General features: G+C 31.1%; 1 protein-coding gene across 3 annotated transcripts; it reads left to right on the top strand.

Moving 5' to 3' along the window:
* Positions 1–27,549: 27,549 nt before the first annotated feature.
* On the top strand, positions 27,550–45,771 carry LOC124355403 (procathepsin L-like). Of its 3 annotated transcripts, none has more exons than XM_046806530.1 (7): positions 27,550–27,654; positions 28,262–28,363; positions 29,127–29,279; positions 30,840–31,025; positions 31,158–31,349; positions 31,763–31,928; positions 45,546–45,771. In XM_046806530.1, the coding sequence occupies exons 2-7, from the start codon at positions 28,268–28,270 to the stop codon at positions 45,752–45,754; spliced, it is 1,002 nt and encodes a 333-aa protein (XP_046662486.1). In that variant the 5' UTR covers positions 27,550–27,654; positions 28,262–28,267; the 3' UTR covers positions 45,755–45,771. The 3 variants fall into 3 exon arrangements, with proteins under 3 accessions (XP_046662486.1, XP_046662485.1, XP_046662488.1); XM_046806529.1 differs by lacking the exon at positions 45,546–45,771 and adding an exon at positions 32,023–32,286; XM_046806532.1 differs by lacking the exons at positions 27,550–27,654; positions 28,262–28,363; positions 29,127–29,279; ... (1 more) ...; positions 31,158–31,349; positions 31,763–31,928 and adding exons at positions 43,134–43,206; positions 44,365–44,550; positions 44,682–44,873; positions 45,286–45,451.
* The last annotated feature ends 26,318 nt before the right edge of the window (positions 45,772–72,089 follow it).

Raw genomic sequence — 72,089 nt, 5'->3', positions numbered from 1 at the left:
ATTTTATCTAAGTTTTATAAGAGCAGAAGACGATGATGCGATATTAAAAACAAAAACTGGAAATGATATGCCAGTTGATGGCAAAATTACAATTACAGATTTTTTTATTAGAGTTCCAATGATTGATTATAAAACCACGAGTAAAATTAGGTTGATTGATGAAATTACAAAAAGTCAAAACATTATGTTTAATTTTCTAGATTGGCAATGTATTGAGCAAAAAGGTATTTCCGGAACAACTTATTCGTTCGATATCACAAATATTTATAGAAACATCTTCAATCCCAAGTTCATTATTATAGGTTTTCAAACAGATAGACAGAATAATCAAGAAAAAAATCCTTCAAAGTTTGATAGTTTGGATGTAAAAAATATCAGAGTAAAATTGAACGGTTCTTATTATCCAGATGAATTACAAAATTTAAACATTTCCGGAGGTCTTTTCAGAATCATGTATCAGATGTATCAAGATTTTAAGAAAGTTTACTGTAATAATAAGGAAATGTATTACAATCCTAAAGAATTTTTAGCGAATAGACCTATTTATGTCATTGATACAACAAAGAGTTTGACAAATATTTCTGGTTCAAAGAACGATATAATTATCAATATGGATTTTCAGAGTGCGGTTACCAATGCGGTTTGTTATGTTGTCGTTGTCTCTGATAAATTGCTTGAATATGATGTAATCAGGAGTAATATAAGGGAGATACAATGAGAAAAACTCGGCCATACTTCCTACAATCAAATCTGTTTTAAAGTAATGGCCAAGTGATCCCAATTGAACCTAAAGAATTTTGAAACAAGATAATTACAGATTGTAATAACTTTTAGTTGGTATATATTCGTAGTTAAAATATGCCTTAAGTTTGGTATCGCTTAAATTTTTATTAAAAATATCTAATTCTATGTTACTTAAACTACTTACATCTATTTTATTTTTACGGGCTAATTTTATCCTGTTATATGTATATAAAGAATCTAAAGATATAATATTTTTTATCTTGAATCTAGTCATAATATGTTTTTGAATGTTAGAAAGGTTTGAAATATTTTTGTTACCCCAAATGGTTATTGCATAATTTAGAAAAGACATGACAAATGCTGAAAATACTGACTTTTTGAAGTTTTCTTCTTTACATACATATAACGGTTTCAAAGCTTTTTTAATTTGTTTTTCTATATGGTTAATATGTTGATTAAAATTTAAGTCTAAGTCTATGATACAGCCTAAGTACTTATAACATTCTACCTTTTTTATTGGTAATTGGTCATTAGTTCTGGAGAAATCTATATATTCTGTTTTTTGAAAGTTTAAAGTTAATTTATTTTGTTGTAGCCAATTATTAATTTTCGTCAGGTCCTCGTTTGTTTTTTTATATAAATCGTTACCTTTAACTATTAAGGCTGTGTCATCGGCAAAGAGTACTAATTCGCCATGTAAATTAAGGGTTGTTATACTATTGATATATATTATAAACAAAAGAGGACCAAGACAACTTCCTTGAGGAACTCCACAGGTGATTTTTTCTAAATTTGAAATTTTGTTGCCAATTTTTGTATTACAGAACCTGTTATCAAGATAACTAGCAAATAAATCTAAACATTTACCTCTAATTCCTAAATGTTCTAATTTGTATAGTAATATCTTAAAATCTACAGTGTCAAAGGCTTTCTTAAGGTCTAGAAATGAGATTAGTGTATTTTGATCAATACTGTTAACAACTAAATTGATTGCTTCCTCTGTATTTTTGTTAACTCTAAAGCCAAATTGTTTTCTTGATAACAGGTTGTATTTTTCCAAAAAGCTATATAATCTCTCATACAAACATTTCTCAAATATCTTGCCAATTATTGGTAGTAGACTGATTGGTCGAAAATTGGATGGATCTGATAAAATTCCTTCACTTTTGTAGATTGGGCTGATTGTTGCTATTTTTAATCTATCGGGAAAAATGCCAGTTTGAATACTTAAGTTAAAAATGTATGCTAGTGGTTCACTTATTATGTATACAAGATTTTTGATTAGTTTGATTGGAATTTTATCTGATCCACTTGCTTTATCATTCTTTAAAAGTTTAATTTTGGTCTCAATTTCTAGTTTGGTAATTTCAGAGAGATATATAGAGTTCGGATTTGATTTCATTTTTTCGTTTTCTAGATCTGGAATCTTTGAAGCCAATTCTGAACCAATGTTTCCAAAGAATTTGTTCATTGTATTTAAATCACCTGTGTATCTACAAGGTTTTTTGGATTTATTTAAAAATTTGTTTATAATATTCCATTTGGTTTTTGAATCAGATGACATTTCAATCAGTTCTTTATAATAGTTTTCTTTTAAAATATTGCTTTAATGTTTAATTTTCGATTTATAAAATTTTGCTTGTTCAAATCTCTTTTGTCTATACAGTTTATTTCTAACTTTAACGGCGGTTTGAATGCCAATTGTAAGCCAATTTTTGTCATCTGAATGAATTTTGAATTTTGGTTTGTTATTTTTTAGAAAGGTTTTTGAAATTAGTTCATGAAGGTGTTGATAAGCGCTATTTACATTATTAAATCTATAGATTAAGCTTAATTTCTTTAAGAACTCATCTGTGATCTTCATTCTTCGTGAGGGTTGCGATGACGTGGTTGGAGGGTGCAGAAAGGGGTCGAGTGATGAAACAAGGTGTTGCGGAGTGTTGAGGCAGTGTAGCCAGATGTTCAGAGTGTGAGGCTGCGGTTGATAACAAGTCCTTGACCGTCGGCTGCTTCAGGATGTTGCACAACACTGCAGATCACGTCATGGTGATAACACGTCCGCTGCTTCGAGATGTTGCACAACGCAGATCAGTGACTGTAGACCACATCATAGTGTCGCTTGAAGTAATGAAATAGGCATGATTAGAAAATGTCTTGATGAACTGAATGATTCACACTGTCTTGAAGGAAGAGATGTTATGATGGATGAGTCTTAAAGATGGTGTAACGTGGTTAAAATTGCAGAATATAAAGCACTGAACTTGTCACTACGGATTAATTTCACTAAGTCTTGTTCCAAATAGAGCTGAAGATGAAGAGAATGCGATATTAAACCAGTAAACAGTGAACTTTTAACATTCCTGGATCAAAAGTATAGAGTAAAATTTAAATATGACTGACTAGTGTGAGGTCTGGACGGGAAAGGCTGTTCTCCTGTGTGCCACGCAGTGCTACCAACATTTCTCGCTCAACGGTAATGCCAACATATTCTAAATTCAACATTCGAGTATTATAAATTCCACAATTTATGTTGTCATACTGTCATGAAAAATTGCTTGAATACAGTTTACCATAGTTTATTTAAGTAAATTGTATTGTGAATTGTTTTTACATATTTATGGTGTATTGAACAGTATTTGTATTGATTTTTGGGCTGTCCCAAAAGTGGTCCAGAACCGCCATATTATTATCTTGTTTTTACATATTTATGGTGTATTGAACAGTATTTGTATTGATTTTTGGGCTGTCCCAAAAGTGGTCCAGAACCGCCATATTATTATCTTGTTTTTACATATTTATGGTGTATTGAACAGTATTTGTATTGATTTTTGGGCTGTCCCAAAAGTGGTCCAGAACCGCCATATTATTATCTTGTTTTTACATATTTATGGTGTATTGAACAGTATTTGTATTGATTTTTGGGCTGTCCCAAAAGTGGTCTAGAACCGCCATACTGTTTGATTTTACAGATTCGTTTATTGTCCTTTAAACAGTATTTTCCCTTGATTTTCTGTCTGTCCCAAAAGTGGTCCAGAACCGGCACATTCATATCTACTTATATATATATATATATATATATTATATATATATATATATATATATATATATATATATATATATATATATATATATATTTATATATATATATATATATTTATTTATTGTGTAAATAAAAGTCGTTTGACACGTATTTGGTCTTCCGATCATATGTTAGTTTGCTTATTTAAACGCATATGTGACAGATACGGCCAAATACAAAATAATTGAATCGGAAAAAGTAAGGACTCTGTGGTGTAATGGTAGTGCATTCACCCGGCAAGTGAGAGATCCGGGTTCGACTCCCGGCGGAGTAAGTACTTTTTGTGATTCAATGTTTATTGAATCTCTCTCTCTCTCTCTCTCTCTCTCTATATATATATATATATATATATATATATATATATATATATATATATATATATATATATTGTATTTAGCACATTACAACAATTTATTTAAGTTTATTTCAATAACAAGTCACTATTATTACAAGGTGATTAGTTTTGTTATTGTTATTCCATGAAACCGTAATATTGTACTTCTTGAATATAAACGTACACATTTTTTATGAGCTTTTGCCTCATTGCTACCAGACGACCGTGTTAAATCAGAATATAATGCCGTTTTTTAAATTCTTATCTATTTTTTTGTAACATTCAAACATATATTATATGTGCTTATTCGCTTAGAAATAAATAGAAAATATGTGCTTAGAAATAAATATATATACTCTACAATATGATTATATTCTAGTAATATTATAAATTTGAAAGCGACTTTTTTTTTGCTTTCACGCGTAAACAATCCATCCAATCTGTTAAAACTTTACATTAGCATTCTTAAGATCCCTGCTATGAATATAGGTCTAGCGCAAAATTCTATCAGGGTCTCTGAAGATACATTTTCAATTAAAGAGCCTGTTAAATGTAATGGACTTCTCTATTTATTGTAAACTTTGTACCATGAAAAAACGTTTAATTTAAATATTTCCAACTCTAAATTTTGGTCCATTTATAGTCTTCACACTATAGGTTAGCTTGAAATTAACTCTTATTATTAATTTAACGTTTTCTCCAGATAATAATTTGGAAATTGTAGTAAAAATATACTTTTAACCGCAAATTTTTTCAACATTACGTAGGCAGTGCATATATCAAAGACAAATTACTGTCTAGCCTATACTACAGATTTAAGACCAATATAAAAATTCCTAGTAGTTATATGACAGAAGTAGGCTTATTAGGACTCTTTATGTATATAGTTTCTTGATTGGGGGCATTAAAGCAACCGCAAATATGGCACCGTAAATGCCTTATACCTGGAAGTAAATTAAAGTGGCTGAAATTAGATGATTTGTGACAGAAGTTGACTACTCAGACCTGAGAATCAACCATAATGTTGAATATATATTAATTATCACGAATCAGAAGTGAAAAGGCACATAGCGAAAAATACACGATTTAGTTCAAAATTTGAAGATATAGTTATCTTGCTGTAGCATCGGATTAGCAATTAAATTGTAACGATTTCAAGTAATTTATAGTGAAATATAACAATTTCCATAGCAAATAATGTAATAAGCGTTGATTTTCCAATTTTTTATATCTAAAGATTTTAAATATAAAATATAACAAATTATTGTAGATGAACACAAGGAATTCATTATTAAATGTACTACAGATTTTAAAGAACGAAATTGTTTAAATTTACAAATCACTGTTGTTTATTCAAGCATAATCATTTTATAAATTTATTCATATTGGATCCAAAACACATAAGATTTAAACTATGTTTCTTTTGTTTGTTAAAAATTTACGTTGTTACGTCATCAGTTTTTCCCCACTGGAAAAATAGAAATATTTTAAATGTTTTATACCTAATTCACAAATTGATGAGGAACATAGTTGACGTTATATGTCAAAGCTACATTGTACTGCATTATACTATGTATTGCCCATAGCTGGCCAATTTTTCATAAATTGGTTTAAGGCATAAAAATAAACAAATTGATTTAGGAAAAAACACGTTGCTCTATTGGTTGCTTGATATTGGTTGGTTTAATGAAATGTCACGTGTTTTTCCTCAATTATTTTTTATTATTTACAAATCTTTAGTTTCCTAGTAATTAGGAATACATAATTCCAATATGAAGGTATTTGAAACTTTTCCTGATATTGTGTAAGGAAAGAGTTATATTGTAAGTAGTTGGCTTAAGTTACCTTTATTTTTTCTTGGTTCGATACTCTGAATAAATTTCTGAAATATCCATCATCAGTTCTAGGACACGTTGTATATCTCATATTTTATTGAAATTAAAATATACAGACAAGTAAAGAAGCACTAATTATTAATTTTACTAATTATGCTGTCGATATCAAACACTAATTAATAATTTTTGGCAGTGTAAGCATCGGCTCAGTCTGTTTTGCGACGTTTGGTGTGGTGTGCTCCTGTCTTGTATTAGTAAGATTGTGCATAAGAATAGATCTGATTTATGTTCTTGTCGTTGCAAACTGTATATTTGTATTTGTCTGTAACTAAATTTATCACAACCCTACGCTGTATCGTGGTTTTAAGTTCATGTTGTCTTCCACATGAGGCATAATCTGAAATCCAACACGAATACTAAATCTATCTGATATCACTGAACTAAGCATGTTAATATACATACATGATATGAAAAATGGATTTTATGCCCAGAGTATTTTATTCGTGACTGCTCTCAGATGACATCTCTCAGAAAGCTTAAAATGCGTAAAAGGCGTTTATGGTGTCGACAAGATAGTTCGTTGTCAGGAATAATGTAATGCTCCTTCCGTCTAAAACTCTATTATTATCAGTAAACGGTTACTCATCATTAGAAGAATATACGAAACTTGATAAGTCATGGTGAATGCATCAATGTTATACACGCTGTTATTTTGCTCGAAGAATACTCCATATGACCCGCCAAAAGGAGTGTAATGAGATATCATCCTGATATGAGGAAAATCTCTCAGGAGATAATCATATTTGAAGCGTAACCTGCTAAAGAGTTTTTGTGACGTAGTGGACAAGACTGTAGTGTATAAAATAAAATGCAGACTGCCCCAAAAATGGAAAAACCGGTCGCTCATTTAAAAAAAGATACAAGAAACACAAAATTAAATAAAGAAAGGTCTACTTATTCCCAACACCTATTGGACGAAAAAAAACATGGATGAAATAGAAATGGCCTAGAAATAATACATTGCTGTAACATGGGCAGAGTAATATAACTTTGGAAGAGTACGAAATTTATTTAGTTTTAAAGTGGCACTGTTGAATGAAAAACTAAAATATAAATTCCCAATCAAAACAGCTGATCGAAGTGATAACACTACAAGGGCGACAGAACCAGAGTGGCCTTACCACATTCCAGTCCTCCACCTGTCGTTACTACGCTGCAGCTTGCCGGAAATATCGCGCGCGATCGAGTTTTTGTGTATTGTGCTTGTGGTATTTATTTATTTATATGTATTTTGTTTTCTTGTGTAATTTTAATCCTATAACAAAGCCATCCACCACCACGGCTACTGACGTATGGCGATGAAGGTTAACCTTAGGAACATGTCAATATATCCGAATTTCGATTGTATTGACGGTAGGATATTACCTATTATATTTTTAGACAATCATGATCAAGTTAAAGCTATAGGTCAATCTGATTTTGTACGACCCCCAACTTTCATGTGGCAACTTTAAGATTGTGTTAGGAAAATGTCCAATGTAATGCTTAAATTAGCAACAGTTATTTAGATAAACCAAAATATTCGCTCTATTTGCTAGTTATTGACGACAGGTTGTATAGTGTATATAGCCCCCTACTTACACCCAGAGATTCTCAGGAATCCTATCATGATCAGCAAGATTTCTGCAACATTTACTAAAGTAACTCTCATCGGCCCCTGTAGGCGTGTTACTGAATTTCTGACATATGTGTACGTGTACGAGTATACCCATGTTTTTACAGCAATTCCAACATTTTATTTGTGAATCATTGATCAATGACAGATTCCATAAGGTCTCCAAATTTCAGCCTGATCTGAAATAAGATCATCAATATAATTGTTTCTACCAGCTATTCTTTCATCCGAGGTAAGTCAAAATAATTAAATAAAACCTTACTCATCCTTCCAAGGTTTATCATGCATTAGAGTAACCAAATATTATATATTTATAGAGAGTTATGTTATTTATTTAAGTTTTGTAAGCATCTTCATCTTTTTCTGCATTTTACTCGTTCTTTATCAACATGTTACAATTTTGCCACAAAATCTCATTAGGGACATTCATGTTTATTATGCCATATCATTGTCACACATCGGGGGAAAAGCATTGGTTAAAAGTTTTTAATACATATACCACTTTTTGTTCGAATATAAAAGTAATAAGTTTTAGAAGGAATACTGGTTGGTGGATCAATTGAAGAAATCGAGTCAAGGAGGATAACGGAATAGTCGTTTTGTCTGATGTAAGATGTCAAAGGTTTCCACGAAGCGTGGGATTCGATCACAAGATCATTTTAAATGCTTATTCCTTTAACCATATGCAACATTACTATGTGGTTTGGTGATACGGTATCAAATTTAGTATTATTATTAGTTTGGCTTATTTATTGTTATTAGTATGAATGTTATTTTCATATACTAGTACAAAATACGATCTGATACATATGAGTTTATAAAAGAGTGTATTGTAGCGGAAATTTACAAATGTGACTATATATATATATATAATTATAGACATTTATTATTCATTGTGCTAAATAAAAAAAACTTACGTATTACAATGTCCAAATTACACCTTGGACAGAATTACTGTATTATATTATTTATTGTCGATTTCAGGTGTCATGAGCACGTTTCACAATTTCCTCAGCAGTTATCACTCATGAAATTGTAAGAATTCCACATTCTTTCCATTCAACATTAAATTATCAAAACCAAAACTCCTGTTTATCTATCCAAGCACTTCAATTTTATCTCTGATAGTAGTGAACAACCTAATAGAAGTGGAGCCACTTTACTATCAATTACTATTCTTAGATCAAAAATGTTTAATAGGTCGTTTACTGCTCAGGCTTGTCGCCTTTTCAACGCTCTCCCTGATGATATTAGATGTATTGAGGGTTGTGCATGCTTCAGGGCGAGGGTTAGAGACTTGCTACTGGGGGAACTGTGGGGGTGACGGGTGGTGGTGCTTGCGGTGTGTGTGAGTTCAGACAGTGTGTTGGAAGGGTTGAATGTGTTATTGTATTGTCGCTTTTTCTTTATCATTCATTAAGAATTATATTGTAGTAATTTTTTATTATTTTTTTTTATTTAAGCAGATTTTTACATTTTATTATAAAGTACAAGAATGTTAAAAGTGTACATGTGTCTGTATTCAAGTATTTTTAATTAACTGCATAAGATATGAGATAGACAGCTCTAAAAGCTCTAACACCGCCTCTTTAATAAAGGCATTATTGCTTTCAAATTAGCTAAATGATGGCTAAGGAGGGCAATATTGTAATTTGGTTTTAAGCGAGATCTATATTAATATCTAGTTGCATAAGTAACTAGCTAAGCTGACAAATCACAAATTAATATTATTGGCCAATTACTTTTTCCCTCTCCCCTCACTCACTCCCTCTCACCGCCTCCTGGGGGGTTGAAACGCGTACTCTCAGGACTATGCATGCTATTTAAAACCCTGGAGCTTCTAGTCGTCGAGACTCTTTTGAGTCTGGGAGTTGCAATACTCCCAAAACACCTCTCTGGTTTGCCTTCTAGAATCCAGAGGCTGAATGCTTCTAGAAATTTCGTGAAAGCAGATGCAGTTATTATATCTAATCAATATTTACATAGCCTAAGATTGGCATCTCTCACTCACCAGATTAATCCAGATATGTGCTACAGATTGCAGATAGAGCATTTGTGGTAGAATAACAGGATAATCCAATTACGAGTAGATGGCATAAGCAGTGGGTTTCTACAGATGAAGCTGTGTCCAAGGCATAAATAGTTGGATTTCACTATCTACATGCCGCAAATTAAAATTAATAAGACACTTGCAGCATATTTAACCATTAACCCCAATTTAACACCCTATGGGAATGTACCAATGTCTAAATGGCTTTTTAATTTTCATCGTCCAATACTTAAATTACGACGACAAGATTATTTATAAATATACCTGAATAATACTATACACAATGTTATCATTTAATTGATGTTTCAGATGGAAGGAATAATTTTACGTGAAGCAAAGACGAGAAATTAAGAAACCCATTTTGCAGTAGCGCAGTGGAAGCATTCAGCCGAGGTCAGATTTGTTAAATTTCAGCAGACGCCTTTATTCAATAACTTACAGTTCCAGTTATCCGATCTAATTTCGCCCGTACAAGCATATTTAAGACAATATTAAAACGCATGAATGATTGATTCAGATGAGATGATTCTCTAATCGAGAATTTGGTTGATTACGAGTTAGAATTATCGTTAATTTAACGAAGTATATAATTTATTCCACAGTCTGAGAAAAGTTAGGAATCAATATGACTCAGGTAAAAGTTCAGCTGCCTTGGAGTAAAGGATTCTCCGTAACAGTGTACAAACAAATCGTACAATCGACTAAATTCAAACTTAGATAATCTTCTATACAATATAATGAAGTGTGCATAGTTGTATTTGTATGGTTCCATTGAACTTATTAATAACACAAATATGTTTTATATGTGACTGTTCGTTTTTCAAAACTACACAGAACCATCTAATGCCAAGCAAACAATCACATACTCTTGTTGGTTTTTTAATGTTGAGCTTCTTCCTATGTTTTATTGCTGTGTTATATATTTATAATTAGAAAATCAATGCATTATTTTTTTATACAAGATACAGTTATTTGTGAAAAAAAGAATACCAATGTATCGTTTTCATTATTTTCTGATGTATTGAGACAGGCTGTGGACTATTCAATGTATAAAATCAAAATCACCTGTAAATATAAATTGTTAAAGCCTTGGATGACTATTGATCTTTGCAAACGTCAGCGGTTTAGTAAATTACTGTATAAAAAGTAAAAAAAAGATTGAACGACCCAAAAGTTCAACGTTTTTTTCAAAATTACAGAAAAAAGTTGAAAAAATATATTGTTGAACAAAAAATACATAATTACCAGAATACTTTTGAAGAAAATAAATTTGATATCTGGAAGCGATGAGAAAAAATTAATAACATGCTTGGTTCGCAAAAGAAGAAAATCACATTCCAGGTGTTTATTCTTCATCCAGGCCTGAAGAACCTATCTCAGAGTGTCAAGCTGTCGTCAAGTAGTTCAATCTTTTTTGTTAATGCAGTTGAGAACATAATGAATGACTCTGACAGTTTTTATGACTTTGATTATTATATGTACAACCAATGATTTTGTGCTAAGTATTCGGTTAATTCATTGTTTTGCTATCCTAGTTCTGAAGAAGTTCTAGCTGTTATCAACAGTCTGAAGTCTAGCAAGTCTCCTGGTATTGATGGTATTTCAGCGCATTTAATGAAAAAAATGGGTGATACCTTGTCTCCTGTGTTGGCATTTCTAATTAACCTTAGTTTTGAAACTGGTATCTTTCCTATCTCTTTAAAAACTGCACTAGTTTCCCCACTTCACAAGAAAGGTTCCAATAAAGATCTCAATAACTATCAAACGATTTATTTTATATCTGTTGTCTCTAAAATAATGGAAAAGATTATGAAAGTCAGGTTGGTTTAGTTTTTAGATTCTAATCAGTTTTTTTTTTTTTTTGCAAAGAAATTTGTGTTTATGGGCAAAAAATCTATTAAAGATGCTCTCTTAAAGTTCTGCTCAGACGTTTATAAAGGAAATAACAGTGGTAAATTTGTCAGTGGAATATTTATTGATATAACTAAGGCATTTGATGCCGTGGATCACAAAATTTTACTAGACTATCTTTGGTTAGCTGGAGTTAGAGGTATCCCTTATGAATGGTTTAAGAGCTATCTAACAAACCGATCTCAATGTGTAAAATTTATGGACTCCGTCAGTTCAACTCTCCCGATTAAATTTGGAGTGCCGCAAGGGTCTGTTTTGGGCCCAATACTATTTTTAGTCCAGTACTATTAATAGCTTGTGTAATGGAAATTTATCGGGTTCCTTAACTTGTTTTGCAGATGACACTGCCCTTTGCTATTCCACTATAAATAGTCAAATAGTGTATAGCGTAATGCAAGAAGACCTTGACACATTGAAATTGTGGTTTGCTAGAAATAGGATGGTCTTGAGCGTTAAGACGAAGTTTGTGAATTTTTCTCTAAGAAATAGAAAAGTCATACAACAAGATATCTTTTTTAAATGCAAGCAATGCTTAATTTTCGGGAGAAATTCATGTAAGGGTTGTGTTAAAATTAAGAGGGTAAAACAAATAAAGTATCTGGGGCTTATTCTGGATGAAAGTTGTAGTTGGAGGGAATACATTTTTAATGTGAAATACTATTGAAACAATTCGTTGAGGAAGTTTTATTTTCTTCAGTATTTATGTCCAATATCTGTCTTGAAAACTATTTACTGCTCTATAATTCACTCGAAATTGCAATATGGTATTTCATGTTGGGGAGGGGCCTATTATTCTATTATTATAAATCAAAACAAGATCATTAGGGTTATTGTCAGAGCTAATCGGCGTGATTCTTATTTTCCTCTTTATATTCAGCTTGGAATACTTCCGCTTAGATATTTGTACATTTATAGGGTACTCAGGATATTTTTCTCAAAAGGCGGCCACACACTGGGAAATGTAAATGTTCAATCGATTACGCTAAAAATTTTAAACCGAGTAACTATTCCTTTTCCTAAGTTAGAAGTTTACAAACGTTTTTATACATTCATAGCTCCGAAACTCTATAAAAAATTACCTATCGCTGTGTCCTCGTCGAAAACATTGGGTACATTCATACGAAGTTTTAAATGCTGTCTTTTTACAATCTTTCGTGTAGAGCGACTCATAAATTAGATATTTTGTTAAAGACTTGTTTTATTGTATGAATGGTTACATCTTTATGTATTGTGTCTAAGTATCTTTGTAGTGTGTTTGTATGTGTGTTATATGTTTCAGTAATGTATGTGTTTGTAAATTTATGTTTATATATGTGTACTGGTATGTATGTGTGTATGTGTATATGTATATGTATCTGTATGTGTGTATGTATGTATATGTATGTACGTATGTTTGTGTGTATGTATATGTATGTGAATTTATGTAGTAATTTAACTATTTTTTATTTGTTGTGGTAATTTAATGTATTGCATTTCATTATCAAATATAACTTAATTTTGTGCTTTGTTTTAAATATTGGTATGGTTTATTCATTACTCTAATTATGTATATTTTATTCTGAAAGAGGAGCTGCCAGGCCCATCTGCCTCAAATTAATTAGTGATGGCAACCTCAACTTAGCTAATAGCTCAGAGGTGCCTATCCATTGTACTTGTATCTACTTTTTTTATGCAATTTTTGTGTGAAAAAATTATTGTAATGCACTTCGGAAATAAAGATTCTTGATACAATTTACTTTTAAACGTTTCAATGTACTTTTTATATGTTTAAAATTATTATTCAAGAAATAAAAAGATTAAAATATCATACATTATTAAATTATTTGAAGTAATTCATTTCGAATACCTTTCAATTCCTTAGAAGTTCATACTGAATCGTATTTATGCTTTGTGACCTGTTAGAGGCGGAAACTAACAGTGCGGCATATTTCACACCAAGCGACATTATTAAATGAGAATCATGGACGTGTCCAAGATTGGGATGTAATTTTTGTATAACTTTTTTGGTGCTATGTAGGGTAATACTATTATTTATATAAAGTTAACTTTATAACACACATTTCACTAATTAGTTATTTATGTAATATCAAGCAAACGTACTGAATGTTTGTGATTTTACTTAATAAGATATTCAGATTTTATAATATTGTTACAACTGCAAGCATTTTTAACTGTACTGCCCAATTATTAACTAATATGTAGGCTAATGCTGAAAATATCATCAATAAAGATAATTATTCATAATTATTTAGTGATTTAATTATTTATTTTATTAATTGTTTATAATTATAAAGTAAAATAGTCTCCTAGATTATGTATACTAAAACAAGCATGATATATACAGGATATCTAATATTTCTAAACTTTATTATGGGTATAGAAATAATAAAAAAGAAAAGAAACGTAATTAAAAAAAAAATTCCTATAAAAATCTACTTATTACAGAATTTTTAGATGCATTGATATTTTGATAAACATGTTGCAGGTGTGCTTAAGACATCACAAAAAATGTGAATTTTATAGTTTTAATTGGTAAGTTTGAACTTCCAATTGAATTATGCACTCCTAATTACCTGGAAACTAAAGTTTTTTAAGTTATACAAAATCACTTAATACAAAACGTGACATTTAATAAAAACCGAAAAATATTAATTAAATAATAGGCCTACCTGTTTACCAATATATATTTATTCTAGATGTTCTAGATGCTACGTGAGTTTGATAAAGGTGTTGTAACAAAGTTATGTAAAGTATATAGTTTTAAATTGGCAAGTTTTAACTTGCTATTAAAATTATGCACTCTTAAGTACATGAAAACTAAATTTTGGTTAGTAATACAAAATCAGTTGATAAAACTGATGCCAAATAAATTGCAAACCCGTTAAATACTGACGTTCTATCTGATGAATTTATTTTTAACTGTTTCAAATCACAAGGAATAGAGCGATAAAATAAATAGCTGTTTGAATTTTAAATGTTTTAGTAAAATATAGTATCATAGGTTCGAATCTCGAAAAGTTCATATATAAACATAATTAAAATGATCTATCCCTTTAAAGCTTGTTTTATACCAAATATTGTAAACGGAATTTTACGTTCATTATCCGCTTCAAAATTTTCCGCTTCTTATTTATTCTAAAGATTATATAGTAAGTTTGTAAGAACAGTTTAGAGTTTAAATGTTCCTTCGTTCCCAGAACTGTTAATTATGTAGATTAGATCGAGTAGAGAGGTTAAGTTAAACTTATATAAAGTTGGACACTAAATCTCACTCCTAACTCTACGTCCTGACAATGGATAAATATAAATGGCGGAGTGCCATTATCAATTGTTTAACGATTTTTGGTTTCGTAATAATTGTTTACGTTTGGATTCAGTTTTACGTTTGATGTATATTTCATATTTAAGATATTGTACTCATATTGGAATTGTAGCAAAAATGAGACCATGAGGTAACATTACTGTCTAAGAAGAGTTTCATGGCGTTTGGTTCAGCTTTTCGTTTTTATACACAATGACATCTGATATTGTTTTTGAAAAAAATGCTGAACAGTTCTTATGTATCACAGTTTGTAGGTAAAAACTTGTAATAGTATGAATAAGTCTGACACTGTCATAGACTTGAATCTTCGAATCAGGAGTCCGCGTCCATCTGAACAGATAATAAATGTCTTCAAAGGAATTCGATGGCATTTAAAATGAAATATCTTTTTTTGTCTACATCAGAGACAATAAAACATCAGAGACACCTAGACTACAAAATATGTCTGTCGGGTTTACCCAGCAGTTATGAAGAGTTGTTCTCATTGTCTCATTATACGCACAGGTTAGTTGGCTAGGCAATTTTAATGTTAGTTTTTTTTTTAATGTTGACCAGACAAATTGGTCTTAACATATTCGTCTTAAAGTGGAGTAATGTATAAAATTTTTATTTATCTCAAATGTATTCGTATTTATTGTATTAATACTTATTTGTGAATATGAGTTATTATTTTTACTCTATGTACTATTTGTATTTACAGTTTAATACTACGTTTAAATTTGTAAATAATCATACATATTTATGTTACTCCTCATCATTTCCAACTGACATATAAAAATATAAAATATTAGATATACGAGTTTAAATATGAAATATTTGTTAGTACTTTATAAGTAAAACAATTTGATTAAAGATGTTTTACGAGAGACTTGAATGAGACACGGAATGTTTACAATTTCAAGATTACTCATTAACGGATGCTGACGGACGAAAAGTTTGACAGTAACAATCAAAATAGTTCCAAAATTTAGTAGCATTTTAATGGTACTTACGTAATAGCTGCTATATAACTATTTCAATTCTACTTTGTCGTATAGGAATAGAAAACAGAATTATTCATAAAATAAAATGTCGTACTGATGTCCACAAATCCGAAGAGGTAAAGTTTGTTATAGCTGGCTGTTGAAGTTCTAATTAATTCTAGATTGATAGAGTGTGAGATTCTCTCAGCGGTATATTTAATGGCTTTTAGAGACATTGACTGATCATGTGAGAGTTGCGGCTGTCAACAGAGGAGTCGAAACACCCGAGTGAAAGTTGTTAGACAAACGATTTAAGTAAATTATTAATACACCCTCTTTCAATTCAAATTTTACTTCAGTTTAGAATGTTTCTGTTGTAATAGTTTTCAAAGCTATAGAAGAAATTTCTTTGTCTAAACCTAATACGGTGTATTAAACATCACATATATTTTTCACAATGGTACTATCGACTGAAATAGCTTGTTTACTTCAATGAAAATTCTTTTTAATAATTATAAAATCTTAATTATTATTACAAGGTATGTTTAAGAAACATATGACTACTGTATCACAACATGAATTCATATAAACAATCAATTATTAAAATCCATATTGTTTAATTCGTGAATTAGCAACGTAGACTTAATATCAAAATTTTTTTTAATCATAAAAGGAATGGATAGGAACACATATATAATACATAAACACACACAGCCACAGAAAGAAAACGTTTATATTAAAATTTAGGATGAAAGTGAAATCAGTAACACTATGCTTCAAAACCTGCAATCTCATTTCTTCCTCAGGTAGTTGGTCAGCTTACCACATAACTATAAGCTAAGTTAAAATATACGAACCATACCAGAGCGCTGTGACATGCATAAGCCAGGAGTTATAACATATAAGTTGTTGTAGTATCACTAGTATAAAGGAATACAACATTTTCCAATATAATTTTTTATTTTGTGCAAAGCCTTTCTGAATCAAAGATTCAGAACATAATTTGGGAAGTGCCTGACGATGGAATCTTTGATTCAGAAAGGCCTTGCACAAAATAAAAAATTATATTGGAAAATGTTGTATTCCTTTATACTAGTAATAATAAAATAAACCGTTTTTTCCAATGCTCCAAGATTGTTGGTCAACTCCAGGCAAAGTATTTCTAAAACATGATCGTAATAAAATTAAAACACTAATTATTGAAACCGAACTTCCATGTATAGGTCAGAATAGGAATGCACTAACCGACCAACTACTGAAAACTGACCAATGGACAATAGTAAATGGTGAAAATAATGGCAGAAACAAGATGGGGGAAAATCAGGAAACGGGACTGGGTCTGTTTTATTTATATTATTAGTTAATTATAGATTAGTATTTTCAAAACTATACTGTAAACCTAAATAAATTACTTAAAATAACTTATGTAGGTTAAATACATTAAGACGTAGTTATAAGACATTTTTTATATTTTTTAATTTATGTTTTCTTGTTAGTTAAACTTTTAGAGTTAGCAACCCCAGCGGACTAATTTTGACTGTTGGGTAACATCAGACGGTCCAGTAATTTAATGTATGACGCTTCAGTTAATTGCCTTTTAAATGAATGAAGTTACAGATGTATTATTTTGGTTTAATACCTGTCACACTTATCTTTGATCCTTTTTGCTCCCCTTTCATTTTGATGTTGTTTTTTGTCAATGGTATTTTTGGATCACCTATGTATTTCTAGTTAAAACTTTATTTGAAATTGTAAACAAAGTTTTAGAAATTCTTTGTGCGGTTTTTAGTTTTGGTTTTAAGAGACTTAATATAGAGTAGTGTACTTATAATATAGATGATATACACATGTATATTCCCATAAAAGATATATTTTCACAACATCAAGTGTAAATGATTTTCATAATTAATAGTTTAGTTGTTTCTGGGGAGATGATGCCCTTAACAAAAATATACATTGCATAATGTCATCCGGATATGTATTGTGTAATTTTCACATACATCGTCAGTGTAAATTAATAAGTTTTCATTTTTCCGAGCCATCAGGAAGGTGTTGAAGCAGTGAGTACACAAATCGGAGTACAAATTAGAGAATAGCAGCAGTGACAGATAGTTAGCAGCAGAAGTTGTTCCCAACTCGACCCTCCTCTGCAGTAAATTGTTCCTCTGTTCACACCACAGTTTAGTGAATTACATCAAACTGTCTCAGGGCTCCAACCTCTTGTCGGCATAATAGTGAAATTCTCAACAGGATTAAAGAATTCTAACAAGGAAATATTAAAAAATATGTATTTATTTCTTTGTTACATCATTTTGTTTAATACGTAAAAGTGGATCCAGTACTTAATTTTGGGAGTTCATACCTTCATTTTAGTTGTTTTTGTTGTAACATAAGATTTTGCATGTCGAAAGAAAAAATAAGTTTTGCAAATACTTATAATTTTACTCAATGTTTAGTTTATTACACTTTTAAATTTTTTGGTTACAACAAGAGAATGATTTATCTTTTAAATAATAAGTCTTTTCCAAACTCTCGGAGGGTACCATGGCCCCCTCCCCTGGAATCGCTATTGGAAATACCATAAATATGTAGGATGCAAACTAGGAGAATATGGTTATGTAATCTGCCTTTACCTGATTATCCAGGGAAATAATAGTAGCCGCCTATAATACCATGATTATCATGACATGATAACTGCTCTACAGTCTGCTATATAAACAGCAACAACCAATCTTACTCTAGCAGCCTACACCAAATTAGTCCGAAGTCATTTAGGCGGTGTTGCCGTATCACTACTGGCCACCAGATGATTTCGTTATGACGTAGCTATGGTCATATACTATATACTTGATTTACATGTAGTTTGAAAAGACATATAAATGACATAAAGTGTGTGTTTATTCCTTCACAGTGATTTCCGGTTATGTTTGTTTATGGAAACAATATTGAGACGGATCAGTAATTTGTCAAACACGTAAATGTGGCAACAGTGTTAAGTACAGAGTTTATAGAGGGGAGTCTGAGGTACCAGCCACAATCTTGCTGTTTTCGAGCAGGCTGCTCTGGATGTCGAGATGACACGGTAAATTAATTTCTGACCTTCATGCGTAACCTTGAAAGGAGGCAGATGGTTTGATCGAGACAACACAGGAAGCAATACCCACTTCGTGTTTGAAATAAATGGTTTATCGAGGCAGTGATTCTGACTTGGTTCAAAAGCTTCTACCCAATAATTTCTAAGAGCTCTAAATATCTCAAGAATCAGGAAGAATCAAGCATTTTTACTGCATGAAACACTTTGCATTTGTATTAAAATCGCTTAACAATATATTATAGAGAAATGCATGTAAAGTTGAAAAATAAAATTGTATACAGTTTAAATCTATAATTTTTCAGAGATATTACTGATATTTTGACTTTAAAAAATGTGAACTAACCAAACACAACATTCAATCTAAAATTAACTAACAATCATAAAATTCAATGTGTCGCAACATAAAGAAATAAGTAAACAAACGACCAACTGTAGTAGTATACATTCTCAAACCCCTATTGCAACAAAGAAACTGTTAACTGTCATTTGATTAAAAATTAACTTTGCCATTCCCGATAAGTAAAGTAAAGAATGTCTTATTTTACCAGGCGAAGTTAGGGCTAAGAAGCCCTCTCTAACACTTAACCTGGGGACCAACGGCTTAAAGGTGACGGCCCAACCACCACTTTATAAGCATTGGTGCCTAAAACTGGTCCTCAACCATCGACTGTCCATACACTCATCAACTGTTTAGAATGCCCTAAGAGTGTCTCACACCTCACGTTCATCCTTAGACAGGGAGGATGGACTGGAGGCTCAGTAAAGTTCGCTAGCCTGCGTATTAAGTGGTACACAGACACCGGTTACCTTCCAAATGCGAAGTAAGGTCCGCAGGCAGTTTTGGAATCGCTAAATGTGCGATTTTTACACGTTCCTCAACACTTGGTTTCTTTGAACTCTCGTGTTTTTGAACCTCACTTATTAGTTGTAATTTTTTGAGGTAGCATATTTGATCATTGTGAATAATTATGGAATAGTTGATAGCAGAAGTAAGAATACATGCAGCTCTGTGGGACAGTCCGATTTTTCCAGTTCTTAATAGTTTAAAAAAGCTTAACTGAAGCACTTACGCTCCCTGTTTGAATTTATTTTCTGTAAATCACGTCTTTCTTCTTTATATGACTCTCTATAGATGTCAAAATATCTTAAAATATTTCTTTACATCGTCTAAAATACCGTCTAGATAAGATTACTTACATATAGATAAGATATGGAATTTAATAAATACTGGTTATTTAAAAATAAATATAATCTCTGAAAATAAGAAATTAGGCAATTATATTAACACCTAACAAAGTAAAAACATTTAACGAGATTTTAATGTGGAAACATTTAGTAACAATGATTATGAAAGAATCGCGTTTAGTTCAAATTTTGAAGTTGTTGCAGTATGTAAGAATTTAAATTAAGATTAAGGGAATGAAATATTTTCGATGGAAGGAAATGATTTTTTTCATTAATGCAAGGCTTGTGTAAAATTAGTATTACTTATGAAAACTTCATATTTTTATAAGAAAAATTTCATTAACAATATAGTATTAGTGAAAAGCCATATCCATGTAAGTAATAATATTTGTGTGCATTTACATTTTTATTTGAGATTGCCGAAATTCCTGTTTTTAATGTTTAGAATATCTCATGTGTTTTACAACTGGAGAGTTGTATTGGCTATTTGATTGCTTGTATAAAATTTTTGCTTTTTTGCTTAGTATGCATATTTAGTACCAAATTGCCCAATCGCTTTGATTATGTTTTAAAATTCACCTATATATTTGTTCTTTTTTGAAATTATTACTTATCAGTTGTTATGTGTTAAATGTTAATTAGTAAAATTTGAAATGTACGTATTGATTGTTGATTATAAGTTTTTTCCTTAACTATTTAGTAGATACTTTTACTAAACATATTTAAAATATATTTAGTACTAGTACATTCTCGCTCTCGTGTTTTATTTTTCGATGTATGTTCAGGCATTGACATTGGCAAAACCAAATAAATGGTCTCATGGGAAACAGTTTGTACCAAATAAATAAAAAGAAATTAGAATGTAATAATTAGTTATAAAGAGATAATATTTGAGCGTAAAACATTGTGGTTAACAAGTAATTGATGATTATGGTATTCCTTGGCGATGTATTAGTTACATGATATGATAAATTTCTTCTTTGTCAACAGACCCATTTGTCTAGGTAGAACGGAAGACGTAAAGATTAAGTTGGGGTTTTAAGACAAAGTAGGCTCTAGAGAGTGGATTACCTCTCAACAAGGCGTAACTCTCTACTCCCTCCAACCCGCTGTCTGCTCTCCGACAATACTGTAAGATTCTCTCTCTCTCTCTCTCTCTCTCTCTCTCTCTCTCTCTCTCTCTCTCTCTCTCTCTCTCTCTCTCTCTCTCTCTCTCTCTCTCTCTCTCTCTCTTTCTTCCTACCTATCGTTACTCCTCCACTCTTTTTAGATGTGTATGTATATTGCAAATAATGTAATTAATTATTTTTATCGTTCTTAGACACTCGCATGTATTACATATATGTTTTAAGGTAAAGGGAATATATTTTATGGTTATAAAATATATGTTACTTTGGTAATTTACATAATAATTTAGGCTAAAATTTCTAACAGTCGCAAAAATAAAGTACGAAATTTATGATTATAATCATGAGGTAAAATATTAAATGCGGTCAAGCACGACTTAAAATCTCACTTCACATCATAATCAAAACCAATAATAACCATAATAAATAAATATAAATTTTTCATAAATTACATTGAATATTGTTTTTAAAAGTTAAAAACAATTATATCCACTTACTTAAACCATTCAGTTTATGAGTAGGACATTACTTATCTGAGTAGAATGTTTAATCACTATTATGCACTGAATTATAAATATAAAATTCATCATCGAGTTACGAATGTATATTTACATATAATTACTGAAAAAATGTCTTCGTTAAACATGCGGTTTGAGACAGTTTGATTATTTGGCGCTTATAAATAATATTGCAACTAAAAAAGTAAAAACTAAATTTTATATTCGTTTCGAAGAATACTTAAAACTAGATGGGGCAAAATCCGTAATGAATACATAAATCGAGAGAGGATTTTCAACAAAATGTGCAAAGAACTGGGGCGCATTCCAAATATATTTGGGTAAAAGCCAAGGCGGAGATCCGCTCCAGTAATTTGTATCAATTTACTTCTCAATGGAATCTTATTTCCTGACTTCTGTAAAAAGATATTTAACAGTTATTTTATGTATGTGGGTTTTGCAGTATAGTACATAACATATGTGGTTTTATTTTTAAATAAGAAGTACTAGCAGTAGTAGTAGTTTAGTAATATTACGCTAAACTGAAGAGAATGAAATGATTTCAACAATATTAACAATATTTTCAACACATATACTTAAAAAATTTTCAAAATTCCTTACCAAGTAATACCGTGGTACAAAGTGTATCATCTACATCATGGGATGAAATTAAATTTAAATTCACTTTATTTTTAGGTGAAGTTAAGACTGTTTATTACATTCTTACACTTATTCGGGTAAGTGTTAAGATACATATTCCAACCATTCGATTGTTAGAATCATTAACGAAAAACATCACACAAAAGTTTTAAACACAACCTAATTTTTCAGGGGACTGTCGTGCATGAAGTATGGAATTCAAAAGTAGATTAACTTACTACCCATACTTTACATCATAAAAATACATGAAAATTTAATATACAAAACCTTCTATGCTGGCAAGAATAAAAGGAAACATGACTTCTGAGGTTAAATCGTAACTAAAATGTCACACGTCAACATTTAACTGTTGATTGTAAGTCAGTCCTGATTAAACCCATTTATATCTATACTTAAGTATCTCTATTTGACTTAATGGGTTGTGGGATTTTGATAGAGCAATAATCTAGCACGAAGTACTCAAAGTCAAGATGAAACTCAGCCGAGAACAATGATACAGCACTATCGAAACTGTCATTACTTGATATGAAGGTAAATAGCCCAAGAAAATCCTACTTTAACTTTCTAAATTCACTACACAGCCAAAGGTTTTCACCAGCTTTTTTCTGTTTTATTTTAATACCATTCTTTGGGCCTAGGTACATACGAGTTGTAAGGTAAAGGAACTTAACAGAATTGAATCGAATTGAGGTCCTTGTTTTGTTTAAACCATTATAGTATAATTAGAGATATAGTGAGTGTCCAAGTTAGAAGGACGATATTTGAGAATAGTTTCCTAAGTATATTTGTAAATTTGGAGGCACAGATTTATAATTTAATTAGAATGGGGAGAAGGAACTTTAACGGAGAAAAAATTCAGTGAAACAAATTTGGATTTTTGTCAAGTAAAGTTATGAAGCTAAGGAAAAGCATTTCACATTCTCCTTCCATTACATGGAAGGGAGCTTGTAATTGAAATTTTCCATTAAGCTTCATTTATATATGACAAACACTAAGAAATTCGGCTGAGCTTTTTTACTATCGTTAACTATGATAGAGAATAACTGAATAAATAAACTTTTAAACAAAGTATGTACAATCATACGATATTTTAACAAGTGACACTGTTATTCCTAGAGCAAAAAGAGAATATAATAGACCGGAATCAGTGTTAAAAGTTGGTGTCAATATTTAACTTAAGTGCACTCTTACGCTACTGTAAATCGTTAGCAGACAGGAACTGTTATTGAACACCGCTACAAAACCTAATATAATTAAAAAAATGTGAATATATATTGAGGAAAGATATCTAGAGAAATATTTCATCAGTACATTTGAATTTTGCTTGAATTTTCATTTCGACATAGACAAGAATGAACTTTATTATGTTGGTGTATGTCCAGCTATGAACGTAACCTGAGCGTCATTAAGGCATATCAGAGGGATAAAGAATGTGTCTGCCGAAACGATGAAAAATTCTTCTGTAGTATTGCCTATCTGTCTGTCTGAAGTGCATCTAGAGAATGAAATGAGCAATACAGATTTGAATTCTTAGTTTGAAAGTTATTTGTGACGATGGAAGGATTGTGAAGGAAACAGGATTTTCCGGACATTCGCCATCGTTCAGTGAAACAATAAATCAGTAACACTACGTTTCGATATCTGCAATCTGATCTCTTCTTCAGGTAAAGAAGTAACCTAATACACCTAATTGTTACTGTTAGTGTTACTGATTTATTGTTTCACAGATTTGAAATTTTGCATTCAAACTTAACAAAGCCTGTTACGAGAAGTATTGTGACGTAGTCTTACCTTGTACTATTAGTACAGATAGGAGCAAGAAAATATGATTGATAACTTCTGCTATGTTTAAAAATAGCATTTTTTATTAATAACCTAAAAAATAACATAACATAACATACATATGGTTTTTGCTCTCTCGCTGGTTGTAATTCATACTCTGATATGTTTAAAAATAGCAGAGTATGAGTTAAAACCAGCTATAGAGCACAAAACATATGTTCCTCAACGTTGGTTGTCTCAATCACAATTAAAGGGCAATAAGATTATGATTGATGACTACACCAAGATGTATCAGATCATACATTAGTCCAACTCATGAGATATATATTACGTTGTTTGATACTTTCTGTTATTCATATTAGTGTAGGTTGGATTTACAGTTAGAAACTGAATAAACTAACTTAGTGTACACGTAGTTAACAACACATTTACAGCAAAGCCATGATAAAATTAATCATTAGGTTAAATGTATTTACTACATTTATTAAAATTGCATACTGTAAGAAGCAGGATGTGAAAATATCACGTGGCAGGTTGCAACTTGTACGTTTGTCAGTGGGATCATATACCTACTTACTTAAGGTGAACCTTCAATGTTAAAATTCAGACACACAGCGAATAGAGGGAACCAACAGTCTATTCAGAGATAAACAAGAAGTGTTTTAAGATTTTCAATTCCAGTTCCAGTAATTATCCTTGATAAGAGGAGAGATCAATGTTGTATAAAAGTTTTAAAAAACATACGAAGAAATACACTTCAGTCAAAGACTGAGGAAAATGTGGTACAAGATATATTCAAAGAAATGTTTATCTGCAGCTCGAACAAATCAGTAAAACATATTTCTTGGTTATTTCTTGATGTAACCTTCACAGTATGTCTCGAACCTCATGTCGAGTTTATGTTTTCTGATCTTTGATTCGTCCTTTGAGATGACCTTCAGGTTCGCTTTTTCTGCTCATACTGTTAATTCAACAGTAGACTCGTTCAGCTTTAAGGTCAGAACATGTTCGAATAATTAGTTTTAATTTAGACTGTTACTGGATGTTACATTAAGACCAACAGCCTTAATACCTTTTGAATGTCCGAAGCTTGATGATAATAAAACGACTCACCAGAAAAGTTGCATAATCAGAACCTTAAATCGCAATGATCCGCTATCTCTATATTAATCACAACAAATACAGTATAAAACATAAATATAAAACCACCTTAAAATGTACCATACCTAGGGGTACGCTTCTATTCCGTTAGAAGCTTCACGGTGATGAACTAAACTTGCAACTGGATCTCAATTCACATTTTGTATGAGATTGAGCAATACTAGTTTAAAGAAAATATTTAAAGATACTTTAGTACAAAGTACCTTCTAGGAAATATGTGCTGGGTAGCACATTCACACGGTAAGTGGAGATCCGGGTTCGAGTCCCGGCGGAGCAAGTACTTTTTTGTGATTCCATGTTTGAAATTATATATATATATATATATATATATATATATATATATATTCATAGTATATACGGGTCTGAGGAATCAACTTCTATCAAAAATTGTCTAATTTCAGCCATTGTAATTTACTTCCGGTATAAGGCATTTCCGGTGCCATATTTGAATATTTGAGGTTGCTTTGTTACCCCAATCAAGAAACTATATATATATATATATATATATATACATAAATACTTTTAAAAAGCTTACTTCTGTAAAATATAAAATAATTAAATTGGTCTTATAACGGTTTTAAAATCTATAGTAGAACCTAGACAGTAGCTTTGTCTTTGATATATGCACTGCGTATATAATGTTGCAAAAATGTGCGATTAAACGTTATTTACTATTAATTTAACTATCTGCATAAACCTTTAAATAATTGTAAATGCTACTTTCAAGCTATCTCTATGGTTTGAAGACTACAAATGGACAAACATTTACAGTTGCCAATATTAAACGAATGATAGTTTTTCATAGTACAATGTTTATATCAAGTAGAACAGTCCATTACATTTAACAGGCTCTTTAAATGAATATTTATCATCTCTAAAGATGACTAAGGTAGAATATTTGCTAGACCAAGATTCACACCAGCGGCCCTAAGAATGCCAACGTAAAATTTCATCAGATTGGTCGTTTACGCGTGAAAGCAAAACAAACAAAAAAGTAACTTTCGAATTTGTAATATTATTAGAATGTCTCCTTATTGTAGAGTATATGTTTTTAGTTCAAATTAAGATGCGAATGAGGACATAACGTATATGTTATAATATTGCAAAAAGAAAAAAATCGATATTAATTAAAAAAACACGATTTTTTTATTTTACATGATCGTCTGGTAGCAATGAGGCACAAGCTCATAAAACATTTGTCCGTTTACATTTCAGAAGTACAATATTAGGGATTCATGGAAGAACAATTTCAAAACTATTAACCTTGTAAGAATAGTGAATTGTAATTTAAATAAACTTAAATATAATATTTTAACGTGCTAAATATTTTATATGCAAACACACACACACACACACACACACACACACACACACACACACACACACACACATATATAAAATTTAAAATACAAACTTTAAATTATGAATTTTTCAAAATTCACCGTTACTTTATTTGACCTAACTAAATATCAACTTTATTTTATATATGTACATATAACATACTTTGCTGTCATAGAATATTATATCTTTATATTTTTAATGACATATGTTTTAATTTAGTACAAAATTGGTTATGTTATTATTACTTGTATTCAGTTGTGTGGGTCTTAGGATGTTCTCATTGAGTACGAAAGGCCTCTAAAAAATAAAACTTATATTATTGGAGAGTTTGTTTAAATTAATGTATAATTTCCAATAAGAAAAGAGCTTCAAGAATACAACCAGTCCTTGTTTCCAAATTGTACAATTATACAAATTTTTAGTTACATAAACTGCATGGTTCAAAGTAAAGTTGGCTATAATTGCCTTATAACGAAGGACACATTTCTACAAAAACAAGTACCTCAGTACGGTAATGGGTTTTTTCTCTGTTATTATTATAAGTGTTCTTTTAGCTATAGTTGTAAAATACCAAGAGTAAATTAATCTTCCTAGACAGTAGAGGAAATCTCAGAATTTGTGTATTTTCCAAGAATAACACTTCAGGCATACCTTAGCGAATCTATAGTGTATTACGCCCAGAGAATCCCGTTCTCACTTGTCAAGTCCGGTATATATAAAGAGCAAATTGGTGAAGTGCTCTTGACTGATGTATTTTCAAAGAATATCTAGGATTGTTCCATCGCACTCAAGATAATGCTCGGAGGCCGTTTGTCCGAAAACTCAATATAAAACGGACGCTCGACAAAATCCACTACACATCGCTCACCCAAACCTGAGGTCGTGACAGTTTACGGTAAGTGTTGGCTTCTTCATTGCACTATTCATACAGTATTTCTCTACAATATATCTAATGAAACTGTTACCTTTGTTTCTAGCTTTGTAAACTATTCATGAGGTATTCGACGAAAGAAATTATATTACGCACTAACTGAGATGAATTTATGTAATGGTACATTGGTGTATTTCTATAGTATATTTTATATAATTAAATTACCTGGCCTTCTAAGTATAACCCTAAACAGAATATACTTAATATAATATCATTACCTTTTATTATATGAGATATTATTATTAAATTTAAGTTATTCATGTATTTTACAAGAACAAACAATTTGTGTTAGCAATGTTCTTTAAGTTTTATGATAAATATAAAACTACTTTGATACAAAATGCACATGTATTCAAAATTTACTAGTTTTTCGAACCAACATTGAACGTTTTAAACTTTAAAGCTTTAAAAATATATATCTTTAAAACTTTAAAGTTTAAAACGTTATACAATAATTAAAAATACTAAGGTTTTGTTTACGACACCAATTGCGTATTATTTAGATCAATGGAATAAGATGATGGAGTGGCTGATATCTAATAACAAATTGAAGATCAAACTGTTTTTCCAGGTAACTATGAAACTCTTACTTATCTCTGCCCTGGTGGTCGTCGCCCTCTCTCATCCTCTGGAAGTGTCCGAGGAAGATCATGCCCAATGGGAACTGTTCAAGGTAATACAGAATATATTTAGACCACGAAGGTTATGTAGAATTGTATAGAACATAGTGAACTCTTCCCGAAAAAGCATGATTATGATCTCGTGTTTATAATCAGACGGAACTATACCTTGTTGAAAAGAGTTGGAGGATATACAGCTGTCTCCAACTGCAGTTAGATTATATTAATCAAATTATTAGAATTCACCATATTACTGTAACAGCACTATAGTAGTAGTAATTGCTATAGATTCATCGGATAGTTCAAAGTGAAATCAACTAGGTCTATATAAAATGTTTATGTTTAACAAAAGTAATGAAAACAGTAAACAATCACTAGACTAACAACATTATAGTATATAGCATAGTTATACATGGATTTGGTATGTCCTAATAATAAAAATACATGGTAACAAAATATTTATTATGTAGAATAATTTATACATTGTTTAAAAATAATACAAACATATATAATGTAAAAAATATATAATATATAAAAAATGATAAATGCTTATTTGATATAATATTTCCTTGAAACAAACTGTATAATTTTGTTTAACAAAAATTTGTATCAAATAAACATTTGTCATTCTTTTTAATTTTATTCTTTTTAATTTCTAAATATGTACGTTCCAATAAATCCACAAACGTTTGAAAATGGCCAACCTAAAATATTCTATTACTAATATAGACACTAAAATTTGTAAATGTATAGGTTAGATTATATTGAAATTTGTAACAGTTGATATTTCAAATCTAATAGACACTTACAATTTAGGTGGCCCACGAAAGAGAATACGATACACTAGAAGAAGAAGAGAACAGAAAGAATATTTTCCTTGGAAACCTGCAGTTTGTACGAGAGCACAATAAAAAGTTTGAAAATGGCGAAGTTTCTTTTGATGTTGAAATCAATAAATATTCCGATTTGGTAAGTAAATAAACACTCATAGGTTTACAACAAATAATGATATGTGATGTACTATATGATGATATAAGTCATATGTTAGACACTATTTTAATTAAATATATCGCAGGAACGTTTAAGGATTTCTCAATATATTGAAATATATTAAAACATTTTGTATACCGACGATATTTTAAATAATTTTCCTACGAAAATTTATATTTTTTAAATACCTTGCAGTTTTATTACTTAGATTTTTTATAAATTAAAAATTCCTATGAACATGAGAATAAAATAAAATATTTACGTTTTTAAATTATAAGAAAATTGCCTTTATTAAAGAGGTGGGGTTACGGCTATCAAGCCCTCTCTACCTCTCAAACTCATACCGTATACAATAAAAGTTACAATAGTATGATAAAATTGGGGTAAAATGTAACTTATAATTTATATAGAGAATAACAAAAATTGCTTTATATATATATATACAAAATGAAATATATATATATTGCTATATATTGCTATATATATATATATATATATATATATATATATATATATTGCTATATATTGCTATATATATATATATATATATATATTACAATAAATTTAAAACTTATAATACAAAAAAAAGTTGGTATGTGTTGTATGATATGTATATATACAATAAAATTCTATATGAAAAACAAGAAGCAAAGACCCATTGAATCACTTCAATGGGAGTTTAAGGGTTAAATGTTTTGTTTAATCGGCGAACCAGGGGACACTAAAAAATAACTGTAATAGTCACTGTGATTAGACGAAGATGACGTTCAAAAAGTCTAGAGGTATATTATCACCCTTGACTACCTCTCTGAAGTAAAATAGATTAAGTTTTACTAAGGACTAACATTTAGTCTAATTATTATTTTGTGGAAAATAAACATATATAATTACTGAACATAAATTGTAGGAATGGTTAATTCGGTTTGAATGTTGAGTCCAACCCGGCAGACAAAACAATAAATGGACGGAGAACTGAAATTGGACTCGGCAATCAAACACTTTTTTATATCTCGTACTCATATATTATCGTATTTCTTAGTAATACTCTTAAAATTCAGATCCTTTTTTGACAGCCACTCTGGACAATCACGTAAAATTGATTATCAAATGTGTGATATTCACTTATTTCCCCATTCCACGTATTCCTGCTGCACGGGTTTCCATACGACACTAAGCGGGATACTGGTTACCTTATTCTATGTTTATAAATTATCTAGCCTTTTAGTTTTTAAACGGAAAATAAATTTCGATTACACGATAGTCGGAACATTACAAATGCTCATGTTAATTTACAGGTCTGCAGTACTTACAATTACATTTAACTTAATGACACTAGAGTTTCTAAGATGAAATATATAAAATTAGTGTCTCTTTCTATGGAGATGAACCGACGTAAATCGCTTATCAAGTGTTTTAATATTGTTAGGGGTTTAAACCAGAAACTTTTGCTGTTTAATATTTTTATTATTCCCAAAAATACTTTGTCAATTATATTTACCTAGCAATGTGAAAATAATGAATTTTTCAATTCCCACACAGACCACCGAGGAGTTCGTGACCATGATGAATGGCTACAAGCGCCCAGAGGGACTTGAGAGGACTGGAGATGCCTTCGACAACTCAGAGAACGTCAGGCTTCCTAAGAACGTGGACTGGAGGAAGAAAGGAGCTGTCACTGAAGTCAAGGACCAAGGAATTTGTGGATCTTGCTGGGCTTTCAGTGCTGTAAGTCTTTGAGCTTTTATAAAAATATGTTCTATAGATTATTAGTGATATATTGAAATCTCAGCTATGCTAGTAACCAAACAGATATAAATATTTAATAAAACTGTTTTGAATTGACGTTGTGTTTACCAGACTGGAAGTCTCGAGGGTCAACATTACCTGAAGACTAAGAAGCTGGTGTCACTCAGTGAACAGAATCTTATGGACTGCTCAACTGCTGAAGGAAACAAAGGATGTCGCGGTGGTCTCATGGATAACGCTTTCATTTACGTGAAAAAGAACAAGGGCATTGACACAGAGGCATCTTACCCCTACGAGGGTAAAGTAAGTAAATAATCCAGCTTACTTCTTTATATAATTTAAATTATTTTTCCTGCCAAAAAACATCCTAAATTATTGTGCAAATGGATTATATACAAACTGATGGGATGTGGCTGTAATCGGTAAAAAATTGTTGGTATGTGTATTAGAAAAAAATAGTACGCTTGCTGGCTCTTAATACTATACATACATAATAAATATTGCTAAAATTCATATTTTATGCTTTTCTTACTTATTACTTTATTATAGTAGTGGAAAAAATGTTTAAGGGAATTTTTTAGTCTTGTGTGCGACAGTTCTAATGGCAACAGAACGTTTTGCTGTCAACCACGGCTTGTTTTACTTTCAGTGTTAACATTTAAATGTTAGATGCATCTAGCAAAACATTAAAACAAAAACCGTGTTTTTATTTACAGAGTGACACTTGCCGCTACGACCCCAAGAACAAGGGAGCCACCGACAATGGATATGTTGACATCACCTCAGGCAGCGAGAAGGCTCTGCAGAAGGCTGTGGCCACGGTTGGGCCGATCTCAGTCGCCATTGACGCTAACCACACGTCCTTTAAACACTACAAGAGTGGTAAGTTCATACTGCAGTAACTAACTCTACCTGTGAAAACTAGACTAACCGTGTATTTGTCCTCATAACGTAATGTGCTCACATTGTTGTCCAGGAGTGTACCAGAATCCCGATTGCTCTTCTTTAATTCTGGACCACGGTGTTCTGGCTGTTGGATACAGCTCAGCCAAGAAGGGCGGCGCCTACTGGCTGGTGAAGAACTCCTGGGGAAGTGACTGGGGCATGAACGGCTACGTCATGATGGCTAGGAACCACAATAACATGTGCGGTATTGCTACTGCCGCTAGCTATCCCAAGGTTTAATTATTTCCTTTGTGTAAGACATATGGACGAGCTATTAAACTTCCCTGAACATTGAGATCTTTGTTGTTTTTTAACCTTATATATTTATTATTATGCTTTATCTGTATTAACTATTCAAGCGAAAACTCTGGGTAGACATGCTAAATAGCTTTGCTTTTTACACTTTTAGACATACGATAAACATATTATAAAGTTTCGTTTTCAAACTCAAATACAATGAAGTTTGTAAGAATTCATCATAAAAATTAGTAATACCAATAATGTATAGTTCTAGGAAATGTTTGGAATTATTTATATTTTGAATTGGTAGTTTTGAAATTTTTATATAATGCATATGTTTTGGTTAAAATACCACAGGGAGTGAATATATCCTTCAATAACTATTTCATATCCTAAACCATGTGTGTATGAGGAATTAAACAGTAATATGTAATCATCAGAAATATGTGAGGGATTTGCCGCAGAACAACGTAAAGTTCTAAGTCCAAGGAATAGGACCATAACATCGTGTCTCAGAAATTGAAACGAGAAGACCTCTAAAAATTTAACTTGTGATTATTACGAGTGAATAAATTATTGATTTAACAGTTAACTAAATTTATAAAACCCCAGTAGGTTACATGATCCTGAAAGAAATAGATATACATTTGTCTTTATGTCTTTCACTCAATATCAGTTCTGTTTGTAGTATGTGTGTTTTAAATGTTGAAAAAGTTTGGAATAATACACGTTACATTATATACTTTGTTAATGTATTTATTATAGTGTAACACAGTTTACATATAACTTCTAGATTAAGAATAACATTAATTATCTTTTGGAAGTAACTACACAAAAATTATTTAATCTTTAAATGAAAAGTTTGAATTGTTGTTTTTGTTGTTGTTAATATTTAAAATGTTAATACGGTTATGAACATAGAATCTAATAAGATATTACGTATCGAAAATTATATACCGCATAGATATGGCTCTAACGATACAACTTAATAATAACGTACAATTTTATTAAACTTTGAATCCCTTAAATCCTTAAATAAGTAAGTAGTGCAATTCAAATAACCCTTATGAAAATAGTTATTTCAGCTGGAAAATATAACAATATTCAATAATTAACAAAAATACTACTACTAAAATTATTAAGTGGTTAAAATTTCTGTTATATTTTAGAACATACACGCCTCATTAACCTGAACACGGGATCTTCATGTACTTATACTATACATTAGCTTCATAAGTGTGTAATATTATTAGCATATTTTAACAGTCATTTAATTTTTATGTTAAATTTCTGTCAGTAATGACTTACCGTAAGGAGACCTTCAGTAATTAATTCGTCAAATTAGCATATTTCTCATTAAACTCCATAATTACCTTTTATAGTTTTCATATTCAAGAAAAGTAATGCTTTTAAAGAATACTGCATGGAAATCTCATATAAAAATTCCCGTGTTATAATGTTAGTTACCTTACTCCTCCGAAATGGCTTTACCGATTTTTACCAAATTCTATATGCATATTCAGTATGGCTGAGAATCAGGTAGTATCTATTTTTCATACCCCGAAGTGAAAAACGTGTGGTCCACCAATTTAATTTAGAACATTACAGTTTTAAAAACGCCTGCAAATTGGAAACTGAAAATACGTGACAGTTCCGTTTTTTACATAGCCAAAAATTAAATGTATATGGCGCTAATTTTTTTTACCTGTGTTTAAAATAAATTAACTTAAAGTTTCACTTTTCGATCACTTTATAATATAGTACATGTATGTGTACCTTGCGTCTTTTTTAAATTTTGTTGTTTCGTAGGCTTCAAACAATTTTAATCTTCTATCATTCAATTTTTAAATATGAGGAGTAATTAGTAAGTTAAGTAGTTTTCATTATTTATTGAACGTTACTTAAACTATTGCTTGTCTGTAAAATTAACTTGACTTTTTATTCAAACGACTGCGCTGAAATTTGACATGCAGACTCTTAAGGTCGCTGAGATGAATACATGCATATTCTTATTTCTAAAATCCCTCCAGGCTACGCCCCTCTAGTCTTTAAAGTAACAATATAATCTCTCTAAAATTCTTAAATATTAAGTAAAAGAGCATTTCTAATTTTATCAACTGCTATGTGTAAACATTGTTTATTATTTTAAATTTGTTTACATTCATAGTGAGTGAAAGTATTTTAAACGTCGTTTTAGATTTCAGCGATTAAGTAAGCACTTATCTATTTTACAAAATATCTCAAAACATAAGATGGTCAGAATTTGACACCAAAGATTCCATTTGAAGCAGTCGGCGAGAACTATGCTACATGAAAGTTCGCTGGACTGTGTTTTTAACCAAAGTATTAATACCAGCTCTAAATGTTCTAAAATATTAACAATGTTTTTCAGTTCAAAAGGATACAAACCGTAATGTCATTGTTACCGTACTTTTAGCTATGCATTTTAATTAAATATTAAATATTAGATCTAAAAGATAATGTTACTATCTAACAATTTAAATTAGAATAGCCATAAATATAAACTTTTAACGTATTTTCTTGATCGTGGCAACAAGGATAACTCAACATTGGCGTCGGAAATAAAATTCACTCAAACCAGTAGTGGTCATACACGTGCAACGCCTACTAAATTGCGTGAAAATAAGCGCGTAACTGCTAGAAGTGCAGATTTAAGAGACAAAGTAATCTGACATTAACTTTACATTTTAACACAACACTGTTTTAGGTAAAGGTTTAATAACATTAAACCTATATTATTTGTCTTTGACAAAAGTTGGGTTGATCAGAACAGAGGCAAAAGCAGCAACGCCTCTAAAACACCTTAATATCAAAGTAAATTAACAATTACCATAAATAAAACAGTTTAACAATTTTTTCTTGATCTTGGGAAGAAGGGAAATTTAACATTGTATGACAAAAAATATAATTCACACGTACCAGAAATCTTCATACAGGTTTGCACCGTCGGTTGTAGAAAAACATTCATGTAGAAGTTCGAGTGGGCAAACCATTCAGTTTGTTTTTGTTAGTTAAACATTGGCTAGCAAAAATATTTTAGAATCCATTGCGTTAAGGGATTCATGTTGTAATTAGTATGTAAATAATTGGTGAGAAAATTATACAATATTATTAACAATTATTTTTATACTTCACCTTGAAAAACATATGTTTTCCAGTATGTTATACATCTTCTACAACTTTATAACGACTTAAATTGTAGATATTAATATTCATATATCCAAGATGATATAAATTTGTTTTGATTAGTAACTTCCGAGTGAATGTTCAGTAAAATTTATTACTAGATTTAAAAACTATTAAATGTTATCAGTTTTGTCTTAAATAAAAATCACAGTTCTAAATAAAAATAATGGATTTATTTTAAACTTGGTAAATAAGTTCAATGTTTCAGAATTTTCCACAAAGAATTGATAAACCAATTAATAATTTTTAAAGGTCCTTTGGCAAGAAATAAAAATATTAATGAAATATATCAAACTAAAAATCAGAGCTCTCTTCTAAAATATAATAATAAGGTTTTCAAATAAAAATCAAATGCCATTTGGAAAAAACTAAAATAAAATTAACTTCTTAGTTCGCTCAAAATTCAAAATAAAAATTCAAACTTCTCTTTCCACTAGTTGTACCTTAACTTTCAAGTCTTTGTAATTCAGATACAACTCTCTCAAAAAATAATTAATGTTCAATTAATTTCAAATTAATAATTCACAATAAAACAGTTCAAATTAAATATTAATAAATTACTAAATTTCCAAATCTGAATTAAAGTTATTAACAAAGTTAAATTTTAATTCACTTTTCTTGCAAGTATGAACCAAATGTAACTTGTACGATTCTATTGTGCTCTATTGTTCATCGAGAATCAGTTATGCAGATTGCTCTGTAGTGTCTATGAATTTAATTTTTCCTCAAAATCCTCGCGGGAAAAAAATTAAAAACACGGCGCTACTGTAATCAACTTAAATCACGAAAATTACCAAAAGAAGGGCAAAAATTATGAGCTGGCAGTTATATACTTCCCCTTCCCAACAATTATGATGGACATCCGCGGTGTTCTCTCATCGCCCCAGCCATATCCAACCTGAGAACCATAGCCTTCTCTGAACTAATGTAACTGCAGAACAAGACAAGTTCTGATCAATTTAAGGCAGTGAACCGCCTTCCTAATAATTTCAAATTACCAGCAGTAACTTGCCGAAGGATTACATATTGGTTTTTATCCTAATTCCTCAAAATGTAATTTAAAATTAAATCCCAATATTTCTTTCTTAAAATTTTCATTCAAATTAAGTGTTAATTAAAAAATTAGTCAATGTAGCTTTAAAAACGCTAAACATTTCTAAATGGCTTATACTATTAGCATAGATAAAAAATATACGTAGAAATTTATTTAATTTAGAAATCTATGATTGATAACTACTGTTGTTTGTATAAATAGAAGAGTATGAAACTTCAACAGCGAAAGAGCAAAAACCAGATGTTTCTGAATATAGGCGATCGCGATCGCAATGAATTGGCAATAAGAAGATGATGATTGATGACTACACCAGGATGTATCCGATCAGTCAAACTCATGAGATATATATGACATTGTTTGATATTGTCTAGCATTAATATCAGGATAGGATGAATTTGCAAATGGAAACTAAATAAAATAACTTGTTGTATACATACTTTACAATACACTTAAATCAGTACCATAATAAAAAGTATCAAGATGGAGTAAATTGTGGTTCAAGAAATATTTTGAGAAATGTTCACTTTCAGCTAGAACAAATTATTAAAACAGAGAGATCACATAACACTTATCTCTTTATTCCTCAAATTCAATATCATCTCATACTTTGTTAGGCGTATTTCTTTATGTAACCATCAGAGTATGTCTCGAACCTCCGTTGAACCTAAGACCTGATCAGGTTCAATTTCTCCGCACGTATCGTCATTGATTCCTAGCGTATAAACTGTAGACCCGTTCAGATTTAAGTTGAGAGCACTTTCGCATCATCTAATTTTATTTTGTATGTTACTTAATGTCACATTAACACCAACACCTTTCTTATCTTTTGACATTTAAAGGTTTGTTGTTTAGACAATGTTTCAAATGGATAACGGTATAATCAGGTTCTTAAATTTTATAGATTAGTCATCTTAATATCAATAAAATCACAGACAACCATAATTACCTATATAATAATCTGACCCACCAAACACAGATTTTAACAATCAATGAGTACGTACATTCTTCACGAGATTAGGTAAACTTACCACTGGGGGTTATTGCACATTTTGAGTATGTCGGAGTAACTCTGATTTCAAAAAACAATCTATATTTAACGATGCCATACTATCTAATACCCTGCTACAAGATCAAAAATATACATATGTGGCTCTGAGAAGCCTACATTGGGCAAAACTCGTCTACATTTGACCGTTGTAATCTACTTATAGTATAACGTAGACGGTATAAACTTTTGTAGCACATTTTGGTTTACCTTGCTGTTCTAATCAATAAAATATATACATACGCATGTTAGAAAGTCCTATTCCGACCAAGAAGCGACTATTTTCCTATAATGCAAAATACATCCTGAACATAGAGTAAAAATTGAAAAAATTTAATTTACTGCTCTGGTTTTACGTCTTACTGTTTTTGAGATATTGTGCAGACTATTTCGACATAAACAGGGCCCAAATTCTTTTTAACTGACCTGACAAAGACGAGTGTGTTCACTGTCAATGGAAAACTGTTGAATTTAACTAAAAAGAATTTGGAATCGTCATTGCGAATTAATAATTAATCAGATTCTACAAGAAGAGATTGCTATCTTTACACTTGTAGTTCAAGTGAATTATATGTCCAACGCCGATGTAGATTTTATCTTGTTGCCACGATCAAGAAATTCTATTAGAATTGTATGTTTATAGCCTTTGTACACGTACATATACTTCATTATGAAGTGGTTTAACACTCACGCTTTAAGTTTATCCAGAAATTTATTTAAAGACAAATATACATGAAAACTTAGCGCCTTTAAAAATAATTTTGCTGTAAAAAGAAAACGTAACTGTTTTGTAATTGCAGTATATACTGTGAAGGCGCTTTGCCAAAATGTTATACTTTGCAGCGCCGTCTGGTGGTGAGTTACATCATTGAGCATAGTATATAAACCTCCTAAGTGGAAATATACATATACATATACATATATATTTGCATAATGATCGGTAAAATATTTTGTGAGTCTATAAAGGACATAGAGACAAAATTTACCTCTATCAGGTGATCATGTACAAGATTAAACGCAATAGCAAGGGAGGCTTTGCATTCGCCTCTGCCCGGCACATAGAACGACTTCCCATGGAGAGATACCCATTTAATTTAGACAAAGCGGAAACATTTTAAACACAAATTCCAAATTTCATTCGAAAAGTATAGGATGCACTGACGGACACGCACAAAGACAGAATACTTCAGTCGCCATCAACTAGTACCCGTGTTACGCTCTGTCAAAATTTGTATTGGCTAATTTTAAACCAATAACATAGATGTACTAACATTTTTTTGTCCATATAATGTACGCTAGCAGACACAAACACTTCACTGTGTCTGAAAAATCATGCAAATAAATAGAATGAATTGCAACGATTATGTACTAATGTTCAGGTGGCAGAACGTAATACCTCTGTTTTAGTGACACTGATCCTAGATGTAGGAACACTCTAATAAGTATATATGGGTGTTTACTATACTAGTTTGCGTTGTAGGCCTTACGAAAAATTGCAGCATTTTTAAAGCTTATGTGGTTACATTTGTTTTTAAGTAACTTTGCACAAATAAGTCATATTTCACCAATAAAATTACATTTACCTTAACCTTCTAGTTACACTTGAAATAGCAATGCACTCTTTATAGTGAAGAGTTCACATATATACTAAAAACCACCGTGAATAATGCTCATGGACTAGTAAAACCACGATATGATATTAATGTCTTCAGGTTTTAGAAATCATCTACGTATATTTCCAATGGAGTCTCTAGTTAGGACCCAAACAAATATGTTAAAGTCCAAGTTAGTTACAACATTCTTTATTTAATTTTAATGTGTATAATTTTCTTCTTGACGTTCTTTTATTAAAAGAGAAATTGTTCTTCTGTTTTTGAGTCACACATGAGTGAAGATCCCTCCTTCGCTTTAACTGGGTTTGTTTATTATTAAAATTGTTTTAGTATCTGCCTATTGAGCTACAATTAGCTCATTCTTGCTATATTCGTAATATTTATTCTTTTCTTTATATATTGTTACGAAATATTTGTAATGGTGATAGTTAAATAAATAAATCTAATTGGTTCTGATCGTATAACCGTACTACTTTTTTATATTTAAGAAGTACAAGATTAGTTTCATAAAATAGTTAGAGTATTGACTTTTTTTAAGTCACTGATATTGAATAAGTTTTTAATTTATATATGCAATAAATTTATTTATGTATTATATATATATATATATATATATATGTATATGTAATATTCATATGTTTGATGGAGCCTTGAACAATCTTCGCATGAAAATGACAGGTTATCGTTATATTTGAATACACGGAGACGACAAGCCCCTCGCTGTTCATTCCAGAGAACACAATCATGAAACAAACTACAAAATTGCTGTAAATCAAAAGGCAATATTAACGTAGCTACCCACTAGAACGTAAATATATCTATATTTCATTTGAGAAGGAGTGAAACTGCTCATCAAATTTTATAATGAAAATTTTCTTTCTCTTCTAACCATCATTATTGTATAAAAAGTATTTGTTTTTAATTTTCAAAATTCTTAGTAAAAAATCAGCTGTGATCTATTTTTCCCGGTTTATTATTCAATCACAGTGATGTTTTCTTGTTTATATTTTTAAGTTGGTTTTATTATATCATATTTGCAAATTTTCCCACAAATATCGTCGCAAAAAAGTACGCTAAATCGTACGCAAATTCGTAAAGTGTATACTAATATTTGGCTCTTTATTCATTTTAGAAAATAAATCGTTTATATTTATACATATATTAAAATAAACGTATCATTGTACAAAGTCCCTTTAAAAGAAGAAAAAAGACTTCTTATTTAATATTTAGAACTTTCTCGTCATCAAAAATGTACAAACTAAGTAAAATTATATTACATTTGTTTTACTTTGCACCTTTTTGATGATGCCAAGTGTCAAAATATTAAAGGAAATAATACTGCCAGATAATCAAATTTACTTTTGAACTTAAAAAAGTTGATTAATAATGAATTTTAAATCCATTAAATAATATTTAAATACATGTTATGGCAACAAATTAGTAATGTAGGAATTATTAGGATTTCCAAACTACACAACTTGTATGATACAATGTACAACTTCTAGAGCTCAATTGTGGTTTTTTATGTGCTGTTTTTATAAGTGTTTTGATAGCAATAATGGTAAAATAACCAAAGCGTTTCTTCATTGATAACAGAGCGTATGTTAGATCCTGTACATTCCAATTCCCAACAATTGGGATATACCTTATTGAACATATGAAGAATCCCGTACTCACTTGAAAGGTCCGGTATAGATAAAGGTGCACTAGAAAAATAGTTTCACAGATTATCTGGGAATGTTCCATCGCACTCAAGATAATTCTTGGAAACCTTCTGTCCCAAAACTGTATATAAAACGGACGCTCGACAAAATCCACACTACACATCGTTCACACAGTGCTGAGCTCGAGACAGTTTACGGTAAGTGTGGCTGATGTCTTTATCACGTTTTTCATTCAGTATTTCCACATGGCAAAAATCGAATAAATTTTTCTGTTTGTAAATCTTTCATAAACTAATATTCAGAAGAAAATTTAATTGATCTACTGTATAAATATAGATACATACATTGGTATCTATCTATATCCAATATATTAACTAAATTGTATTCCACCCTATGAAGCCTTTAAATAATACTATCTATTTTATTAATTTTGAAAAGCATTATTAAATTAAATTAAATATATTAAAAATCATTGTTAAATGTTACAGAACATACACCTAAAATGTTATGAAATAGTTAAATTATAAATTTATATAACTTTATTAGGTTGTTGTTACCTCTGAATTTTACAGAAAAGGATTAGTAACAATGTATCTACGGTTTGTGGTAAATATAAAACTAACTTGATAATGGATTTAAACTGAATCTGGGTTGAAATTTGAATTTGATTTGCTTTAGGTTTCAGATCCAATAATAAAAATGGATATACAATTTAATAAAATTAATTTTTTCATATTTATTTAAAATATACATACTTTGATCAAAGGAAAATTTGCTATTATCTATTAAAACGTTCAAAATCAAGTGCCTGTTTCAGGTAACTATGAAACTCTTACTTCTCTCTGCCCTGGTGGCCGTCACCCTCTCCCATCCTCTGGAAGTGTCCGAGGAAGATCATGCCCAATGGGAACTGTTCAAGGTAACATGGAATTTATATAGATCATAAGAATACCAATTCTTGTAATAATAAATTCGTGATAATGACGAAAACATGATAACGACCTTAAATTAGATAGAGATACATAACTCGTAACCACACTGGGAAGATGGTTAGCTGTCTGTAACTGTGGTTAGTCTACACTAATTACCTCAGTAAATGACTTAACAATACTAGGTAACAGTACTTTGCTACTTTCTTTAGAATCATAAAATATAATCTCAGTTAATAATCTAAGCTAATAAATATTGTTTACATGCTATTTAATAAGTGTAGTGAAAAAGTTAACAACTAATAACAGCATTTGTACTACTATATGTATCAAACGGTTAAATGAAATAAAATCTGTTTGTGTGGTAAATATAAAATACGTGTAGTAAAATATGTTGTTTAATAATAAATAATTAAATAAAATTAAAAAAATTACCAACATAGATGTTCATGAAATTTGTTATTCTTTTATTTGTTATTTAACACTTTTTATTTTTATTGTGAAACGTTTGCTTGTACAGCTTGTTTCAACGAAACAATGCATCAAATACGAGTATATTCCTATTTTATTTGCGCATATTCTAGTATAATAACTTAATATAATTTCCAATCAAGACCTGAAAAGTCAAAAATTGTACTATTAAAACTATATTCAATTAATTACTGGTGAGGGAACTAAACATGATATTTAATCTCAAATTTTGCTATATTACAGTATTTAATATTTCATATCTAATACAAACATCTCATCTAGGTGGCCCACGAAAGAGAGTACGTTACACAAGAAGAGGAACTGAAGAGAATGACTATTTTCCTGGAAAATCTGAAGTTTGTACGAGAACACAATGAAAAGTTTGGAAAGGGCGAAGTTTCTTTTGATGTGGAAATCAATAAATTTTCGGATTTGGTAAGTAAATAAACACCCATAGGCCTAAACCAAATGATACTGAGATACAGTGAAACTCATAGATATGATTCTATACATTACACTCTCTTCTTGTATTCATATCTAATAAACTTTTTCTATTTATTTGTTGTATTTAGATTATAATTTAAATGTATAACTTAGGTTAATGCAGAAACTGCCCGTGAAACAATACTTTTATGCACAACGCAGGTATTGCAGCGTCTGGTATCTGACGCTGTCTGAAACTTGACTCCTGGAATCTGAAGTCATATTTCTTCTGAAGCGATCCAAAGATTGTCACCGACGAAGAAGCTCATAACGAAATCTTTTAGAATTGAGAGACACTTATACATAGGCGAAGTGGCAAACTCATTTTCTTATCAGGTGCACAATTGAATTCACTATGATGTCTCTGATATGATCTCTTAGCAAGGCGGAATAACCGAACCTTTCATACACAACGCAGAAAATGTAGGAAGTTTGTACGAGAACACAATGAAAAGTTTGGAAAGGGCGAAGTTTCTTTTGATGTGGAAATCAATAAATTTTCGGATTTGGTAAGTAAATAAAACACCCATAGGCCTAAACCAAATGATACTGAGATACAGTGAAACTCATAGATATGATTCTATACATTACACTCTCTTCTTGTATTCATATCTAATAAACTTTTTCTATTTATTTGTTGTATTTAGATTATAATTTAAATGTATAACTTAGGTTAATGCAGAAACTGCCCGTGAAACAATACTTTTATGCACAACGCAGGTATTGCAGCGTCTGGTATCTGACGCTGTCTGAAACTTGACTCCTGGAATCTGAAGTCATATTTCTTCTGAAGCGATCCAAAGAATGTCACCGACGAAGAAGCTCATAACGAAATCTTTTAGAATTCAGAGACACTTATACATAAGCGAAGTGGCAAACTCATTTTCTTATCAGGTGCACAATTGAATTCACTATGATGTCTCTGATACGATCTCTTAGCAAGGCGGAATAACCGAACCTTTCATACACAACGCAGAAAATGTAGGAAGTGTTAATTCGGTTTGAATGCCGAATCAAATTCGGCAGAAAACAAAAATAAATAAAAGGAAGCTAAACTGGAATTGGACTCGGCAATCAAAGACTTTTATATATCTCGCACTCATATACTACCGTATTTCTTCGTAATACTCTTAATATTAAGATACTTTTTGACAGCCACTCTGGAACATCATGTAAAATCGTTCATCAAATTATCATACATTCACTTATTTCCCCATTCCATGTATTCCTGATGCACGGATACAGAGACCATACAGAGAAACTAAGCGGGATACTGGTTACCTTATTCAACGTTATTTAATTATCTAGCCATCAGTTTGTAACGGAAAATAAATTTAGATTGCACGATATTACGCACATTTCAAATTTTCATGTTAAGGTATAGGTCAACAGTACTTAAAAAATACAATATAAGTGTTTTGTTTATTTTAAGGATAAATTTCTTTTTATACATATCAAAAAGCGTACACAATCAACTGTATTTTCACGGTACATTTACCTTAATGACAATAGAGCGCTTATCAAGCGTTTTAATATTGTTATGAATAACTAAACCAATAAAAAACTTTGCAGTTTAATATTTTTATGTATTACCCAAAAAATATAATGTCAATTAAATTGCCCAAGTAATGGGCATATAATAAGAATTCTTTTCTATTCCCACACAGACCACCGAGGAGTTCGTTACCATGATGAATGGCTACAATCGCCCAGAGGGACGCGAGAGGACTGGAGATGCCTTCGACGACTCAGAGAACGTCAGGCTCCCTAAGAACGTGGACTGGAGGAAGAAAGGAGCTGTCACTGAAGTCAAGGACCAAGGACTTTGTGGATCTTGCTGGGCTTTCAGTGCTGTAAGTCTTTGAACGGCCATAAAATATTTAATATAGATTATTAGAAATATATTGAAATCTCAGCTATACGAGTAAGCAAATATATTTAAATATCTATTAAAACTGTTTTGAAGTGACGTTGTGTTAAACAGACTGGAAGTCTCGAGGGTCAACACTACCTGAAGACTAAGAAGCTGGTGTCACTCAGTGAACAGAATCTTATGGACTGCTCAACTGCTGAAGGAAACGAAGGATGTCACGGTGGTCTCATGGATAATGCTTTCATTTACGTGAAAAAGAACAAGGGCATTGACACAGAGGCATCTTACCCCTACGAGGCTAAAGTACGTAAATAATGCAGCTTATTTATTTACTCGTATAAAATTTAAATTATTTGTCCTGCCAAAAATCATCCTAATATATTGTGCTAATGGCTTTTATACAAACTGATTGGATGTGACTGGAATCAGTCAAAATTTGTTAATAAGTGTTGTAGAATAAAAATAACAAGTTTTTTTAATGAACATACATGAAGAATTTTATCAAATTGGTAGTTTTATGTTTTTTTACGTATTACTTCATTATAACTGTGAAATAAAACTTTTTAATTGATTTTGCAGTCTTGCAGTATGCAACATTCCTAAAGGTAACAGAAGATGTTGCTGTCACCACAGTTTGTCTTACTGTCATTGCTAACACTGGAATGTCAGATGCATCTAGCAAAACATTAAAACAAAAACGTGTTTTTATTTACAGAGTGATACTTGCCGCTACGACCCCAAGAACAAGGGAGCCACCGACAATGGATATGTTGACATCACCTCAGGCAGCGAGAAGGCTCTCCAGAAGGCTGTGGCCACGGTTGGGCCGATCTCAGTCGCCATTCTGGCTAACCACACTTCCTTTAAACACTACAAGAGCGGTAAGTTCATACTGCAGTAACTAACTCCGCCTGTGACAACTCGACTAACCTTGTAATTGTCCTCGTCACGTAATGTGCTCTCATTGTTGTCCAGGAGTGTACAAGGATCCCGACTGTTCTTCTATAGTTCTGGACCACGGAGTTCTGGCTGTTGGCTACGGCTCAGCCAAGAAAGGCGGCGCCTACTGGCTGGTGAAGAACTCCTGGGGAAGTAACTGGGGCATGAACGGCTACGTCATGATGGCCAGGAACTTCCACAACATGTGCGGTATCGCCACAATGGCCAGCTATCCTAAAGTTTAATCACTTCCTTTGTGTACGACATATGGACGAGATATTAAACTTACCTGAGCATTGAGATCTTAGTTATGTTTTAACCTTGTATAATTATAATATAGTTCCTTCAAAAGTGTCACATCTCAAAATGTTTCCATTCGGATTTTTCGATTGGGCAGACTGCAAAAGATTTTTTTTTTTTCACTGCAAAAACGTCTCTAACCTAATTTCACCTCTTACCGCCAGGAGGCACTAGTGTCACTTTTCTTCTAGTACGTTCTAGATTAGGTTATACCTGCAAGGATGTTGAGTAATGATAGCAGTTTCAGAGTGAGATGCCACTAGTTTTCAGCAAAAGTGACATTTTTACAGAAAAGTAACCATAAATCTTTAGATTTTAGTTTAGTTATATATTATAAGATTTATGTATATAAGATTAGTTTAAGTATATAAAGTATAAATACTTTAGGAATATATAAGTCCTTAAGGAATTTATGAAAGTAAATCAAATATGCTGAACACAACACTTGTACATATAAAGAATCTATGGTGGGAAGGGTTGATTCAATGTGAATGTGAGTTTAGCTAGAATTCTCATTCCTCTTAGTGCAGCTTTTGGAATCGAAGCCATCACAGACTTGACTACATAAAACTGGAGTCATACTCGTCTAAAGAGGTAGAAAAATTCGGAAACAATGAAAATCAGTATAAACATTTATAGCGATTCAGCATTAGAGACACCTAGAATTTAAAGTACAGTTAATTAAAGATGCAGAGTCATTCTCATTGTCTCATGAGGTGCCCAGTTGTGTGTAATGAGATGTTAACACGATCAGTAAGCACCAGTTTACCTTCCTCTTAGTACAATGTTTGGAATCTGACTCCGTTACTTTAATCCTGGAATCTGGAGTCATGTTCACCTGTAAAGTACAATAGAATTCGGGTAATAAAAATTACAAATGTACTTTCTACGTAGTTTCGAAATATTTCCCATTTTCTCAACAGTTACCATTAATAACAATTAGAATGACTTTCATCTAGATTACAATTTATCTTGTGGTATAGATGACTCTGATGTCGATACTATGTAAAATGTTCATGTTGAGTTTGTGTCTGATATATTGTAAGTTTCTGAGTAGGTTTCTGTTCATCCAAAATAAGTGTAATACCAACGCTGTTATGCACATGCGTGGAGGTGCGTGATTTGTTCACGTAGCTGTTATTAATGAAACACGTGTGTAAATATTCGTGTTCTACTTACTCGTGTGAATGAATAAATGTGAATATATTCATTTTTTGTGTTGATGCTCAAGCACAGTCAGTTTCACAGCCTGACTAATACTCATTTATTGAACAATGACGGACTTCTATCACTTGAAGGTTGGTTCATTATTGTATGAGACATTAACGAGTCTGTTTGATATGTATAAGACATTGAATGGCAGCCATCTTGAAACCTTAAGAGATATTAAAAAGTTAAATCTTAAAAATGTATATATATATATAATGGTGCTTTTTGGAATATGGTGGTTATGATTCCGTCATGAGGGCGATTCCAATAAACACATTTCCATGAAATCCATCCGAAAGGCTACATTATGATTTGAACGAATAAATATTTTATGTGTTTCTCTCCTTAATTGGAATTAATTGACGATAAAATAATTAAATATACTTAACAATTAGGTATGCACTTTGCATTGACTAAATATATCTCCGCCATCCACCTTTCTCAAATTATATTTGATTTTGAATTTATAAATATATTATACTATTACCAAGGATAAAAATATAAACACCAGATATATATTTCATTTAGAAATATATGATTGATAGCTGATGTTGTTTGTATAAATAGAACAGTATGAAATATCAACAGAGAGAGACGGAGCAAAAGCCAGATGTTTCTGAACAGGGGCGATCGCGATCACAATCAAAGGGCAATAAGATGATGATTGATGACTATATTAATATAATAGGATGTATCAGATCATAAATCAGTCATGAGATATAGATGACATTGTTTGATATCGTCTGGGATTCATATCACGATACGTTGAATTTGCAGTTATAAACTGAATAAAATAATTTAGTGTACACATACTCTTACAATAAACGTACAGCAAAGCCATGATAAAAATTATTGATTATGTTACATGTATTTACTATTTTATATATATATATATATATATATATATATTTATACATACTTTACAGAAAAATATCAACTAGCATACCCATGGCTTCATGCGGAAATTCAAACATTTTAATTTTTTATTTCTGCTCAAAGTCATATTCATATGGACCTAAAATAAGACAGTGGATATAGTTTTTCTACCGGCTGTTCTTTAAATCGAGTAAATCAAAAATAATTAAATAAAACGTTAATTAGCATTCTAAGGTTGATCATACACTAGGCTAATAAAATATTGACTTTAGGAAGTTATGTTATGTGTTACGGTTTTGTAAGCAAATTTATCGTTCTCTGTATTCTATTCATACTTAATCAATATAATACATTTTATGTTACAAAATGTCAGTAAGGTGGCAGATGTTTATTACGGCATATAATTGCCACAATATCGTGGCAACAACCATTATTAAAATCTTTAGTACAAAAACTTATATTTAATATAAAGATATATAGAAGGTATACTGGTCGGCAGATAAATTGAAGAAATCCGTAACACATAACATAACGCTAAAGTCAATAGTTTTGATGTAAAATGTCAATTAACGTATCCATGAAGCGTTATTTTTGGGATTACGATTTAAAGATCATGTAGAAAACTATATTCATTGGTCTTTAGGTTTTGGAGGCCATATGGAATATGATTTTGAGCAGCAATGAAATATAAAATGTTTGAATTTCTTCAAAAAGCCATGGGTATGCTAGTTGATATTTTTCTGTAAAGTATGCCAGAAATTCAGTACCACACCTACAGGGGCCAATGAGAGTTACTTAAGCAAATGTTGAAGAAATCTTGTGGATCATGATAGGGTTCCTAAGAATCTCTGGGTGTCAATTAGTAAGGAGTCATATACACTATACAGCTTGACCTCAAACAATAACAAAGAGAGTGACTATTTAGATTGATCTAAATAACTGTGGCTATTTTAAGTATTAAATTGGACATTCCTAACACAATCTTACAGTTGCCACATGAAAGTTGGGAGTCATACAAAAGCAGTAGGACCTATAGCTTTCAATCAATGATCATTTTTATCTCTTGAGAGATTTTCTCCATATCAGGAGTATACATTACACTCCTTTTGGCGGTTCAGATGGAAAATATTCCATATGAAATAATCCTCGAGCATCAGAACAGTGTGTATAAAACTTATGCATTCACCATGAACTACCAAGTCTCGTGTGTTATGTTGACGATGAGGTAACCGTTTACTGATCATAATAGAGTTTTAAATCTTTCGGAATTACTGATACTGAAGGATCATTAAATCATTCCTGACCACGAACTATATTGCCGACACCATAAATGCCTTTTGGAGATTTTAAAAATTTCGAGAGATGTCCTCTGAGAGCAGCCATAAATAAAATATTCTGGACATCAGATCCATTTTATCATATCATATTTTCTGCGCATTAACATGCTAAGTTCAATGATATCAGAGAGATTCAGTATTTGTGTTATATTTCAGATTATGGCCCATATAGAATACTGCATGAACTTTAAAACCGATGCAGCGTAGGATTGAGGTATCTTTATTTACAAACAAAGTGAAAAATATACAAATATACAGTTTGTAACGTCAAGAACATAAATTAGATCTCTCCTTATGCACAATCCTACTAATACAAGGTAGGAGTACGCCGCACCACATGTCGCAAAACAGGTTGCGCTGATTCATTCATACTTTCAAGTCTATAATTAATTTAATGATCAAGATGGCATGGAGAAAGATAGACTAACAAATTCAGAAAACAAATGTTTACATGTGTGACCGTACTGAGTGCTAGGTTTGAATTAAGCTCAGGCAAATTCCATGGTTGGAAATGGACCATCGTAGAAAACATATTCTTGTCTATGTAGAAATGAAGTATCATGCAAAATTTAAAGGCTACAGATTAAATATCTTTCAAGGTGTCTTGTTTTTTCATAGTAGTTCTCTAATAAATATAGTCCAGTTGAGCTGGAGAAGATAATGCAACACAAGAGAGCGCCTAAATCAAGTCGTGTCAATAATATTTTTAATTTAGTTCCACTCTATTATATTTCATTTTACTCTGTACCGTTATTTAGTTGTACTTCATATAGTACATATTTTCGCAACCCAGTTACTTGTTACTGGTTAGTATAACTTGCTTCCCATGTTCTTGGAACTAAATTCTTGGCGGATTGATAACCTAATTGACACGCGAATTGATTGTTTTTTTTTTTTTCGGGAACTTTTTAGCTGCCGAACCTTGCTACCGAAGCTACATCTCGCACACCTTGTCCGTAAGTAAACATTTATATTTTCGTATCATAAATAACCTTCATGCGAGACGTCTAATTTGACTGTAATGTAATGGAAAATTATAACTTGTAAAGTAACTTACCTTAAATGTGTTTTATTTGCCAGATCAACTTGGATAATATATGTCTTTCTGAAGAGACCACGTTGTCGTGATTATAATTTGTCTCGATAAATGGCTAATACCGTCGCAATTTGGTTTTAGGCGAGTTGCAGTTCTCTCTTCGAGGTAATTTCTTGAGTTCAAGCCCAATTACTTCCTGTTTTAGACTTCCAGTCTACTAATCTTCCCCTTTCCGAATACAACTGCATTGTCGAGCCAAGAATGCTGACGCCCGCGTTTGTGAGTCGAGTTCATTGTAAAGGGAAGTTATTTTTAAAGTTTTAGTAATTATTAATTTCGAAGATTCAATCCATAGAACATTGGAATACTTAGGCTCATCCCGAGGTATCAAAATTTAGTTCATTCATACTCTAGTTGGTAACAATGTGGCAATACTTTATTTTATTTTACCAACTAGAAGTGGTGCTTTTATGTTTATTTGCCTATATTACACACATACGTAAACTTCGAATTTCGAGTATTCATTACTACGACCTCAGCTGTATCCAAATCCATGTGTATTGTCCATTCGGTACAACTCTATGAATAAAATTATTACTCTATGAAAAAATCTCTGTTAAAAGACTTCGGCTTGTTTAAATAATAAAAGTACTTGTAATTGTAAGCTGGGAAGGGTACTACGTCACATAAGTGCGATGAAATTGCATCTTTTCACTGACTCCAATATTTCTTAAAATTTTTTTACCTCTATGAATGAAAATTTTACATGTTAAAATCTGACATAACTTTACTCCTTTTTTCACAAATTTACGTATTCTGTTGTTTTCTCGTTGCCATCATGGATTCAAATAAGACCTATGTAAAAATATTTACTAATACTCAACCAAATCCCGAGTGAGTGACGTGCACCATCTTCTGACTCACTTCTGCTATTATATATGAAGCTTCATGCGAAATTTCAAGTCTATAAGACAGTTAGTTTGCGAGACTCGGATAGACAAATGTAGGCTTCGCTAAAGCTCAGCAAATAATTCTAAAATTTAAATAAGCGTAAATAATATATTTTTGCTTCTGTAGTATGTGATAAATACAACAATCACTACACCGTCAATTATTATTGCAACCCCATGAAATAAGCAAGGGATGATATGAATAGTGATCACGATCAGATCATGCGCTACATCTGTTAACAAATTTGACAGAATGCTGAGCATGGAGTGTACCAGGAGAATGATTTGTCACTGAGGGCTACAGTCGTATATTACAGCTGACTCTAGATGTCACGATTTATATCATGATACATACACTGAGTATTGTATACTCTTGATTGTATAACTTTGTATTTCCCTGTTCACCGGTTGAATAGTGAAAGAAAAACCGGTCATGTATTCTAACCATGATAAAGTTACAATTAAAAAAATAACATAATAAAGATAATAGTAACAATTGTAAGGAGTGACACCAAAGGGAATCTTATTTATACTAGTGATTCTTATAAATTCACAACGTATATATGTGCTGGTCGATGTCAAACATCGGTCAAAATTTTGGCTGCTTTGTTGGCAAATTTTTAAAAATTACCTATCAAGGAAACATATATTATCAAACAGATTACAAATATCTTATAAGGATATGCAGATTTAGAGTATGGTTTTGAAAATTTTACCTTTAATTAACTAATGGTAAATAAAACAGGACTAATCCCAATCCCTGATTTCGCCATAAGTTTCTGCCGTGATGATCGCCATTTACTATTGGTCAGTTTTGAGTGATTGGTTAGGTAGAGCAGACCTAGTGTGACCTGTATTCTTTAGTTCGGTTTCAATAACTACTGTTACTGTTTTAATTTTATTAGGATTTATGTTATAGAAATTGTGCACGGAGTTTACAAACAACTTATATGTCACAACAACTTATAATATCTGGCTTATTCATGTCACAACGCTCTTATGATTCCAATATTTTAACAGATTATAGTTATGTGTTAGGTTGGCAACCGCCTAGTTAAGCTTGATACTATGCTGACTCATATATTGTTCCACTAAAAGTTGCCTAAAAGAACGGAGGTTGTTGTAGAGATAGGTGTTACTGTAAGAAGGGTATATTATCCAAGCGAATGAACACATATGGCTCTATCTACTGTACGCGGGTTGTATAAATCGCGTGTAAACTTAAACCATTGAATGCGGAATTTTATAAATAATAAATTTTAATAAACCTGTGTCGTAGTACCAGACAGAACGTAACGTAAGAGTTTCACCCAAACAGACGGTCTGACGGGTTTTGTCCCTTATTACAAGAGAATTCTTTTAATCAAGACGAACCTATGTACCTGAGTTCAAGTTTCTAGAATTATTCTATTGAGAGTTATAACATAGATAGGCAGACGGACAAGACTATGTTCAAGATCAAGAGGAACCTATGTACCAGGTTTCAAGTCACTAGGACGGTTGTACAACGACAAATTTTGGAAGGCTTGCCTCTGTCCATAGAGTTGACTACTTGCAGATAATGATAGACCTCTCTGTTACAATGGTCTCTTTGATTTGTTATTGAACATAGGGGAAAATATTAATAGGTAACTGGTTAATGCTGGACGCTAAAATCTGAAACGTGCAATTTTATTATTCTTTGTTTCGTGCTATGTTCGTAAGAGTGTACTATTATTCTATAAAATTAAGTTCGGAACATATATTTCACAAATTAACAATGTGATAAAAAGCAAACGTACTGACATTTTGTTTTTACTAAATCAACTATTCACATCTTATATATGTTACAACAACTTCAATGAAATAAATTCGCCCTTTTGTATATATAATACAAATAAAGTCATTTGAATTTGAATGACAATCGTTTTACACTGCCAAATTATTAATTAGTGTTTGATACTGATAAAATAATTAGTAAATTTAATAATTTTTAAATATGTAGTGCTTCTTTACTTGTTTACTTGTCTGCACATTTTTATTTAAATAAGAGATATACAAGGTGTCCTAGAACTGATGATTTTCATTTCAGAAATTTGTTCAAGGTATCGAAACAAGAAAAAATAAAATCAGCGTAAGTCAAAAAATGCTCTTGTTTGTATTTGTGTCTAAGTGTATTTTATACAAATATAAGGATTTTCAATACATTTAAGTTGCAATATAACTTATTGCTTACACAACGTCGGGAAAAATGAAAATAAAGTAAAATTTATAGTTTTAAATTGACAAGTTTTACCTTGCTATTGGAATTATGTATTCATAATTATTAGGAAACTAAAGGTTTGTAAATAATAAACAATAAGATAGTAAAACACGTGAGTTTTCATAAAAACCAACCAATAGCAAGCAAACAATAAACCAAAATGTTTTACCTAAATTAATTTTCTTCTTTTTATGCCTTAAACTAATTTATGAAAATACTGACCAGTTATGGGGCACACATTAAAATGTAGTACAATGTAGACTTGAAATATAACGTAAACTATATTCCGCGTCAATTTGTGAATTAGGTATGAAATATTTAAAATATTTCTATTTTTCCCATAAGGTATTCTTTAGATTTGAGGAAACCCGATGACATAACGACGAAAATTTTTAACATGCAGAAGAAACATAGTTTAAATCTTATTTGTTTTGGATCCAATATGTATAAATTCATAAAATGTTTCTGCTTGAATAAACGACAGTGATTTGTAAATTTAAACAATTTGGCTCTTTAAAAGCTGTAAAATATTTAATTTTTTTATTTTACACTACTAAATTTTTTTTATTTTACACTATTTCATCTAATATCTTTGATGAAATATTGTAAAAATACATTTGATACTGAATTCCTTACGTTCATTTGAAATAATGTGTTACTTTTTATATTTAAAATCTATGCTCAGTAGGTGCTCAAGTATTTTTAAACATACGGTAAAGAGGATTAAACATGAACAAGGTAATTGTAAGTTGTCTTTAATTTATATCAAATGTATATCAAGAGTGATCCAAACCACGCGTATGCCTTTCATACAGGCGGCATGATGTTCTACTAATTTGGAAATTTAAAATGGTATTGAAATCAACTTATGCTTACATTTAAGATTTTACACCTACTCCTTACGGGCCAGCCCCCTGAGGGTTTGAAGAGCTATTGAGTGCATTAAAAATGTCCTATAACACTGTGTAAAGTGTAATGGATGTACGTTTACGAGTACAGAAGATTAGACCGTTTCAAGACTTTTCATCACCCTGTATAAGAAGAACGGTTTGAGCTAGAACAGCCAAACACATTTTAAACCCTTTAAATAGTACGGTATTGGCTATCTGATCAAACTAGTTTTAGCTGTTTTAATTTATAGCTGTAAACATACGTCATGTGATCAATCTCTTTAAAACTTGATACAAGACAAATATTTTAAACTTAAGTTTTTCATTTTTATCTTTACCAGTTTTACAATGACGTGAAATGAATCTAAAAGTGTGGTGTTTTATAATTTATTATAAACATTATTTAGTAAGTTTGTATTAGAACAGTTTAGAGTTTAAATGTTACTTCGTTCTCGGAACCGTTAATTATGTAGATTAGATCGAGTAGAGAGGTTAAGTTAAACTTATCTAAAGTTGGACACTAAATCTCTCTCCTAACTCTACGGCCTGACAATGGATAAATATAAATGGTCGAGTGCCATTATCAATTGTTTAACGACTTTTGGTTTCTTGATTATTTTTTATATTGTATTCAATTCAAAATTTAACGAATGTACCATATGTAAAATATTGTACTCATATTGGAATTGTAGCAATAATGGGACCATTACTGTTCTTGAAGTTTCATGGCGATTGGTTCAGTTTCTATAGTCCCGTGTGGTCCTTGACTAACTGCAGCCATATTTTGAGTATGAGTATCTTTTTATAAACAACGATAACTGTTATTGCTTGTAAATAAATGATAAAGAGTTCTTTTGTATCAGAGTTTGTAGGTAAGAACTTGTAACAGTATCTCGAAGCTCTTCCCTTCTTCCTTTTAGTGCAACGTCTGAAATCTGAAACTGTCACAGAATTCACTCCTAAAATCTGTTTTTACGGCCTTCTGAACAGATAATAAAAAGTTCTTGAAGACGAAGACCTTGAAAATGAAATATTTGCGTCGTTTAAACATTATGAGCACCTAGACTACTGAAGATTTCTGCCGGATTTACCCAGCAGTTATAAAGAGTTATCCTTATTGTCTCATCATGCGCACAAGTGAGTCAGCCGAGCAATTTCAAACTCGTTTTGTAGTCACAAATGCAAGTTTTAAGACAGCTCTTGGTGTGCAGAATTGTCAAGTTAATGTTCCTATTTATTTCATTGTATTTAGTGTATTCCTATTTATTGTATTAATACTTACACGTCTATTTAAATTATTTGTTTCATTCTAGTTACTATCTGTATATACAGTTTTATCGTACGTTTAAAATTTTAAAATAATATATGCGAGTATGTGTATGTTACCCCTCAGCATTATTATTTGACACATCATGATACGCATCACAGTAACAAATTGTTTCAAAATATATTCTAATTTTAATGGCACTAAATAAAAAGCTGTTATATAAATATTTGTATTCTACATTGAATTTAAGGAATAAAAAACGGAATTATTAATAAAATAAATTACCGTTCTAGTAGGAACAAATCCATAGAGTTAAGGTCTATTATTGTTGGGTGTTGATATTCTACTTAATCCTAGATTGATAGAGTGTGAGATTCTCCCGGCCGTATATCTAATGGCTTTCAGAGACATTGACTGATCATGTGAGTCTTGTGGCTGTCATCAGAGGAGTCGAAACACTTGAGTGAAAGTTATTAGACAAACGATTTGGAATACATTGATAATATACTCTCTTTAAATTCCAATTTCCTTAAGTTGAGAAAACATTTGTTTTGTTATATGAAAAGTTATAATTTACGAAACTATACAAAAACATTCTTTGTCTTGACCCTATTATGATATACGAGATAGAAACAGGAAATATATGTAATTCCAATTGTTTCATTTGGTGTAATAGCAACGAAGCCTAAATGTAAAGTAAATGTGTCTTATTTTACCAGGTGAAGTTATGTCTGAGAAGCGGTAATTAACAATTAAATAGAACAGTCGAGCGGGGTAAAATCCAGGGTCCGGAAGAAGGAGGTAATTTTCAAGTTCAGCTCAAACCCACGTCAATGTAAAACAAATTGAGCACCGATGAAGATCACGGCTAATGTGACTCAAGCTCGAAACTAAGACTCTCTTCGAAAGGGCTTCATGGGTCGTTTTGTATCTCTAACGAAATTACACAGGATATATAAACAATTCCCTCCACGTGTTACTGGCATCGGGGAGGACGTTATAAGGTAATCTAAATCTGTCCAGGGCCAGGCAGAGAGAGAGAGAGATTTTAAACGACCGTGACCGGGCAACGTACGGGGGATGGTATGCCGACCAGGCCATGTCACGTGATATCGGGTGATGGGGTATTTCATTTTTCTCGGCCGGTGAGGAGCACTCTCCTAATTCTACTCTTCAAGTCTTCCTCTATAATGCAAATCAGCCCATCATATCAAGTATCAGATAGAGAACACAAATAGAAACCATATTATACTAAACAATAAAGTTGAATCTTAAACTAATTAAAATTGTTGTAAATATTATACATCTAGGTTCTTTATACTTTCAGATATATTTTCGTACTACTTACTCTATATTTTATATTAATTATGAAATTCAAATTCCATTTTGGTCTGGTTAGCGAATTATTGTTTATATAGTTATCGTGTAAGAAGTTCTTGCTGCAACTCTCCATAGGGTCTTCTTGAAATGTCACTATGAGATAAAGAACCTTTTGAAAAGCAAATAATCTGATTTAACTAAGATAAGATAACTACTGCTGATTTCCTTACTCATTTAAAGAGATCAACTCAACCAATGTTCATAAATTCGAACTATTTATAAAAGGATTTAAAAAATACGAAATTAAATATTATAATAACATAATATTAATAAACTTTTGACAATTTTAAACTTTAATTTCCTCTTTGTATTTGTAGGCTAGTCTAGCTTGGTGTGCTTGATCCATGTTAGAGATGTAGCCTCTAAAAGTGTTTTATAATAATAACATAATATTAATAAACTTTATTAATATTATGTTATTATTATAAAACACTTTTAGAGGCTACATCTCTAACATAAATATTATAGACCCTATTGAAGGATTTAAAATTGTGGTGGATTTCAAATACGCAAGACCCATTGCTATGCACACAGTGTGGCATTGGGAATATATACAATTGTAGTTAAATACCAATATTATTAATTATTCTACAAGTTTCCTGATGTACTCTAAAGAAACCACTGTCCATACAAATCCCATTGTTGTCCTAGATCTGCTGGCGACAGGATTGGAACCCGACGATTGAAACTTAATTTCATTGAATAAAGCTGTATTTATTGCAAGTTTTAATTCCTCTTTATAGTATATTTTCAAAACGAGTTTTGAAGTACTATTTCACTGAAATGACGTAGCCTAAATGAAGGATATCATAACATAACTAATTGAGAAAATCTAATAAATATATTTATGTATATGTGTTCACATAATGTGGGTCTCAAACTTCTGGGGATACTATTATTCATTGTTTCAAACGAAACTATCACACAAATATAGTTTGAGAAATGTCTCGTTTAGCCACTAGCCGCCATTTTGTTTTAACAAAAATTATATCTGTACAACTACTCAAGCTAATGTAATCAAATTTGGCGTTTAAAATATATATTTATTCATGCATGACAAACATACAGTGTTTAGTATTTTTATAATAGAGTCCACATTCAAAAGTTACAATGGTCTTAGTTTGATATACATTAGATAAAAATATAATTAACACAGATTTGTTAAAGCTTCGCCTGTAATTAATATGTTATAGATAAGATGTTTTAGACATTAGGAAAATAGAAGATTCGTTTTTCAACTTTGTATTGCGATATAAATCTAAACATATTTATTGATTTCAGTTAAACTAACAATGTAAATTGTCATGGAATACTTTTACAAATTAGGATAAATATTTAAACAAATCATAACCAGTATTAATTACTATACTTATTTTGTTACATTTGAAAAACATTGGCTGACTTGTATATAATACTTAGACTCACAGGTCCCTTGATACTTACACAAAAATATTTTAACATTGCAAACTGCCTATATTATGAAAAAAATCCAATGGGCGTTTTAAATATAAATAACGGTATATTAAATTGGACCAAAATGAAATAGTAATTTTTACATTAAAACTAGTGCTGTGTTAAAATCTTTACATTATAACGAAAATTATTTGTATTTAAATTGCTTCTGAAGACAACTACCATCACTTTCGTGTACTTATTTTCCAGTGTTACAGCAGACAAAGGTGGGTGCCTGTTTCCATGGAAATATCTTAGTCGCGGACGTAGGTCGATCACCATGTAGCCCACCCCAAGTTCTGTCGTCAGATTTATTACCCCCAAGGATCTCTCCTGCGGCTGCCAAGTATTTATCCTTCTCTCAGACTTCCTCCTCTCTCATCTCCCTCTCTGATAAAACCGCTGAGAGAGCGGAAAGTTCAATCAGACCTTCTTAACGTGATACTAAACATGATTCATACTTGGATTTTGTACAGTAGGTGTGATTATTCTCAGTTTTGAATACCGTCTTGCTGATAAATTTTCGTAGCTAACTCGTAAATTAAAAAATTTTTATTTGCAAAATGTTCTACATTTAGGCATACAAAATTAAATAATTGCAAAATTAAATATTTATTATTCTTCAAGATTTATTATTTACTAGTTAAATATTTTCTGAATTCATGCATTTACTGTACTATGAATTACCTTATATATCATCTCAGTTTGTCTGACTGAAACATATAAATGTTATAACGAATTTTTCCATTAAAGAATCCTATCAAATATAGTTGTATCATTTAGTCTTTTACGTGAAGAAGAGATCAGATTGCAGATCTCGAAATGCAGTGTTACCGATTGTATTGTATCACTGAACGGTGAACGATGGCAAATATCGGGAAAAATCATGTTTCCTTCTCAATCCTTCCATCGTAGTAAACAAATTTCAAACAAAGAACCACACTGTTATCGTACTCTGACCTATGCCCTAACGTATATTTCAGACTTACAAAATGTAGCATAATGAACTTATAATCTAAAATTGTTACGTTCTCTAAATCATGATGCAATACACGCAGTGCATGTTAGAAATATGTACTCCTTTGTATTGCATATATCCAACCTGTGATGTATCTACTAGGCGGTCATTCGTTGTCACTCTACCCTAATGTCAACTCGTAACTCAATTACAGAAAGTGAATAAGAACGAAGATTAAGGACAAACGCATACAACAAAACAATTAATGAAACAAAGCCTCTTTATAACAGACCTACAAATAATTAGCCTTAACCTGCAATAACACAGTGCAGCCATACAGACACAGTAGTATGCATAATATTGCAACAAAGTGTGGTTATCTCGTCATTATTTAATGACCGGTTAAGCCGATATATACATTTACATATAAAACTCTTCTACGTCATTCAACAAAAATGTGAAAACAATGTAACTGCGTTCTTATTTTATTGCCTAAAACAATAACTTATTGTTTACAACACATTCTCGTCTTAATAAGCAAATGAAACACTTTACCAACAGCTCGCGGACTTTTGTAGTGACTCAGGCAAAGGGCAATTACTGCCTATTGAATTAACCGGAAGTGGAGGTGGTCGAGAAATTCCGGAAGTGGAGGTGATCAGTCGAGTCAAACAAAATAATTTTATAGGAGCGTCCATTATGATTGAACAAAGTAGGTATTCCATAGTATTTCATTGTCAAGTATGCAAGTATGTTGTCAAGTATGTTTTGTTGTGTATTGTTGGTATTCCAACTTTGAGGAAAACAATGGTTATTGTTCTCTAACAAAAAAGGAGGATATTAGAGTATTATTGCTGTGACAAAATGATTCAAAATTATCAAGGTATTCGAATAACTTTAATCGAACAAGGAGAAAATTATCCAAGTGTAACTAATCTTCACGAAATATACAAGGCATGAGAACACGTCCTTGTTACATTAACATTGTTATAAAAGTATTGAGCCGTTACACTTTGATCTGTACAATCATCCATTGTGTTTTAAAACCCCCTTTGTATAAGTCGCCCACAAACAGCAGCTAAGAGTCTCCTTTGACTGAAAGGCACTCGGCTTGACACAAGGACGCTTTAATCCAAAGGACTACGTAACGGTTTTCATTATAAATAGCTTTTATTTCGGCGTCTCGGAGCCTTTACACCTAATTTCTTCAGCTTACTTCAAATAAGCCACCAAATTATTATATTAATCCAAATTATTTTTTTCAGTTTATTAATTAACACTCCTCCATCTAATAATTAGATATTACTCCTCCATTTCTTGTTTCGGTATATAATATTACTTACCATTTTCCTCTTTGGAATGGGATTCTAAAAACTTAGGTTGATTTGGATATCTGTAGAAAGCAGTATATAAAAGTGTTAAACTTTTTGAGAATTGTGTCATACATAACAAATATATTACGATTTTTCAAAAGAGGAGGAAACCTTTAAATAAAATTTCATTATAATAAATAATTAAAAACTTGATATTTTATTCTCAAGAGAATTCTTTTTGCCAAAACCTTCGACTGTATGTTGCTTGTAAAACAACTTTACAAGTGTTTTCTCTGACGTAGCCTCTCAATTCAACTTCATCTTGGTGGCAATAAATCGTGTCATTCCAACCTTTTTGGGACTATTTCATCGACATTTTAAGAGACGTTATTAAACCTTTAGTTTGAAATTGCTTTCTTGTTTCGGTTTACATTTAATTCTAAGATGTTATAAAACTATCAATAGTCAGATCTTATTCTTTTATTGTTATTTTTGTTAAAATTATGTAAATTTGTGTTTTCTTAGATATTTTATGTACTTACGTTAATCTCTACATTCTGAGCGATTGTTTTTATATTATATTATTGTTATTATTTATTTTTTGTTCTTGCCGATAGTATAATTATTTTATTACTGTTATTTCAGTATGCTTATTTTCTTCCCATTATTTGTTGTTTAATTTTTTTATCAAATAAAATTTTTGTATAATTTATTTGTTTAGGAGGAGTATGTATTTAATGTGTATACTATTATATGTGAGGGGTGGATTAATTTCTAATAAATAAACAGTCATTGATTGCAGATTGAATGCTGTTACTTTATGATATGAATTGTAATTAATTTATAAAATATTTAATAATTTACTTATCAACTTTTAATTTAATATATATTATATTTTCAATTAATTTTTAACTTGTGCTACATTTTCTTTATACCATATTAATATAACACATACCAGTAATCTACAAATGTGTTTTTAGATTAAGACTACATGTTTTTAAGTGTCAAGTTATCAAGCACGCTGAAGTTACTTCAGGTATACAAGTTTGCTTTGTAACTTCAAACATGTGTCTTACGTAACTTAGTGTATGTTTGTTTCCCATAAGCCTTGAAGATGACTTAGTTTAATCCTACACCCTCTTCTGGCGTTTGGAATAAGGTTTTAGGGACAGACATTGAAGGGAACTTATTCAATAAAATAGCTTCCAGTATAATTTAAAAAATTTGGACAGCTGAATTGTTTTTGTTCATAGGTTATATGTTTTACATTAAATGGCCTATTCCGTAAATGAAATTGTTCTTTCATTGTAGAATAGGGTTCAAAACAAAACACAGGACTAATGGTTTAAAGTAATTTGGTGTTTGATATTGTTAGTTTATCATATTGTAATTCAAGGATGGGGGATTACTAATGATTTATATAGATATTATTAAACTACAAATAAAGAAGCAAATTACAGGAATCAAATGTGTTACTGTTTCTTAATTTTAATAGAAAAATATGTATACATTATGTTAAGTACTTGAAGGAAAGAGCGAATTCTGATGTGTTCGTAGACAGCAACTGACGTCGTCAGGCCTTTGTCACTCCAACTTCACGCCTTGCACAGTATATACACTAGCTGCACCGCATTTTCTTTCATGAAATGCAACAGAATCTCTTTCAGACAACTTTGCTCGTTCCTCACAGCTACTTGAGTGACTACAGTATGATGAATCTTGAATCTTTGTACCATTCTCACACCTGTATAATGCTTTGTTCCCTGGGACTATAACGTTTTAAAACTGAACTAAAAATATTTATACGGTTAACTAATTGTGTGGATCTCCTAATCCTTGCTACTCAAACCTACTGAAAATACAACCGTAGTCGAATCCGTTGGATCGTATATACAGTGTTTTAACTAAAAGGTGTCATAAACTTCTCTCTCTGGGTACTATAATTCTAAATTTAAAACAAAAAATTTTACATAAACAAAGATCGAGAAATATCTTCGCAAGCCGCTATTCTGTTTCTTTAAATAAATTATTCTCTCTCTCCTTCTCTCTCTAACTCTCGCGTTCTCTCGCACTCATACCACGTATACAACTATGAATTAATTGAGTTGAAAATTTTTCTCGAATGTGAATGACAGTCATCATAAAACATTTATTTGGTTGAGACCGACTAACCAAACCAAACCAAAAGTACGTATGACTTTAGTACTTGAAATTATTAAAATCATTCGGCAGTTATCGTGTTTCTATGTAATTTACCTAAAAAAAGCGTGATGTAGGCTATTTATAAAAGAAAGAATATTCATCAAAATTTGTTTAAAACATAAAGATGGCTATATATGTTCAACTAATGTAATAGTGAAAAATTATAAAAAAATATAAAAAACGTAAATTGGAAAGCTGTGAATTTATTAGAGTTTCTTACATTGTGGTACCCAAAGGTGACATGGTTATCATAGTATAGTATAATAACCTAGAATTTTACTCCTTAATAATTCAGCTTAACCCCAAGCATATCTGGGGGTGTATTTGACATATAAATATGGAAGGAATCTATTTTTAATATTCAATAAAGTCTGGAATATTGTTTTTCTTATAAATTGTATTTTACTTTTTGGTATTCAACTAGTGAATAGCAAAATAGACTGGCAATTTTTTATACAATAAATAAAAATATATACACATACATAAATTTATTATAAAGTATAAACTTTGACAGGCGGCGATCATTGTTGGTGGCCAGTTTAAATACCCAGGTACTAAACCACAAATCCAAACATGGGCAAACAATCGTATTTAAATTTATTTTATAAAACACGTTTCGTAAAACTTAAGGTAATGATTTCAGGATGTTTTGGTATGCTATTTCATATTTTAATAAGTTCCGTTTGCTACCTGTAAGAGACATAAGGGTCAATTGCAAGAATACAACTTTTAACGCCAAAGAAAGTAAGTTAATGACCAGTTATAGTTATGGAAATAAAAAGGTGTCGAAAATCGCAATGATACGGTAATATAAGAAACAAGCAGCGTTTTATGCCGGCTTGAATACAAGGAAACGTGCTTTCTATCGTCAGATCGTAACTAACATGTCACACGCCAACATGTAACTGTTCAGCACTGTAAAGCAGTTGTGATTAAACACAGTTCTATCTATTAAGTATCTCTATTTGACTGAATAAGTTGTGGAATTTTTAGAGAGCAATAATCTCGCACGAAGTACTCAAAGTCAAGATGACACTTAGCCGAGAACAATGATACAGCACTATCGAAACTGTCATTACTTTCTATGTAGGTAAATAGCTTAAGAAAATCCAACTGCCACTTTCTAAATTAAATGCACAGCTTGAAGTTTTCACCAGCTTTTGTTGTGTTTTATTTTAATACCGTTATTTAGGCCTACGTACATACGAGTTGTAAGGTGAAGGGATTTGACCGAATTGAATAGAATTGGGGTCCTTGTATCGTTCAAACCATTATTAGTATAATTAGAGATATTGTGAGTGTCCAAAAGGATATTTGAGAATAGTCTAACTTATATTAGTGAATTTAGTGGCACAGATTTATAATTGACTGAGAATGAGAAGAAGGAATAGATTTGGTAACAGAGTGAAGATTCGGTAATTAAGTTTGGATTTTTTTTAAGTGAGGTTCAGGAGCTAAGGAAAAAACATTCCAAACTTATTTAATGGAATCACTGAGCCAGATTATCAGTTTGACCCAGAATAAGGAATGGGTGGGGGTAGGAATAAAAAAGGGTAGGTGAGAAGGCAGGCTCTCAAATCGTTTTGTGGTTACTACACGCAATTTTCATTTCCGTTTAATACAAAATTAATCATAGATAAGGAAACATACAACACTAAATAACTATCGACCTTGTAACAATTTAAATATGAAAAATTCAGTTCACGGTAACTTTAGTAAGTTCAGATTCAGTTCATATGACTTTAGTATGATACATAGATAACTATTGGCATTTTCCTTGTGCCTGTTGAGATAAATTAAAATATGAAATAATTTCAGATAAAGAAAATTAAAGCTTGTTCTTAATAAATATTCTGAAGCTCTTCAATACTATTCCACAATATATAGAACTAGGGCAATTAATTTTTTTTATTGAGTAAAAAATATGGGTTTTCATTTGCATCGCTATAATATAAAACAAATTAAAGCTCTACTTAGTATAATAACAACTCTCCCCCTTATCTCTCTTCAGTGTTACAGCTTCTGGCGCAAATGTGTGGGGTTTTTAAAGAATGTTCAGAAAAAATATGAACAATGGGACCAGCTTCCTCTTTTAAGATTATAAATATCTGTTCTTTTTTTGTTTGAATCTCTATAGAAAGCTAATTATGAAATAAAAACATATACTTATTCAATATTTGAAACTATACATTTTTACCATTAACTAAAGAATCACACCGATGAAAGTTAAGATCTATTTCCCTCGCAGAAGAATTCGGCCTGTGGAAGAATCTACAGATCATAAGAACAGTGTGTTCATTTCGTGAAGATCATATTTAGAGCATAATGAAAGTCTGCCGATATTATTGTGTTCGGAGGAACACGATCGACCATTTATTTTACCTCATATTCTTGTAGTAGTACTTCAGCAATGTACTTAAACGTAGTATCTTCCGTTTACATTTTATTTCTGAGAGCTTGGATTATCTTCAGCGAATAAAAAATACTGAATGAAAGTAACAAATATTGTTTGGGATTATAAATTTATAAGTTATCAAAATATTTCAGACTTCTTGTGAAAAAATAATGTAGTAAAGTAGTTTTATTTTGCATCTTTTCAAAGAGTATTAAGTAATAAAACGATAACTATAAAATTTGTTTAAATAATTTTTTGTCTTAATCAGTGCGCTATTCGACTAATTAAATTTACTTCAATGACTTTGTTGATAAGAATGAAAATCAGTAAATTTTGGTGTCCTCTCTGAGCAAAAATTAGCCTTTGCGTGAAATTAAAAGTTATATCTCGATCCACTCGGCCGGCAGAGATTACTTGTTTGGCCAGCAGACAGCCAACGTACCGGCCCGGAAGCGTCGTCATTTCACAGTGAAACTATACTCGCACAGTTTCCGTTTTCATATTTCAAGTATGAGATCTATATTTTGCATGGTTTTAAATTCCTTCACATTCTTTCAGGCTTATTATTAAAATATATAGCAAACATTATAACAAAATAACAGTCTACAGTGATGTGTATTGTTTAAAAATCTGTCACTACGAAATACTATTATAGTGCACCAAATGCTTAACCTGTTACAAAATATTTTACAATTATTAAATACAGTATGTGGAATTCAAACCACAGGTTTTACTATACAGTTTAATTATATGTCTTCACTTACCATTAGTAGTTTAACATAAATCATTTAGCAATATTGATAAAAGCTTTTTCTGAAAACATTCACTACTCTATTACAGATAGTCACAAGTTTTGCACTAATGCAGTTTCGTGAAAAACATAAAAATTTCGCATTTCAAGGTCGATTGTTGACATATTACATGAGCAACTTCGCTTGGTCCCCCGAACCATATATTTTATTATACAGGCGAATATGTTTACTTTTAGCTACAAATATCCCGTAGTACAAAATAATAAACTTGTTACCTACAAATAATGTCGATCTCATTATGTAGGATAAGCTGAAAATGATTAAATTTAACAAGGATGTTATCAAACCTGTCACTGATTTGGGTTAAATTGTCATGGTGAATGAATTCCGACAAATATAATGAATAAATGAAACGCATATCTCTCCAAAAATAAAACGCCATCAGTTGATCAAACAACATTTAATTATCATGAGTGATCATTTTCATTATTTGCTAATTGTTTACGTACATACAGCCATAGCCACTTTAAGCTTCTTCATAATCCCTTGCACAGTTGTAAACCTTTCTGGAGTTACTCCGAAAGTAAAATCTCCAAGAACTTTTATACATTTATTTTTCTTCAATAAATAATTGCATCTTTAATTAATTTTCCATATAATTTTGATGAAATAGTTAATAACAATTATTATTACTTACTGTACCTACTGTAAATAAATTAACAGTAGCCGATACAAGCTCCATCTTCAACAACAATTATGTATTATCTTTTTATTATTTTTTTATAAGAGCTTTAATATTGTTGAGTTACTTTTTGTATGTAAATTAATGACAAATATAAAATAAATATAAAATTGAGTGTATTTAGATTCCCTCCGGTATGTTTGAACCCTTTTCTTTCCCTTATTTAAATCTTTCTGTTCTTTATTTTTATATGTATTAATACCTCCCCCACCTGATGAAGGGGATAGATTACAATCCTCGAAACGATGTGTTACACCTTTTATAATCTATAACGATGGCAAATTTCCAAAATCCTGTTACCCTTTCAAACCTTCCATCGTCAATAACAAATATTAAACAAAACAAAAAATGTGTACCTGTATTGAATTTTTTATTTGAAAGTGTTTTTAAACCTCTAAAAGTAAAGTAAATGTATTCCACAATCCGCTATTTTAGACTATAGTGTGCACATTGGGCAGTGAATTCAAAAGAAGACAAATGACTTTGGACCTTTTCATGTATCACTTACAATTTATGGTTCCCCAACATTCCATTAAGTGAGGTTTCCCTGTGCAGCTTTGTTTGCTTTGCTAGCAAAAATACGCGTGTTCATGCCCCGTTATTGTTAAACATAGGCTACTATGTGGTTTTTATATTCATTAATGCAAATATATTTTAAAACTATTATGTTATTAAAGATTAAATAATTTTATTTTAATCGATTGCATTAATTCAATTTTTTTCCTTATAGCCTATTTTTCTTTCCGAAAAGTTAAATAAAACGTATAGAATTATCTAAGATTTGTTCTTATTTATCTATATTTTCGATTCTAAAAAAAATATTTTCTACTCGACGTAGTCAAATTTTAACTTTAATTTGAAGAAGCTAAAAAAGTAGCTTTTAAAATGTATGCATTTGGGATAGTAGAACCATACTTTTTGTGATGAGTTAGTTAAATTTTTTTGTTTTCACATTAATTAAGCTATACTTTGAGAAAAAATTCTTAACAAAAAGTGGCGAGAATTATTTAGTCACCTTAACAGTTATTTAAGTATGTTATTTGATAACGGTATCAATTGAATACAATCAGTATGATCTTCAATAAAGAAAACCACAATAGAAGCCTTATTTATGTCACATATTTCTTAACCAGTTTGGGGTGATTGGGTGTGAACATATATTTCATTGGTCAAACGCGTAATATTTTAATGTGAAAGAAGCAATAAAACAAGTAGTCTCTATACTTATTCATGGTCGACCATCATAACTTCAAACAGACTGTTACTGTATTTGAACTTGAAATTTTGTTTTCTTGTTATCACTTGTTGACATGGGCACTCATAACAACAGTGTCATATTTTCAGTCTCAGTCACCGCACCTAAAATATAACAGGAGCATGAAATGAAAATTTTTAAAATAAAATTATGTTTTTTATGAGCGTAAAATGTTTCCAGTTTGTTCCGTTTAAAAATTATACACTATTCACTTCTTTTAATAGTGGGTAACTATTTTCTAAATTATGTTGTGAATTATGTTTAGAGCTGCAACCAGCATTTACATTTTTGTATCATATTCACATTCTTTTGGACATGAGCCATGGTGCGAGTAGGCTAGAATAAAAATAAAGAAAACAATTCGTAACTACGAAATTGGTTATTCCGTCTAACACAGATAGAGATAGAAATACAAAAACCTACACATAACCTTACTATACACTTAATAAAACGCTATATTCAATATTTCCTGTTCAAAATGGGTGGAAACATTTCTTACTCAATTAAACTCTTGAAGGCTTTCCATAACGAAACCAACATATCTCAAGGATTTCATTGTGTAAGCAATGTTTCGAAGTGGTGTGAACCGAAAAAACTTGTATGTTTGTTGTGACACGTAATAACTTCAACTGTTAAAACGCTGTTTGCGGGGAAAAACAAAAACCTAAATGAGACTTTTTATAGTACCATCATACTTAGACTTCTTACAACTAATTTTGTACGGATAAATTGTCTTAAGCTAAAAATAAGTAATGCAGTAATCTGGTTTAATTAAGGCTTAGAATCTATTGCTGAAGGTTGTCATTGAGCTCAGAGTAACAAAGCAGTTTATAATCGTAGGATTTACATAAATTAATCAGAACGTAATGAAGTAAGCCAAAAAAGGTAAAAAAATGAATAAAAATGTAGGAATGCTATTAAAAAGAAGGAGGAACTTTCTAAACTGTGAAGATTAGTATTGAGAATGATTTCATAGCATAACTTTGTGAAAGAGGTCATTTTCAGCATTTACGTTCATTAGAGGGATCAAAGACTTTTCCACACCAGTTCGACGATAACTGGTGAGTAAAATTACCATTAGTTTAAACGAAAAATCTAAAAATACATCGTATTAAGAAAGTTAAATATGTTTTGTACAAAAGAATATTTGTTATAAAATCAAATTACAACATGTTGTTTCACAGGATGACCACAATAACTCTTTAGAAAGTGTATATTTTAAATCATATTCTTTTACGTTTATGTACATTTTTAATTAGAACACGATGTGAGGTTTTGCGAGTATACATTACACTGGAACCCTGTATATGGCAATGACTTCTTAAAACTATGCAGTACTCAATGTATATTACCTATTTTATATTAATTATTTACTTTTAAGAATATAGAGTACTTTGGAAAATCTGATAGGGAGCTTTTGGAATATTGTTAAGCCATGATAGCTTTTTTATCGACCATATATCGACAAATAATTGTTCATTCACAAGAATATTTTTTTCTAAAATCATGCAGTTTGAAGAAACCACTATGCATCTCTAGCTATCATCAAGAACACGCTGAAATATACCTAACGTTTAAAGTATGAAATATGGTTAACTACGCGTTAATTTTAAAGAAAATGAATTAAATTTTCCCATTTTAGAAAAAATCATTTCAGTGTAGTAGTAGTTTACTGTTCATTTAAATGATTATTAGAAGTGTATCTCCAAAAATAAACTCCCAGAAGTAGAACATAGGTGAAGTAGAAATCCAAGATACTATATTTCTCTATATTTGCCTCACAAAGTTTCAATAGGTTTAATTAATCACACTCGTGCAAAATAAATTAGTCCTTTACCTTGACAATACGGTTATGTATTAGTTAATGGTTTTTAAAGGGACTTTATCAGCCCTTTCAGTAGTCCGATATCCGCAGTGTCCCCTGGTCTGCCTGACAATTTAACAACGCTAAGCCACAACCTCGTGTGGTCTGTCTGCGGTTTACCTTCCACATCGCACAACCTCACTGTGGTCGTTCCTCATGTCACCCACTCACTCCATCGAGGTGTATTGTTCAACTGTGTAGAACTTAGATCACTGATGTCCAGATATACTTTTACTATCTGAAAGAATAGAAGGATTTCCGATAGTATTGACTAAAAAAAATACTACATTTTTAAGTTTTTTAAGATAACAAAATATGTAAAACATGCATTATCCATGGTATTAACTGTGTTTGATCAAAAGTATACAATTTTTCTATTGCCGACAAAGTAGTACAAGCTCTGGACTTAGGAACATATTACGAAACAGAATGACAGGTTTCGTTACGAGGCAAGTATAGTACTAAACAAATTCCACCTTCAAAACCCAATCTTAATATTAAGGATCTGGAGTAGTATCATTTTGGGAAAGATGATGCTCAATATTATACCATCCGACAATGAAAATACTTCTGTTATACTAGATGCTATCAAGAGATCCATTGAACTTTGGACGGAGGAAAAACACATACTATGTTAAATAAGAGTGGAAACAAGTCATTTGAGCATGAAGTGGCCAATGCTCTTTATAAAAATAAAAGCTTTTCCTAACAATTTCACATAAAAAATTGTTCCTAATGGCGCAGTGTAGCGAGTACAACGGTTATCACAAGATCAAGCAACGCCGAGCGTGGCTGCTGCTGGGATGGGTGACCGCTGAGCGATCCTGTCCTTGCAAGCGGCCCGCCTGCCCGGCCATTTGTAGTGGTTCAGAAGTGCCCTTTAAGCCGTTGATCCCAGGTTAAGAGTTAGAGAGAGTTTCTTATTCCTAACTTCGCCTGGTAAAATAAGGCATCTTTACTTTACTTTAGTTTCAAAACTGGTTTCTCGTCACTCCAAATTTAAGCACATGTATAATCTCGCAAAAATTTACAAAAAATGTAAATAACATTAGTTATACATTATTAGCAATACGTATATGCTTCATATCTAAATATCCCTACTCCTGTCTCTACATATTGTTAAAAGGTGGGTTATTTAAATGTAAAATGAAGAGCTTATAATTATTACAGTTTTTCATGAATAGTCAATAAAGAAAATATATGAACTAATATTCAAACCATATGATTCGGAGATCTATGATTATATTTGTGAAATCAAACCGTTTTAACCGCAGAGAATCAATATGATGAAATATAGTTCTGTGAGATTTCTGTGAAGACGGTATATTGTTCTCCCTGTAGTTTAATTGCTTTATAATTGACCTATTGATATCTATAACATAATATTAACACCATTTTAACCATATGACCTAAATTACGTACAGGAATGCTTGTCTTACAATTCGGAAAGGACAAATATTGTTCTAAAACCTTAGGTTTAAATTATGTTGTCCTCTACTCCCATCTGGCATTATAGACCCTGCAGGGATGTACAGCTTAGTACTTCTCTTTTGGTTTAATATTATTAATTATACAAATTGAAAAAGCGTAACCGAGTACTTTCGGATAGTATTCATGTTTATCATATGTGATAAATATTTCTAAATGACCCTTTTATAAAAATATAGAGAGATCTCTAAGCCTGAAAAGAGCAGTCTAATATGATTTGTTACTGTTGACAACCAAATAATAAATCCATTATATATTAAATTATTAAACTTCTATTTCATTACTTATCTGCAATAACCAAATTAAATGTAAATTCACTGTCATAGGACTCATAGGTAGTTTTCGGCTGTACATTTTAATTTAATTAAAGTGGCGTAGGCAACATTAAAATGAATTTAACCAATGACTTGATCAGAAATAATTCACTTACAGAAATGATTGTTAGTGTTTGTTGGCTTTTTTCGACGAAATTGGTTATATATGAAATCAAGTTTTTCCAATATCGAAACTCCCACAGTGTGTCATTCTGCAGTATTTCCTTACCAATATGTATAAACAAAAAGTAAGAAATGGAAAAAGTTGTTTCAATTTTTAAATGTTCATAACTATTTAAATGTTTTCTGTTAACTACATCCATTGGTTTTTATTTTATTACTGTGTTACGATAGGTTT

Source organism: Homalodisca vitripennis, chromosome 2 (assembly GCF_021130785.1).
Source record: "Homalodisca vitripennis isolate AUS2020 chromosome 2, UT_GWSS_2.1, whole genome shotgun sequence".
Taxonomy (NCBI): domain Eukaryota; kingdom Metazoa; phylum Arthropoda; class Insecta; order Hemiptera; family Cicadellidae; genus Homalodisca; species Homalodisca vitripennis.
This window is presented reverse-complemented; position numbering and strand designations above follow the sequence as displayed.

What these genes read in the sequence shown, in the direction of transcription:
- LOC124355403 (XM_046806530.1), top strand. Translation starts at nt 28,268, where the DNA reads ATGAAACTCTTACTTATCTCTGCCCTGGTGGTCGTCGCCCTCTCTCAT. An exon ending in TCAATAAATATTCCGATTTG is followed by an intron (nt 29,280 to 30,839) that starts GTAAGTAAATAA and finishes ATTCCCACACAG; the next exon opens with ACCACCGAGGAGTTCGTGAC. An exon ending in CTTACCCCTACGAGGGTAAA is followed by an intron (nt 31,350 to 31,762) that starts GTAAGTAAATAA and finishes TTTTATTTACAG; the next exon opens with AGTGACACTTGCCGCTACGA.